The sequence below is a fragment of the Dermacentor silvarum genome, chromosome 5 (genome assembly GCF_013339745.2).
Source record: "Dermacentor silvarum isolate Dsil-2018 chromosome 5, BIME_Dsil_1.4, whole genome shotgun sequence".
NCBI lineage: Eukaryota > Metazoa > Arthropoda > Arachnida > Ixodida > Ixodidae > Dermacentor > Dermacentor silvarum.
Window position 1 is genome coordinate 88,461,460 of NC_051158.1, and position 66,067 is coordinate 88,527,526.

A 66,067-nucleotide genomic window follows, 5' to 3' on the forward strand; every position below is an offset into this window, starting at 1 on the left:
TGTTTAAATAGCGTAAGTTTAACTGTTTTACCACCACATGGATTTCAATTGTACGTTCACCTTTTATCAGCCGTATGTGTTCTTCAACTAAGGGGCCACTGCTACGAAGAATTCTTTTGTGTGTGATTTTGTGTGAATGTTTTCTGTGTTATTAAAGAGGGCGGAAACGAAGAGGACGTAAGCACTTGGGAGTGCACATTTTTCCAGATGACAGGGAGTGTTCGGCATGATACGTTCTTAATTAGTAGAAAGGACCAAATGGGGATGAGTACCCACAGGTGCATGTTGTCGGCATTTATTATTGTGTACGCTCGTGCGATGAATAACGGAAAGTTAGTAGACCTTCGTTCACTTGAGAGGCCGTAGTCTTCAGATCTTTTGGAATTTGATGTACGGACCCTCTGTTGGCACCGATACCATTGCAAAGAAAGACATCTCGAGGTCATTCTGGAATGCAGAAAGGAAAGCGAATTTTAGAGAAACGTATGTGTTAAATTAACAGTTGTTTTAGTTTACTATACTTCAAGAATCACTTTCCCGCCATTTTCTTCTGCACAAAGTCGCACAGATGTCGACAGCAAGGTGGTTAGTTAGGCTACCATACGAGAACATGTAGCACTGTTGGTATTTAATTATGACATGCATTGAGTAATTACAAAAGAAAACTGCACCTGGAATGAGACCTTTCTTCCAGTACAGAGAATTGTGCTAATACGGACTGGTAGCACACCTTCAAAATTCGTTTAATAAATAGCAGCTATGCGTGGCTATTACGTGTATGCAATATAATAATAATAATAAGAAAATGCAATTGGTTGAATAAAATGTCGAAAAAAGCAACGGCGAAAATTAACCTAATTTTTGATAAGGAAGTGAAATATGTTCGCTGCTTGTTCGTGGTGAAAATAAGGCGTGAGGAACTTCATGAACGTCTCTGATTATATATCTGTTTCCCATCATGCTTATTCATAAGCGCAAATGCAGTTTCACTGTGAAGTCAGGCGCACACTTTCTTATCTTGAATAACAATTTTCTTGCAGCCTTTTTTTTTGCTATCACTGTTCTTTCCTCCTTTAGGCGTGTCATTAAATTGGTTAGTAATGTGCTTGTTGCTGTACTTTCTAGGGATGGAGACGGCCTATGGAAACATTGGGCATAATGTTGTGCAAAATATAGTAAATACATGAGTTACTCCGAGTACGCTCTAAATCAAACGCTTTTAAATACTATTTGTGTGGTTTTCACGCAGAAGTACAGTAATGCAATTGTGCAAAAAATACTTCTTTGATGACGTCTTGATATGAACAAATGTCACTGGGGGAGTAGCCCCGACTTGCTGCTGCTAACGGTAACCCCGAAACTATACGCCAGTGCTTGTGCGTCCGTGCAGACAGGCCGTTATACATGGTGCAAAGATGTGAACCAGCATTAAAAAAAATGTTCTTACGTTAGAATTGCTCGTGGAAGCTAATTACAGCCAATTCTGATGCTAGGGCGCTATAACGTATAATGATTCCAAGCTGTTTTGATTCCAAACTCCTGGCGTCAAATTTACGTAACCACCGACGCAGGCATCGGGCGGTGACCCGCAACGTTGTCTGAACAACCCGATCAAACAATCTCCTCGTTTATAGGAGGTCACCTTTGTTCGCTGTCAAAACCAATAACATTGTCTACACTGAGCGGTTTTTCTTATCTAATTGGCTGACAAGAGGCGAGGAGCACGCTCTAGTGGAGAGGGTTTCGATGGGGCCGAGCCAGCACAGTGAAAATATATAACCGCATGACGAGGGTGGTGCCGGCTTCTCCGATTGGTCCGCTTGGCCTTACCTAGCTTGCGGTGGCTGGTCGAAAATCGCGGCGGCCTGTAACGGAAGGATAAGAATGCCGCCTAAAACGGATACTCAGCAAGGAAGTGTTGGCAGAGCGATGTCGTATGCATGCCGAAAGGGCTCGATAACGTTTTACTGCCACGCAAAAAGGTTTATCATGCGCAAATAAATACATGCTCACCGGCACTTGCGAGTAGCGAGGGCTTGAGCGATCGCCGGGCAGCCATCTTCTATTCATTTCGGAACGGGGCAGTCTCTGGCTATTCAGAAAAATGTTCAGTTTTGTTCGGCATATTAATGCGATTTTTTCGCGTACACGTCACTTTGACGTGGTGAGTTTTCGCGGTTTTGTGACGTCGTGTGACAGACAGGGGAAGTGGGCGTAGCCAGAAAACATTGGACCAATAGCAGAGGTCTAATGGTGTAAAGGCGTCGAATCAGGAATGATTCTTTTTCTTTTGTGCGGTTTAATCATGCATAATCAGTGTGTACACGTTATATGAGATGGGGTTTTCGTGACGTCGCGTGACAGACAGGCGAAGTCGGGAGTGGCCCGAAAATGTCTTGACCAATTGTTGAGGCTGATTGCAGAAATTGGAATCAAAACAGTTTGGAATCCTTTTATGTTATAGCGCCCCTAGACATAACATTAGCGAAGGCTGTCAGCCAAGCGCAAGAGCTACAAACTAAAGAGCTTTGTGAATCACGCCCCGGTAATGTATTCTTGCTCCGTCAATCAGGCGGCGAAGCTTCAAGAACGAAACATGTGCGTACCTTCTGGGACTCTCCCAGAGTCAACCTGTACTTCTGAACCATTCTCGCAATCGTGTACATGATTTCTAAGATTGCGAGGCGCTCGCCGATGCAGCTTCTCTGTCCAGCACCAAACGGTTGGTATGCGATCGATGGCCTGGATGAGGCGTTTTCAGGAAGGAACCTGAAAGAACAGATAGATGATTGCTGGATTAAGAAGCGTGGGGGAGCACTTTGCTATCGACTGCACGGGATTCTTCGATGAGTGTGAAAAACAGAGAGTTTCTCACGAATTAATCCTTACAAAACGTATCGTTGTTGGCGATTGTACTGAGCCAATGACGAGCGTTAGGCTTGAAGAAAAGTAAGTTACGCTTCATGACCTATAAAACACGGATAACGAGGAAGAAAACAACGTACATGTAGGCTGGACAGCTGCTCAGGTGCGTTATAGCCTTACGGTATTTTTATTTACAGTTGTACTGAATGCTTCTGTAGAGGAAAGGGGAAAAAACTACAAATTATGTTGACGGCACTGCAGATTAAAGGCTAACAATACAGAAGAAAACGCCTAAGGTGTGTCAATAAATTTGTCATTGTTTCTCCATTTCCTTTTTAGCAGATAAAATATTTGACAGTATGTGCAAATACGATTTCTTCACTCGTGAAGTGCCCTTGTAAAAAACATACTCGGGAGATTTTACATGCGAGAACTAACATGTACTTAGGAGGCACGCCACTGTGCCAGACTACGGAATAATTTTGACCACCGTGAGTTCTGTACCGTGTACCTAAATATAGGTATTCCGGCGTGTTCACATTTCGCCCCTTTCAGAAAGCCGCCACCGCGGCCGCGATTGAATCCGCGACCTCGAGTCAGCAGAGAAACGATATAGCCACTGGCCTGCACCCGCGATGCGTAAAGTGCTTAATTGCAATCCAATGATGCCATCCGACATTAGTACCTCTCAGGGTCAAACTTGTGGGGTTCAGGCCAGTAGCGGGGATCCATGTGTATCTGCAACGTCGGAACCAAGAACGAAGTGCCAGCTTTGTACTTGATGCCATTGTATTCGACGTCGTTCACGGCACGCCTCGTGGTAAACCTGCGCAGTGAGAATGCAAGCTTGGCAGAAATTGGGCAGGTAAATGGTGTATCTATTGTGAAGCAGTGAGAGAGGATACTAAAGGCTACAATACAGCTAATCAAACATCTGGGTTCAAACAGCAAATCACTGCTGGGTAATGTAACAGGCAAGTAATTAATACGAAGAAAATTCCGGTTGGATAGCGTGAAAGCAAGGTTAACGTCAGCTACAAAGGCAACTGTAATAAGGATAAGACGAGTTCGCATATGGTAATAGGGCTACTAGCAGAGCTACTTGCAGACAAGGCAAGATATTTATTGAAGAGACGCGTAATTATGCGGTATCAATTGAACGGCATGTCATACCCTTAGTCATACCTACTCTGCCCATAGAGGCAACATACCCAACACTAGAGAAAAAGCTCCCCACATGAAAATCGACAACTGCAAGGATGTTGCCATGCTGCTGCTAAGTCAAGGCGCGCAGGGGTAGACGACTACTAGATGTGACTCAGACGAGCCGCGCGATCAGTGAGTTTCCGAGCCTCACTTAGTATGATGGCGCCATCTAGTTAAGGCACCTGCAAACTTATCCTTTCACGCACCACAATTTTTACATCAAAATGTTATAAATAGCCATCAGATCTTTCTGAAAATTATACGGAATGAGTTCGCATATTGTCCGTACGTGTTACGTTTAAATGCTTCTTTTGGCACCGTATCTGAAATAATTTAGCGTTCAAAGGGACAGGTAGCCACATGGCGGCGTCATGGCGCTTGCCGCTTTTTTCGGCCAACGTTTTTTTCCGGGATTAGTGTATGACTCTATGACTCTGCCCTTAGGCTGGTGCAGTCAGCGTCAGTAGCCTCGACGAAGCGACGCCTCGAACCATGGAAAACGACAACGACAAAACGCCAGGGGACACTCAACAGTCAACAGCCACCACAGGCGTCAGTGTCTTATTCGTCGGTGTCGCATTCTGTGTCGAATTCTTTGGCATTATGACTTTGCTTGTTTTCACAACTTTTTTTAATGATTAATAATATTATTATTGCTAGGACGTAACCTATACGTCCGCCCGTAACAAAGGAAAAAAAACGCCATTCCATCATAATCATCATCTTTACTAACATCCTACTTGTTTCTCAGGCAGCCGCTCTGAGAAGCCTATCACCCTTAGCGGGTGCGAGCCGTGACAGAGGTTCATCATCATCATCATCATGATCATGATCAACTGTTCCACACCACTTACTGCATGGCAATGGCGCCAAGCGGTAAATATAGGTGCATTAGGCGCAGCAGAAAGGCAGCAACGTAGACGAGTGAATCTCAAGAAATTGACCGCGTTCGACCAGTATGCGACACGCCCGTAGGGCGCCCAGCCTATTGGCAGGTAGCGGGCGCGGATTACGAACTGTGCCTCGTGTAAGCGGGTAACTGAATGCATCACCAGTTGCTTTCGTGTTATGACCAATTCTTCTCGAAAAGGTATCAACGAATTTTTGGGATCATTTCTTTCTCGAGCGTAGCTCGGGCGGATCGAGACCTACTATGCACGCTGCGTGTGAATGAGGCTTGGTCTGGTTATGCTGAAGGTGCAGCAGCTTTGCTTCGTTGTTGCTAAACAATGGTGAGTATACGTCGAACGGGTTCTGACCCCGTGAGGCATCCTTGTTTTGGTCTTCGACTGAAAGCTCTGGGATATGTTTGAACAGAATCTTTACTGAAGTGAATAAGTGGTTTGATCAGCTTATAGATGACTTTACTAGTGTCATAGGCAGCCATTCAGATATCAAATTTGTCGCATACAGAATTTTTCTCGCGTGTAGATATATTTTGTGGAGCATATCGGTTTTGGTACTTACACAGTGGCGGGTGGATACATCCTTAGTGTTTCGTCCACAACGCATCTCAAGTACTTCATTCCGTGCATGATGGATTCGTAATTCAGCTCTCCCTAAAACAAGAAATGATGCGATGCAGTGAAAGGGAACAATAAAACATTCCGACAGAAACCATCTCGGGCTGAATGTCCGCGTTAATGCGATTAGTATCGAAGCGATGCAGCGATGCCCCGTATTGCCACCGTCGAATTGCGTAACACATGAGGCGCGTACCCCATCCGTACTCCTCTCGATAGAAAGGTTATTATTATATTATTATTATTGGCTGGGTTGAAAACATTTATATACTTGAGAGGAAAGAAAAAAAAAGGAGCAGACTGGCAACAGCCACTGGAAGCGGCACAACGCCTGCCTACCCTTAAAAAAAGGATACAGAAACAGAAATGGAAGATAGGGAAAGAGAGAGGAAGGAAAGAGGGAATAAATGGCAATATGACTGATCTTAAAGAATGAATCACAACAATGACAACAACAGAGTGCAGGCGGTCACTGCAGGTCACGCTACTAAAAGAATGGTAAAAATAGAAGATGTAATGCCTGAGGCCGTGTCACCCGAAAACAAAACGAAATAATTTACAAGCGGGAACTTAAGTTAGTTGGATCTATAAATGTTAGGACAGCGCGATGAGCTAAAGCTAGCGGGAGACACACGGGACGGAAGCAAAAAGACACAGACACCACGAGTGTTACATTCGCTTCCCTCCGGACATCCAGCAGCGCCGCTGCAAAGTCCGCGTCTAGAGCTTGTCTGCAATTATATGTGACGCGGGTTCGTTTCCGCCTAACATGAGAGAGATTTTAAAGGATTTTTATGGTCATTGAAGAGCAGGACAAACCCAGCGGCACATAGCCACGGCTATGCAGACGCAGAGGCACGCCGTGACGTCCTTTTAACGCATTCTCCATTCTTTGGGTAGTTCAAGCACTTTCCGGGCGCTATCTGTGTCTGTCCGTCTGTATGTCGGTTGGTCGGTCGGCCGGTTGGTCGGTCGGTACCTATGTACATACGTGCCGCTTTTCAACGAACGTCTTTCCCGGCGACATGGGTCACTGTGAATACGGGGACTGGTATGTGTCCTCTTCGAGTAAACATTTTGACATCAATTTGGAGTAATTTGTATGTGCCAGTCGGGTGGTGGTGATGATGATGTTGAAGCAGGCGGGGTTAGCCTGGCATACATGGTCGGCAATTCTTCCGCCTGATCCTCTTTTGAGTTGAGATGCAGGGGGTGTGTCACCAGGTGTCGATGAGCCTCGTGTCTCGCTGTAAGGCTATCAGCAGTAGTTGCGCTCTCTTCCTGATTAAATGCTCTTCGATTCGTCCGTGCCAGTCGGTCCCAGCTGGTCTTCAATGAACCTCTTGGTTCAGTGAACGTCTTTCACGTCAACGCTTTAACCAGCTGCGGCGTAACTGCATTGGGTATGTCCTGCTCTTGGATGAACCTCTCGCCATCTAGGGTCACTTTGTATGTGACACTGGATGTGCGGCTAGCGAGGGAACAATTTTCAGCATTTGCACGCACCGGTCTCGTCTCGTAGGCCACGCGGGCTTCTCGGCAGCACCAGTAGATGGCGCACCGCTTTTAAAAAAGCCCAGCTGCCGCATGACGCGCTTTTCCGCGTACGCAGGCATCGCCGTGCCTTTCGTTTCGGACACCATGCGCAGGGTTCACGGTGCCGCCGCTAGAGGGTGCCGAGAGTTCATAGGGGAGCGGGAAAGAGGAGTCCCGCTGCGTACACGCCTCCTAACAATGCAGCGCCAATACGTTGTGACGCTACATTGATTCAATGGTAAACCGATTACTGTCGGCCGTCATCGTGAGATGGGTTCTGCTGAATGTTTTCAAAGTGGTCAATAATGCGTCACGTTTTTTCCCCCACTTTAGATGTATTATTAGCTGCAGTTTACGGAAGCGTTACATTTGTTTCATTGCTCAGCTGCAGAGCTGAAATCTCCGTAGTTTCGTTTTTCAAAATTTTGGAAACTATAACAATGTTAATTAAAAGAATGCACGGCCTGAATAAAAAATATTTTTGCTACAGTCACTACACTTTAATTTTTTTCTTCTTCTCAATGTAGCAAACCTCATTAATCTCGGTGGAGTGGTTGCTTACCATGGACTCCACCGAGTGGTAAGCAACTCAGTTCCCTTGTATTTATATAGGAGCCGCCAAGCTAAAGCTTCCTCTTAAATAGCTGCGGCCGTGGTCGACAGAATTGGTTCTCATGCAAAAAGGTTTCAAAAAATTTTATGCACAACAACAAAAATTTTTTATGCAAGAAGCTCGACCAGATAACTCATAAAAAAGTTCAATGCATCAAAAGGTATTGCTAGCTTACGTAGTGCGTATTGATACTGAATTGTAAAGGTCATATTGTCTGCCATGTTTTCCCTTTATTTTCAGAATGCAATATGCAAATGAAAAAAAAGTGTTTTTCCCCCGAGGAGAGCAATGTGCCGCTTCACTTTTACTCGTGCCTCAACTAAGGAGGTTAAAACACTCACATATTCTTCAACAGCTGTGGCGACTTCAGCTCTGATCTTTTCCTGGATATCTTGGTACTTGGCCAAAACATAGCACATGTAAGAGATTGCCGTGGAAGTGGTCTCAAACCTTTTAAGAGCAGCACAAGAAAGACCAAACACCATTAATTTATTTTAGTGGTTTCTGTATTTTTAAAAGAAAACATACAGTAAAATGTTTTCATGCTTTAAAATATAGTGTAATTCATAATTGTTGTGTTCTAGGCTCAAATGGGAGCACTTGCAGTGAAAAAGAGAAGATCCTAAAAATCCGGGGAAGGGATAGGGTTGTGGGACGAGAGAGTTCGCGCATAAATCACTAAAATTGTGAGGCATATATATCATTACCTACCAGCCTGGGAACATTATTTGGGAACGCTAACACATCTGCTTTACATGAAAATTTATTACGCCTAAGGAACGGCATCACATTTAATGGTTCTTATCTTACAATTTGTCATGTAAAAAAAAATAAGGACGAGTTAAAGCAAGAGGCCGCGAAGAGATTTTTCCCACAAGCTTCCTGCTTACAGTTATTAACGCTTATACTTATATAAAAAGTTGTACTTTGTACCATGCCTGGAGGCTAGGGCTGCAATCACTCTCGTGATTCTACTGCCCAGCATTTGTAAGCTTCCTTGCCTGATTTATGAAATGCCAAGTTCCGTAGCGCGAAAGTATAGGAGAACAAAGAATGTTCTTGGGTGCGTTCGGACCGTTTTGCATTATACAGCAAAATAATGCTTCAGTTCCATCCCCCTCCCTTCCGAAGGAAACTGTTGCAGAAATCATCCACAATAATTGTCAATATACGCAAATATCCGAACGTTGAAATAGTGTGCATAGTGTGCGAGACATAGTGTGCCTGAAACCGTATATTTGTTGCGGTGAACTTATTTAGCTAGCGTTTGTTGTTTGATTGCGTACCTCCATAGAGATTGGAGCTGTTGACCAGCGCATCTTCCAAGTTGTACACGTGGGCGGCATGTGCTTCTCAAATAACTCTCAAGGTTCCTGTTCGACGACGAACGCGCCTTCTATCGAGATATGGCATTGCGAATGCGCGTCCTTTCATGCACGAGCGCCTGCTCATAGGTCAAATCTTTGCCGGCCTGCTGTCGGAATAAGCGATGATTCGGCTACGAAAGCGCTGTTTTTCTTTCCTGTCGACGGAGCGTGGGTACACGGTCACGCAACACAATGGCCTAAACAGAGACTGTAATGGCAGTGTAATCTTCTGCAATCATCGCCATTCTGTCAGCTGGCTGGCAAAAAGTGGGTGTATGGACAGGCACACGAGTTTTAAGGGACACACATGCGCAATGCGATCTCGTGACAGAATGTGACCTGCGCCACGCACGGACTTCCCGCCGACGCCGCTAGCCGGCACAACGTGTCAAGTGAGAGACAGTAGCCCGCTAAACACACGATCCGGTGTGTCGCTATATTTCTTCAACGCTAATCATATTAATGTCGACGTCTATCGTGATACGGGTTCTGCTGAAAGTTTTCGATACCGTAAGGAACCTGTTATTTAGGGTATGTTTGACCCTGTGAACGAAGAGGGTTTTGGACGAGTATGAGTAGCTTGTCTTTCTAAAGGGATAGCCTATCTTAGCCACTTCACCCACTTTTGATGGATGTCGGCCGATTTCGCATAATAAAAACCTGGAGAGTCAACTTGGGCCACCAGTTATGTGCTGGCCGCTGTCTTGCCGAGAAGGCATGGGCCACAGAGTTATGTGCCTGGAGAGACAACTTCGTGTTGGCTGCTATCTGTCCTATAGTAGACAACATGGATAACGGGGTATGAGCCACTGGCTATGCGGCCGAAGAGGAGACATCGAAATTGCGTACATGATACTGGCATCCGCCAATCCTTGGCCAATCCCGCAGAATGGATGTTCCAAGGTGACACACCGGTATGTAGCCCTTGAAGCGACAGCATTCTTTAGCGGCTTCGCCCGCTTTTGATGGACGTCAGCCGATCTCGCACAACAAAAACCGGGACGAGAGTAAAGAGTGGAGAGAGAAAACGCAGTTTCGGAGGAGTAGGGCAAGGCACCTGATTGGTGCCTTGCTCGTGGGTGACATCACACACTAGGAGAAGAGGAGGTGTGGGAGGCGCGCGTCAACTCCCAGTGCCCTATTCGCAACGGACACATGCGCGTCAAGCGCGACCGTTTGACGGATAGCTATTCGAACGGAGTTGCAGACAGAATGTTAGGGATAGTGGTAGCTGCTACAATGTTTCAACAGGGGTGCTGTGATTAAAACAATATATACTGTGTCGAGATAATATTTGGCATTGTGGTTGGCAGGGAGAGTGCCAATTTTTGTGTCTGCTCATGTGCCTTTAAGGTTTCGCGATCCACGGATGGCACGGAGATATGCAGCAGGTTGCACAACAAACCTATTGCTTGTTTTGAGGCACACTCGATGACTTTTGCAACAATTTGCACTGTCCTGCTCACAATGACTGCGGCATTGCGAAGCATATTAGAAGATATTATGTCTAGCACATTTTATCACGAGTCATTGTCATGGAGTCAATTGTGGCTTTCGCATTCAGCTCGTGAGAGTGAGCCGTTGCATTCTCGCTACTTACGCAGCCAGCATGATCATGGTGGTGTTCACGCCAACCTCCAGAAGGGTCATATTCCCTTTGCTTTTCATAGAGGCTGCGAGCAAAGAAAGAAATTTATCCCAATGACATCTGCGGCAACAGAATGGCGATTTTGTCAGCTCTACACAAATAGTATGCCTATCTATAAAGAATGAAAGAAACGTAACATATACAGAGCAATGTTATTTAGAGAAGGAAGACCTGCTGACATAATTGCAGTTATTGGCTCTGAGCTATCTTGCGCAGGTTGCGTATAGTACGTAGAATGATTTACGAGAGAGTTTGCAGCGATTGTCGGTAGCGAAATAAATAGAATATGGCATTGGCCTGCGGCCAAACGTATTTAATGTAGTCCACTTCTGCAGTCCACTTCTTCTTGAAGTGGACTGCAGGAGTCCGTCTAAATCGTTCTCTAGAGCATTGTTTGGCCAAGTGCTGGAGAAGACCTAATCGAATGCGAAGGCTAATTCCTTCAAAATAGGCATTTATACGTTTATGTGTGTTTGGCAGACGTTTAGTTAATTCTTAAAACACCATAGAAACATTTTTTAATTTTTTTATTTCTTTTTTTGCGTGGTAAAAGTGGCAAATGAATGATATGTATTAGACGTTTGTAAGGTTATAGATAACATGGCGATGGGGCTACTGATGTTTTGCTTTAGAGATATACATAATATAAATTTGTTTAAATATTCGTACATTTGTTGCGGTCAAAGGCTAAGAGCACCAGTGATAAGCTGGAATAGTTAGGTGAAGTTTTCTTGCTTCTATGCATGGTTATAAATTTCACAATGTCAAGCGACCTTATTGAATTTAGTCACACGTACAAACACTATAACTAGTTTGGCTGTAGTTGCAATGTAAGCAGAACGTTATTGCACACAGGGACAGGTGCCTACCATCATTTGGGTTGCTTTTTGTTCACTTGCGTCTAGCATGATCTGCAGCAGGTCTGGCCTTCTTGCCTGAAATGACAAAATTGCAAGCTTTGAGACATAAAACATGTGAAATATAAAATAGGAAAGTATGAAGCAGAAATTCTCACAAAGACACTTCATATTTTCGCTTAGCGGCCAGCGACAGCCTTGAATCTACCTATATAGGGCTGATGATGTGCTCCGAGTATACAAGACAGACTATATGCAATAAAGCGTAGGGGCCACCCATTCTCAACAAGTTCGTCTATACGAACCTTCATACTGCGGCATTATTGCGTGCGATTGAACCTTGACCTTATGATGGCAGGACTTTTCAGCTATCATTATCGTTATGTGCGCCACATTGACACCATCGAAGTACGATTCTGTGCTTGCTTTAGCTTATAGCAGGACTCTTTATTTTGAACTAGAGTGCGGTGTGTCCGTGAAATCGCAATGAACAGTTGTGTCCGAGTTCTGTGACATCATTTACCAGATAGTGAGCTATTTTCGCATTTTTTACTGTGTGCAAACTTAACGATATATCTTGTGAAGTGTCTTCCCGACCCCACATATTTTAGAAGTAACGCGCTTGGTCTTCTTTTTCCACGTTATAGCGTTACACAAATCAAAATTCAGTATCGAGCCCGGGATTATGAAACAGGCCAAGTCTGAATGCATTATAAAAAACCGCCCTAATACTACTGCACGTTATGCCTCTTCACACGTGTTCTAACTATCAACGATAGAGAGGCGCACATCCTTGGTGGAGCAGACTTCAGACGTGAAGGTTCACGGGGTGCAGGCTTATAATCATGATCACAAGAATGACCTTCTTCATCTTCTTCAGTACCTGAAGGCGACAGACTTGAGTACCCGACTGTATACGTGCTGCACTTAGCTTAGTGCATGTGAAAGTGCGTTCAAGACTAGTGTCTTCTGTATCTTTCACTCCCCCATCGCCCTCCACACGTGTAGGGTAGCAAACTGGACTAAGTTTGATTAACCTCTCTGCCTTTGCTTCCTCCATTCTCTCTCTCTCTTGCGGACCGCAATTCTTGCTCTTTCTCGACACCTTTAACTCCTCCTATACCCCTTCCCTAGAAGCTCCAGCAAGTTCTGAGTCCGAAAATCTATCTTCCGGCGGGCCACCGCGTGCTCTTATCCCCGTGCGTGTCTACTATCTTCCGCACAACCTTTCTAGAGTGGAGGAAGATTCTCTGGAGACTTCGGGCCGGGGCGGCCCTTACACCAGACATCACTTGTCCTTGGGGTCTACCTGGTGAATACGAAGTTCAGTGTCCGAAATGCTCGGCGCATGCGTCGGCAGCGGATGCCTGTCATCTACTTCAGTTGTGCCCTGGGACAGCGACAGTGCGCGAAAGGGCTACTTAGACGTGTGAAGCTAAGAACTGACCAACCTGTAGACTGTGAAGGATGCATCATGAACAACGCATTTTATAAGTCGCTTTCGGTGTGTCTGCATGAAACTGGTCTTCATGCTTACATTTAATTTCATCCTAATGCTAAGCGCGTGGCAACCTCAAGTTAATAAAATCATTCTGAGATGACAGCCATGGAGCAGAAAAAAAAATGAGCAGCTGTAGTCCGACGTACCGAGGCATGTGGAAGAAGCAACGACAGTAGTTGCGCAGGCGTGGAGAGGGCACGCTGGATAGCCACAATGCTCTCTACCACGTTGCTCTCTGTGGAGGTAGTTTAATAAAGCTGTAGCTGTCCTTCTTATCTGACCGCATTAGATATATATAAAATGGGCCATTGGCATCGTACGCGAGTTTGGAACCAGGGGCCGATGCCATAGTTGTAGAAAGCGGGGGTGGACCATCCTCACACCACCAAATCAAATCGGTCAGCGCAAGCGTTAGATCATTTTAAATTTTCCGCGGTGTAGGGAAGTATGTCCTCAACGGAGAAACTCGCGGAGCAACTTCTGGAAAGGCGGAGTGGCGTTGTAGTATGACGTAGAGGGGCACGTCACAGAAGGAGCGGAGACGGTCGCACGGCTGTGCGACAAGTGCACTAAGTTACGGGATACTTTTTATCGAGGTCGTTCTAATGTCTAATGAATTAGTAGTTGTCGTTCACCGATGTGTTTCTATTAGTAAATTGGTGTATAGGAATAAGCGTGGTTAGTATATGCGTTGAATTCTTTAGCGAGAGCTGTATAGTATATCACCTGTAGTGTATAGGTCAAACTATTCTACTATCGTACACCGCCGGTTTAGAGCAAGTTAACTTAATCTCGACCCCAGTCGCCAACTGTCTGTGCAGACCACGCTGGAGAGCCAATTTCATGACGCAGCAGCTGACGCCAAAATCATGACGAGCGAGCAATGGCGGCAAGCATGTGATAAGAACAGGCTAAGCATTATCGCTGTTCTTGTATTCTTTTCCCGCCAGTTCCCGCAATTACCAGCATAAGATGGCTGCCCCGTAGAAGCGCTGTAAATTCTAGTCTATGGATCGCGTTAAATATCAAAAAGCAGAAATGGCGTCGCGTTGCTGTGGCGTTTTGATAGACTAAAGGTGGCGTTGCACACATGTAAACAACAGCAGCAGCAGGCAGGCAACAAGATTACAATTCTATAAAAAAACAATTTTTCTACCTTGGTCCTCTCTAGCACAAAATGATAAAAGATACTTTATAATATCATCGCTCTACAGTCACTACAGGAAAACACGAGAACGTGTTAGTAATTTTCTCCTTCTACTGCCGCCTTTGAATACATATGGTGGCATTCATTTAGCACGGTCTTATCACGAGACCAACAAAACAAAGTCTTCAGGCGCATTTATTTCAGTTTCGATAAACAAGGTTTTGTTCGGCGATGCGGTGGCCCTCGTATATAAGCTCTTATACTTCTCCATCAATCAATCAAGCTAAAGCGCCAAAGAAAGAAAACCAAAGTCACATGCCGGCGCGGCACACGCAGCACAGTCACAGCGTGAGCTCGAGGAGCGGCTCCATATTCGACAGCATGCACTACAGGGAGGGTCTTCGCGGCGAAGTCTCTTTGCGCCGTTTTCACGAGAACGATCTGAACTGTTCTCCCGCCGTTGACGGCGAGCTGCGCGTTGTGTTGCTCTCTGCAACGAGGTCTGCCGAGCCCGACGTTGCCTGGTTCCATACGCGCGCGTAGCTCTACGATTCGCGTTTTCAGCAGCGGTTCGTACCTTGCGAAGAGGCGCCCTATCGTGTATAGAATAGTAAACACAGGTATGGAGACCACGACCTTGGCACGGGACACGAGACGACGCAACTGTTACATGGCGTCACACTTGGTGGAATACAACGCAACTGCAATGCAAAGTTCACACCTATCGACGCTACGCGGCGCGCATCTCACATCGGGTGACGAGGGGCGATACAAGGGACAAGGCACGTAACAAAGGACAAGGCACGATAGGATGCTACTGATGCTGTTTCTGCTGCTGCTCATGATGACTTACTGGCATCCCCTTATTTTCATCCCCATAGGGACAAATAGTCGCCTAGCCTGCTTGGATTAATGAGGTATGCTATATATGTTTTTCATTCTAGCATTTTTGTATACCTCTTCTTAATGTTATTTTTCTTCCTCAAAATTTATTTATCTACCTTGCGCCACTACCTGTGCAACTGCTACATGATGTGCCACCTTGTGCAATAATATGCATTTGCAATGCAAACTGTGCAGGTATCGACGCTACGCAACGCGCATCTCATATCGCGTGACTCCTCGCGCGCTAGGACGCCTGTATAGGGCAGTTACGCAGCTGACTACCGCGCAGAGTGCCCGGCTTCGATCCCGGCGCAAAGTGGGCATTCTTTTTATCAGCGGAGCTGTTTAAGCCGGCCGTAATGTGTGCCGCCTGCCACTGCGTTGGCTAGCAAATACCTCGCGGAGCGGCGTGTGCTTCCCCTCCTCTCCGTGTCGTACAGATGTTGCCTTGACATGGGACGTTAATAAGGAAAGGGAAGGAGAGAATGCGCGCGCCTCGCGCTATGCACGGGAGAGAGAAACAGAAAATGAGAGCGAGAGAGAGAGAAACGAATTGTAGCAGCACCAACGAGGCAACGCGCAGAGGTGCTGTCGACGCCAATCCGCGCTTCTCCGTTTCCCCGCATTAGTGCCGAACGTTTGCGGTGTCCGTGACTGCAGCAGGCGCCTCTGGCAGCGGCTCGGCCGAGCACTACTGCGCATGCACTGTGACGTCATCCCGGCGTGTCGTCTGCTGCGCGCCGCCCGTACACTGTGCATAGCTTTCGCCCCACTTCTCCTACGTGTGCTCGGCCTGCAAGTGCTTCGCGAGGCGTTCCCCGATACCACGGACCACAAGCAAATGCGTATACACTTCGTGACCACATAAAGCCAACTGACAATGTTGGCTTTATGTGGCAGCTTTACGTGGCAATGTTGTCTTTATTTACAAAATCGAGTCCGTCGGTTCCCCTTCTTCTTTCGTTTATTCATTGTGAGGGTCTCGAATGTGACAGCCTTGATGTGATCAGGTAACATGTGAGTGTTTATTAGCCACGTGCCTGCTCTCCCAAAATCTTGTGTTACGTGACGCCATGGCGCTAAAAAGGATGTTCCACATCCGCCCACCATGCTTCTGAGTGGCGCTGGCTAACACAACGAGGGCTAGATCTAGTAACCATAAATATCCAAGTTCATGGACGAATTGATGGCCTTCGCTGTATACCCCAATTGGATGTGCAACGCACGCGTTATGCGGAGGTTGCGGGTTCGGCTCCCGCCGGCGACAAGCTATCGTTTCGTCCACTTTCATTTCCCCTTTCTTCAGTGTTTTCTGCATTTCAATTTAAACCGCACTTAATTTCCCCGATGCTCTCCTTGGCTTCATTGTCTGTTGGCTTTATGTGGTTATGATTAGCAAAATCGAGCCCCTCGGTCCCCCTCATTCTTTTATTTATACACTTCGTATAACTTAGCATCACTTCGCATAGCCAGGACCAGCTAGGAACCGGTCAGCTCCGCTGTGTCGTTAGCCTTGCGCCACTAGTGCAAGCTACCCTAATTTTTTCCTTATTCCTGGCGATAGTAGCGACGGGCGCCGGCGGCGGCGGACAACATCGCCAACCGAAACGGCTATTGGAATGAGCCCACAAAAGTTTACGCTGTAAAATATTTACCTGCGGGTTTTGGACCCTCAGTTCAACAATCTTAGTGGTCTCCTTATTGAAGGCAGCGAAACCGAAAGATCCGATCTTTTCATTCAGCCATAGTATTGGAGCAACTAAAGGGGCCAATGTAGTCGTGGAATCTGTAATTGCAAAAAAATGAGCGAAGAAGTTTTTATACTTATTAAATAATAGTGTCTCAAAACAATGCCGCATTTTGCTAAGCGCATGGAAGTTTTTTTTTCCCATAACACCTCATGGTATCATCTTTAAATCCTTGCATAACTTGTTTGTGGAGAAGCTGGCAACAGAATAGTTGCCAACATTTAGTATTTCATCCAAGAAAATCAGTGATTCACATAATTATTAAAAATGTATTTCTGAACTCCTTGGGGCACCAGAAAACATTAAAATATACGAATGAATGGTTGGAGGACCGAGACATTGATGGAATAATGAAACGCGGTGTTGGCTTAGCTGAAACACTAGAACGTGCTTCAGTAGACCGAAGCCCTAGGGTTAGTGCACAAAAAACTGTTCAGATTGTATACGGCGATGACAATTACTGGCAAACATAGTTACATTTTTGGCATGAAGCTTTGCGCTAACGGTATTGGCAGATCGCTGTTTAGGTTGGATCCACTCACGGGCGAACACGTGGAAGGGTCCGGTCATGAGGCTGTGCGCGACTTTCCGTGCGGTCACCAGGAAAGGGTGCGAGAGGTTCCGCGTAAAGCAGCAGTCGAATCCGAAAGCTGCTCGCCCAGTGTAGTCCAGGGCAAGACCTTTTAGTGGATCAAAAACTGCAAATTCGCGTCCTGCGTCTGCCATGTTGTCCAGCAGTTCCATAAACAAGTCGGCCGGTTGTACGAGTTCCCGCATCATCTGCAAGCACGCGGTACTATATTTAAAGTGTTACTAACCAAGGTGTACAATAGTCATTAACAGTCGACTAGTCACGGTACACTCTAAACACAATCGACGAGGGCTTCAAAGTAACGTAACAGGTGATGAAAACAGACGGCAAACTTGCGATGCAAGTGCTTTCTTCCGATGAACCTCCTAAAGCGTACAAAATATCTTATAATCTAGACCACACACTTGTTATTTTCCCTTCAGTCACGAATTATAATCGACCATTGAACGATAAGTTACATATTTTCATTCTAAAGAGCTGAAGATTCCAGAAAATGGAACTGAATGTGGCAGGATAATGGTTTGTGCATTTCTAGTTAATACATATAAATGCCGCGCAACAACTAAATATGGATATTGAACACAGTCATGGAGCTCTTTATAGAAAAAATCGATTAGAGTCTCAAATTGCTCATTTATTTATTTATTTTGGTACTGTCAATCGCCCGAAGGCTTTACGGAGAGGAGGGGCAAGAACAACTGTAAGTGTTAATGGCGGTCTTGAAATTCTTGGAGTCCGAGATGGCAGAGATGGAGGCAGGTAGGCGGTTCCAGTCTTCCGAGGTTCTTGGTATAAGCGTGTCAGAGTAAATTTTTGTGCGACAAAGGTGAACACCAACTTTCTGGGAATGATTAATGCGAGATGATACGTACGATGGCCGATGGACTAAGTCTTCTCTAAGTATGTGATCGAAGTAAAATAGTTTATGGAAGAGGCACAGTCGAGAACACTTTCGGCGCAGAGCGAGGTCTGATAGGTCAAGAGTTAGTATAATCAGGGTCCTTCAATACTTTTATCCTGGTCATGAAACTCCCGCGTAACGCTATGGGAGAGCTTCATATAGCACCCGAAGTTATGGTGCCGCTGTGCTGGCGTCGCTATAAGGGCGACGGGAGAAGGCGGCCGCTGCTGCCGGAAAGCGGAGTGTCGGCGCGGCGTGCTGTTGTGCGTGGTTGTTTTTTGTTTCGCCTGAACGTGTCTCTCCATGTGATGAAGACTTAGAGATTGACTCCTACCAAATAAGGAAATTTACTAGCCCGACGTTTCGGAACCAATTCGGCTCCTTCTTCAGGGGGTATCCTTCGGAGGTGGCGGTGTGCCGCTTTTAAAAGGTCCATCGTCCATCTTCCTGCCACTGCCTTTTAAAAGCGGCACACCGCCACCTCCGAAGAATACCCCCTGAAGAAGGAGCCGAATTGGTTCCGAAACGTCGGGCTAGTAAATTTCCTTATTTGGTTGGAGTCAATCTCTAAGTCTTAATCAATTTTCCCAACCAGACAGGTAATTCTGTCGAAATGTTTAGCTTCAACTCTCCATGTGGTGACATCGATAGTTTGTAATTTGCCACAGCAGCGACACCTAACACTTGCTGTGTGCCAGACTGTCGCTCCGGATACAAGGGCGTCGACGAAAAAGACTCCTTATTCTGTTTACCAGCCAACCCGGAACTACGGGACAGGTGGAAGCGAGCAGTCCCGCGACAAGAGACTGCCGGGTTCTCGTTTGAATCGAAGTGCTTTCGCGTGTGCGAAAAACATTTTGATGCCGGAGACATTATTCTTGGGGACGTGTGTACAGTGAATGGAAACGTTGTGCCACTGCCACGCGATCGACCCAAACTGGTAGAAGACGCCATTCTGAGGATTTCCTAGGAGTGCCGGTGTACTTGTCTAAGAGTACCTGCAGAAAGGCGGCGAGCGGTATCTTCAAACTGCGCTGAAGCCGAAGTTGCGGCCGTCGCAACTGCAGAGGTCACCGATGCAGCCGAAGAAGAAATTCACGGTAAGTCTGGCACACACCTTTGGAGTATGCTACTTACTCACTACGCAGGCAAACTGGCATCACTCTTATCACGAAATTCGTTCTTGGTCACTCTTTGCAGATGAAGTACGAACTGTGAATCGCCTTGGCGGTGCTGATGCAGAGTGCCTAACAGAGCACGCCGTTTGCTTTGCCTCAGAGCTGCAAAGGGTGAAGGCCCAACTTCGAAGTGTGAAGCAACAACTTGATTCGTGTCAGCGGAAGCTCGCAAAAGCGGAGGCGCAGGCAAATGAAAAAACGGGGCATGCGGGAAACCATCCAGAAGCTATCGGGCCGCAAGAAGCTCATTATAGATCAGTGCATCATGAAGGCAAACATGAAGTCTACGAATTCAGTGCGGTAAGCCCCATTCCTGATGTTTTTTTTTCTATAAACCGCGAAAGTGTCTGTGTTTTAGAGGTTTGCTTGAGGCGCGGCATTTGCAATGAACGTGCTTATTTTTTGCTTAATGATCAAACGAAAAAGTGATAGCGCTGACCTAAATGAAGATGGGCCACGCCTACTCTTATAAATGCAAGATCTCTTTCAGGATGAAGAACCTACAGCTAACCAGGTAAATGTTTTAATAACACACACCAAAACAACTTGCAGAGTAGCTGTGCACTGTATAGAAATGTGATAATGATTGTCTAGCCATTTGATGCTGATGGCATACACGTCTAGTTGTTTGGAATGCAGTGAACATCTATTATGCTTTCTGGTGTTTAAAAGTTCTCACTTTTTCCATTCACTGAGTGATAGAGCGAAATATTTGTGTTTCAGATTGATACCCTCGCAGTTTTTTGGACGATATACTACTGGAGCCGGCTGAATGCATGCAAGTTATCAATCATCCGGAGTCAACGAAGGGCTGCATTTTGGACTACCTTGGTGGCTACATTGCAAGATAGTTTGCTAAAATAAGTTGCAAGGACTGCCTCCAAACACTGAGGAGCACTTCCCAAGAGCCAAGTGCACTGACCGAAATAAAGACTGGGGGATTTTTGCAAGTGCCATCAGACCAGCTGCTGTGCCTTCTGCAAATTGTGGAAGAGCACGTGGAAGTGTGCACCGTGGACAATATATCCTGTGTCAATGTCTACATGAACATTGTTGAAGACGTCCTGCTTCATCGGCCAGTGTAGGCTGCGCAACACATTTTGTCAGCACTACGGCTGACAAAAGTGCTGTTTGCATTTTACTTATTTTACGTTATTAAGTGCCGTTTGCATTTTACTTTGCAAGCGAAAGGAACAGGCTGTTTCGTGCTGGTGTTCGTTCATCCTGTCCAGCCGCAGGAGAGAGGAAAGTAGTGACAAATTATTTTTCCAGGTATTTTGTATCATTCCCTCTATACACCAACTTTTCTGCCAGTCTATCAAACACAATCTTAATTGCAACCATATGTGCAGTAGTTCTTGTGGCACTTTTGCATTCTTGACGCTTGCTAGTAATTAGCCTTATAATCGTATGTACCATGCCATCCATTCCGCCCTTTTACTAAGCAGAGACTGTCCTGCAAGGGGTAGCGTGGTTAGCACAAGTCAAAATGCTATTCACAAAGACCTACACAAACTTGTTTTCTATTAGGCAGAAAAATTATTACAAAAATTAGGCTCTAGTTGGATTAAGAAAACTGAGTATAAAAAGAAACAAGAGAAACATGCAAAAAAGTAATATAGTTATTCAGTTTGATCGGTAAATGTAGCCTTGAATGACCTAGTTGCGATGGAAGCTCCGAGCTGGTTTCAATCTGCGCTGGTATTTTTTATAAAAAGACTCGGGTGGTGTTTTCGGTGACTAAGTGGTACGCCAACCTTGAACTGATGGTCGCTGTGACATTAAATGTGAATGGATGAAAAAAATTACAGTCGCGCAGGTTTGAACTGATCATGTTGAAATTTGTATGCATAAATGCAAGAACTTTCGCTTAGAAACCGCAAATATTGCCTATATCTAGCATGCGCAGATCACAGCTGCTGCTGCAATTAGTGCCAAGATGACTTTATTCAGACGTGCCTGTTCTGCGCGCGAAATTCCCATTGGCAGCTTCGCGATGCCCCAGAATAACCGGCAATTAGCAGGAGAATGGGCACTGCGGACCGCCAGCGCGCAGTAGGGCGCACCATAACTTCTTGCGCAAGCAACATTCATCTGTAAGTCAGCTAGGCTTAGTCATGGTACACTGCATAATTTAAGCTCAATTTTAATCACCTACACATGAATCAAGAAACGTAGTTACAGGTACGAGCACAATCGAAATTGCATCACTTGACGGAGAGCCTTGGTTGAACCATTGCTAACAATCAATGACTTGAAGTAGTAATCAACTCAAATGCTATCTTATTTGGACAAGAGTAATCACTGCTATGTTCAGTTATCGAACCCAGTGAAAAATAAATGTGGGCGAGGTGTTTTTCGTGGCAAACATCCACGCGAACGCACGACTGCTCTTCCAAGCGTGGCAGATCGGTGCCTTCTACTCGCGGTGGCGCCTCTGGTGGCCGCTTTTGTCCCTATATGAAACTTCGGCGGCAGTTTCATATACTCCCGCCGAAGTTTCATGACCAGAAGAAAGCATTGATGGACCCTGGTATGATTGAGGAGACACTAGAATAGCGACTATAGTTAGAAAGTATAAACGGGACGCTGCGATTCTGGAGAAGCTTTAAAAGGTTTGTTAGTGTTACCTGTCCAGGTTGCCAAATTCAGCAGGCTTTCTCAAGTTGGGGTCTGACCAAGGTCTTGTAAAGTGTGAGTTTTAATGTAGTATTGGCTCGTGATAAGCTGCGACGCAATAAATCTAGCATGCGATTAGCGTTGTTGACAATATCGTTAACATGCAAAGTTCATGATAAATTGTGGGCTATAATCACACCAAGATATTTGTAAGAAGTGACGGCGGTTAGGGGTGAGATATTAAGAGTGTAACCAGCAGGATTTGTTGAGTAAGGCACTCGGGACATGCTCATGCTTTTACACTTGTTAATATTAAGTTTCATTAGCCAATGAGAACACCAGCGGGAAATACTATCAATGTCAGTCTGTAATGCAGTACGGTCACAGAGGTTAGAAATTATGCGATACATTACACAATCATGAGCGAACAGTTTTATAGAATAAGAAGAAACTTGGGTAGGAGGATCATTGATGTATATGGGAAAGAGCAGCGGTCCTAAAGCCGACCCCTGAGGCACCCCCGATGTTACTGAAGCGAAAGAAGAATCATAACCGTTAGCTGAACCACATTGAAAGCGGTTAGAAAGAAAGCATTTAATCCAACCTAAGACGTTCGCATCGACGTTCAACCTGTCAAGTTCAAGAAAGAGTAGCTGATTTGAGATTGAATCAAATGTCTTAGGGAAATCTAGGAAAATACAGTCGACAACGAAACCATTATCAAGAGCGGGAAATAAGTAGTTTGTAAATAACGGAAGTTGCGTTTCACAAGAACAAGAGTTTCTAAAACCATGTTGAGAAGTAGAGAAAAATGAGTTAGACTCAAGAAAACATACCACATGTGAATAGAGGACGTGTTCCATGAGCTTGCAAGGTATACTGGTCAATGATATCGGTCTGTAGTTCAGTGGAGATGGAGAAACACCTGATTTGTGCTAAAGAACCACTCTCCCCACCTTCCAATCACTTCGTTTGGTGCAACATTGCAATGACTGTGAGAAAATCTCGCAAAGATTCGATGATGAATGCACTGATGTGCATTTCAAAAACTTCGAATTAATACCATCAGGGCCAGCACAGCTAGAGACCTTTAGGTTTTCAATTAAACGAGAAATACTAGTTGAATTAAACACAATAGGATCATTATAATCATCATCATCAGCCTATATTTGTGTCCACTGCCGGACGAAGGCCTCTCCCTGCGATCTCCAATTACCGCTGTCGTGCGCTAGCTGATTCCAACTTGCGCCTGCAAATTTCCTAACTTTATCACTCCACCTAGTTTTCTGCCGTCCTCGAATGCGTTTCCCTTCTTTTGGTATCCATTCTGTCACTCTATTGTCCACAGGTTATCCATCCTAAGCATTACGTGGCCTGCCCAGCTCCACGTTTTCCGCTTATGTCAACTAGAATATCGGCTATCCCCGTTTGTTCTCTGATCCACACCGTTCTCTTCCTGTCTCTTAACGTTAGGCCTAACATTTTTCGTTCCACCATAGGATACACACAATAGGATACATAGGGAAAAATATTGAGTCGGGATAATCAGGATATACAACAGGATTATTATGCGAAAAAAAGAGATAAATGCATTATTTAGTACGTCACAACAATCCTTGTTGTTTACAGGAACGCCATTAGTATCACAAAGCTTAAACAGAGTTTCATTTTTGCTATTGAATGCGCACCAAAATTTTTCGAGGATTGTCACGTAGAAGTGTTGGTAGTGTGTTACGATAAAAGTCCTCCTTAGCGCGTGCTATCGCTTGTTTGTACTCGTTATCTGCGTTAGTGTAAGCAAACCAGCTCGAGGCACTTGCGGATCTTTTTGTGCTTCGAAATAACCTTTTCGTTTTATTTAGTAGCCGTTTAAATTGTGTGCTAAACCAAGGTGTCCGAGATTTAGTTGTAGTTCTCTTCAGTGGGATATAGCCGTCCATTAGGTATGTTATTTTATCTTTAAAAAAAGCCCAGTTTGCCTCTGCCGTGCAGTGCACAAACTCGGCAGATATTCGCTAATGAAGGATGACAATTCAGAATTATTAGCTGTGACGTCAGTACTCTTATAAACACGAATAACTTTAGATGATTCGACCGAAGAGGTGCAAGCGCGTAAGTCGAAAAGTTGAATGCAATGATCACTAACGGCAGGAAAATGTTGAACACTTGGAACGAAGTCAGGGGTTGTGGCTAAAATGAGGTTCAAAGCGATGGCTGGATGACTGCATGAACTTCGTGTGGGTTTAGTGATAAGTTGCGTGAGGTTAAAATCAAGACATAGAATAATGAACGCGAGACACTCAGATCCACCCTTCATAACTGTACGTTGGGTTTTCCAGTCAATCCCCGGAAAGTTAAAATCGCCCACCAAGAATAAAGGGCATGTAGAAAACTGTTGTGTCAAGATGCTTAAGATGTCGGAAAGTTCATTGCAAATGTGTTAGTTGAAATAGGTGACCGGTAGCAGGCACTAAAGATGAAGTCTTTGTGATCGACGGTTATTCGAGTGCATACAAATTCCAAATGAGTAGAAATAGTTATCTCGCGGCAAGATATAGTATCAGGGACGGCTGTAAGCACTCCACCACCTGTCAGTTGCTCGCGGTCTCGACGAAAGAATTTATAGCTACTTTCGCATTCAAAAATTTCGTGATTAGTCCGCTGAGCACGTGTCTTTTAGAGAGGACAAAGATTCGCGTTTATTACCTACGTTGCGCACGTTAGAATAGGAAGACAGAGACCTGTTTACGATTCGGGTTAGTAATAAGCTACAACGGCGCTGCATGTGCACTGCGGAAGAACGGTTGTTACGGCCTGAATGAAGCTCGCAAAGCCGGTCTGTAGTGGGACGATACACGTAGCTTTTCCTATTTATATGCAGTTTGTTAAGACGAAGTGCGCACTGTTGGCCGCTATTCTTGCCGAATTCACTAAGTTTCTTTCGACATTGACGTGTAGCTCCGGAAAAGCCCTCAGCTACAGATATGCCTGCACCGCGAAATTTTGAACGCTGAGAAAGGATGCTTTTCTTCAGTTTTGAAGAACCAAATTTTACTACTATTGGCCGTGTTCTGCCCAAGACGTGCGTACCCAGACGGTGTGCGCGTGAAATGCTGTCGCCAGGAAACGTAAGACTTAAAATACGGGTGAGCGACTCACGAACGTGGCACTCGGACTGCGCCGAGGTTTCCGCAAGACTATCAACAAGCCCGTAAAAGATCAAGTGGTCATGTCGCGATCTATCCTGAAGTTCATCGTGTCGTGAATTTAGTATTACAGTTTCATTCTTAACAACACTAATCACAATACTAGGTAGGTTCTCGTCATGCCGAGATGAATCGATCGATTCAACAACCGCGGCAAGTCTGGTTGTTTTGTCAGACACCAAAGGGTTACAGCCTCTGTACTATACCGAAGCTTGTTTAAATGAGGGCCTGTATGTTACTGCCGTTTTATACAATTCCGAAACCTTTGTTCAAGCTGCTAATTACACTAGTTCAACAAAAAAGCGTTGTAACCTTCTAGTTTCTCAGCGACATCACACCAGCGAAATCACAAAGCAATCCAATAAGGAAGTTTTGAAACTGTCATTCGGAATGAAAGTAAAATTTCGTCCCTTATGCTGACCTTAGACATGAAATTTCGTGGCTTATACTAATCAGCTCATTAGTGGGAACACTACTCGCAACGCATCCTGCATTGTAGCAATGAGCATCGTTTTAAATAAGTACGCACCTGCTTCAGCTTGTTAGAAGTGAATGCTTGTGAGATGCAGCTCCGCATCATTCTCCACTTCGCTCCTTTGGCGTTTGGGATGCTCTTGCCAATGGAGGCATGCTCTTGCTCTTTTCTCATGATAACCTTTAAAAAAATTATTTCACCACATTTTATTGACAGAGCTTCGCACTGCAATTAATAAGTGGAAGGGAACAAAAGGTGCACGATTCCTCATTTGTAATGTTTTAGATAACAGTTTATACTCCTTTGCGTTCGCGCCCGATAGAGATATGAAACTAATATTTTGTCTACTCAATATTCCGGGGAAGGGGGGAGGTTGTTGCTTACGCCTTTGTGTGTGTGTGTGACTTGTGGTGTGAAATGTAATAAGTGATCACAGTGGCATGAGTGCGATAAAATGATGACCATGAAATGACGACAACGACATGAGAACAGTGGCGTGTTGGTGTTGGTGCTCACGTCCATGCTCACGTGCATCACTTGCCGTTCAGGGCCACCTTAATTCATTTTATATCCAGTGCTTGGTTGCGGTATATCCGATACCGACCAATCAGGCTGCCTTAATTCGTACCATATCCGGTGTTTGTTTGCACTACGCCCGGTACCGTTGGGTCGCCTTAATTCACACTATATACTTCGCTTGCTTACATTATCTAGTACTAGCCAATCGGGCTGCCTGTATTTGAAATATTTATCCAGTATTTGTTTACACTAGGTTTGGTACCGACCAATCGGGCCACCTTAATTCGCATTATATCATTTGTTTGTTTGCACTATGTCGGGTACCGCGGGCCGTCTTTTAACTCGCATTATATCAGGCGTTTGTTTGCACTAAGTCCGCTACCGTAAAATCGGGAAGCCTTAATTCGGGACTATATCCGGTACTGGCAGATCGTGCAAGACTGTAGCCAGCAGCCAACAAGGGATTTAACAGCAATACGACGACGGCATGATGACGACCTTACTTTCAAAATGACCCACGTATTCGGCAATAGATACTTGGCAAGACAGCAGCTAGCAGCAACAGAGGCAAACAAAGCTTCACTTAAAAAAAAAAAAAAACAACCGTCAGTTATGTCCGAATTACGCAGCGTTGAAAGCGATATCAAGGCTTAGGGTTGCACTGAAGCTTCTCAGACGGTGTTTTAACTATTCCACGGGGGCGACATGCTTACGCGCCGTAGCACGCGAGGCAACTGCTTCTTTGAAACAGAAACAACACATTGGCAGCTACCAGGCGTCTCACAACATTGGCATGACGAGCAGTGCTGCTTGCGCCGTTGCAGGCGCCGTGGATCGTCGTCTCAAGAGACGAGAGTGACGGAAAGCCATCGGCATTTTTCAGCGTTATTCAGTTTATTTGCCGCTTACTATCCGTTAGTTGCACGCAGCTTTCTGCTCAGCTGGAACGCTAGTCTGCTTGCGCGCGACAGCTCACGGCAGCAGGGTAAGACCGAACTCACTGCGCGTCTATAGATGCCTTTAAACACTCCACGCGTTGCACGCGCATGCGCCGTCGATGACGCGACAGCACGACGGTGGCGGCGGGTGCGGTTTCAAGGGCGTCGGCACTAACAGCACGAACGCGCCTGGAGTGTCCGTAAATTGCTATTGCAGTAAAGTGCAAATGGAAGCTGATATCAAGCCCGTCACTTCTCATGCAAAAGAAACATAGGTTATATGAAGGCAGTCTAAAAGGCGATTTTCCAGGCTAAGCTTATCATTCTCCCTATTGTGGCAATTTTGTTCCGAGCACAATGAACAATTTTGTGTCGTTGAGCGGAATAATGGTGCAAAGAAACGATGCAGACAGGACAGACGTCATGATATATGATGCACCAACTGGCTCAACAGTCAACCATTGTGACTTGAATCATCAGTGTTTGACAGGTCGTTTTTATATATCCTGAAACAGACACGGCTACATCGGTTGTGTTGTACGGTGGGAAGTGTGCCTAGTGTCAAGCCGATTTCTCTAGGACTTTATTATGTTTTTGATTCAATTCCCTTCATAAGCCGCGGAGCTTACGAAGAGGTAAGTTCGCAGTTGCGTAATTACGATTGTTGGCAACTGTGCTTCAGAAATAAAATAGCGAAACGCGTTAAGAAATCTCTCCGTATTGAAAGATAACCCGTCTCAAGAAAAATGAAAAGAGCTACATGATGTGACGTGTACAGCTGTAATAATTTCATGGAGAGTGTGTGGGAGTTTCTGCGTCAGAAAAAAAAAATCATTGATCCACGGCTTGCAATGATCAATGTAAATTCCTTGGTTCAATTTGTTGCTGGCAGCCCACAAATTCCTAGTAATTCGTGCGCTCGTTCTACATAGGAGGCTCTGCCGTCCTTAGCGCGACGTTTCGACACAGTTCTAGATGCTATTGCATACTACTATATTGCTTAAGGTGGCGGTCCCACTTCGGCGGCACGAGCCCCCCGTTTTCAGTACTTTGGAGCAACCGTGGCGGCTCTTCTACTTAGGATATAAAGTTGTCGTATATACCATAACAAAGCTTAATTCTTGTAGATTCCAACTATATATAATATAGAGAAATTGATTAATGTAATTTAGGAATAAATATCCAAGAACAAGCATGAGATACATGGTTTTTGCGAACTGTGTCTCAGTTGTAACCATATTTAGGAGAAACTACCGCATGCACTGCATTGCGGCTGGTAATGTAGCTTAAGACATATTTCTCTGTTTCCTAGACGCAGCAAAATAATTTTGAATTTTTACTTTTTGGATAATTTGCTTTTGAAAATTGCCAAATACCGGAAACATCTGTTGTAAACAGCCCGATAACTACACGCTCAAGGAAGCTAAATTTTGGATAAATTAGAGTTCAAGGAATGTCCATTTAAGACACAAAATTTCCTTCATGTACCTTCATTAGTTTTAAACCGCAGCTTCGTAGCTTTAGTACCTTCCCGCAAAAATGGGTAAAAGTAAAACCGGAATTCTAAATATTGCCTTAATTACGGCCGCATTATTAGGAAAACCAATAAAGCTACATGAATGAAATTTTGCGTACTAGATGGAAATTCATTGGACTCTAACGTTTCCAAAAGTTAGCTTCCTTGAGTGTGTAGTTTCTGGGCTGTTTGCAAGAGAAATTTGCAATATTTGGCAATCTTCAAAAGCAAATTATGCAAAAACCAAAAATTGAAAATTATTTCGCCTCGTCTAGGAAATAGATAAATATGTCCTAAAGCTACACAGCAAGCCGCAATGCATTAAATGCGGTAGTTGCTTCTAAATATAGTCACAACTGAGACACAGTTCGCAAAAACCATGTATCTCATGCTTGTTCTTGAACATTTATTTCTAGATCACATTCATAAATTTCTTTATATAATAATTAGTTGTAATCTGCAAGAATTAGGCTTTTTCGTGGTATATATCAATACTTTATATCGCAAGTATAAGAGCCGTCACGGTTGCTCTAAAAAGTACTGAAAACGGGAGGCTCGTGCCGCCGGAGTGGGACCGCCACCTTAAGCCACATTTTTGAGACTTACACCTCGATCGGTGAAGTTCTGGAAGTCTTTTATGAATATGTGAGTTAGAAAGTCCAAGTCTTTGACAACCAACGTTGGAAGATCACCATTGTAAAATCTGAAAAGGAAAGAACATGACAACTTTTATGAAAAAAAGGACAGGGCGTTTTATAGCAATAATGCATCGTAGGAAGAGTTCTGCTGTAATATGTTTTTCATTATTTACAAGTCAAATATTGTGCTTGTATCAGGGATTTTTTTTCATCAAGACACATACACATAGTAGAAAAGTCAGGCTCACTGCTATGTATACAGAAGAACCAATATTTTGTGTGAAATTCATACAGTAATGTCTTTCAAACACACGACACCTTTAAATAAAAGCAAGAAATAAGGAAAATAGGACGAAATGTTGACAAATGTGGCCTTAGGCATCTGCAGTAAAATAGAGCTACGTATGTTATCAAACGATACACTTTAGTAATCTTTAGTACCTCTAGAACACCTCTCTCATTCTATGCCAAAGGAGAGATAGTTTTGTTTGGCATTGCAAAAGTCAAAGTAAGGCGTGTTGCATTTTAAAAAGAACTGATAATCTACCGATTTGTGGCTAGAGATTATCTTTTTTGGTGGCCAACTTTGCTGCTGTGAAAAATTGCTGATAAAGAAAACGTTAAACTAAAGCTAGTGAAATTTACAACCCTTTACTTCAGCAGTAAAATAACTCTAAGCTGCATCTATTGCACCATTCAAGGGGGGAAAATTGATTTTCACGCAGTGCTCTGGAATATATCATAATTTGTGAATATGGCATTCGTAAAGCCTTCCTACAAAATGTAACGATCTTGAAGCTATGGACTAATGCATTAAAAACGACCATTTCAGAGGCTCCAACAATTGCAATTAACAGAATTTTGATGTGCTTTTGGCCAAATGAAAAAGTTGCCAACATTGTCCCTCAGTTAATTTTTTTTAATTTACAGATTTTCAGTCACACTTGTGGATCAAATGATCACCTGAATCAAATTTATGCTGCCTGAAATTGGTACAGTGACAAACAAATATTTAAAGAAAGGAAGAGCTAGCCTGCTACTCTACACTGGGGAAAAGGGGCGGAGAGGAAGATGCTGATGAATGCTAATAATGCTATGGGAAGGTTGTGTGTAACTACAAGTCAACAGCGTCGTTGTGTCTCTAAAGCCATGCGTCTTCCCCAGTGGCTTGTAGAAAGGCTACAGCGGCACTTGTAATCATGGCTACGCTGTTGGCAATAGGCCAGGGACCCAAAAGAAACTCGTCTGATAGCGGCCTCTTATCGACGTTTGCCATGGAAGGGACCTGTTTTTGTCCCTTGCGCGCACGCGAGACAGAGGAACGCAAAATATGTGTCCAAGTGTCTCTGGCACTTGACAGTGTTTACAATTTGGACTAGGGTCACTGCCACCTATGAGGTGTCCATAACACTTGGGGAATGCGACACCAAGGAAAATCCGGTGCACCATGCTTATTTGGCTTTTTTTGAGCGTGTGAGGAGAAAGAGAGAGAATAAACTTTATGCAAAAGAGCCCACGAGCGTAGGTATATCTCCTCCGCTCTGCAGTGGCTGGTCCCCTCAGTCCGGGAGTTCAGTATGAAATTTAATTTCTGGGTCCCACTTATGCACTCGCTGGTGCCGTCAATCTGGTTGGGTCTATAGTGCTCTAACGTAGAGTTGCGTATTACGCAACGAAGCAGGGCGTTTGTGTCTGCTCGTGAGAACGCAAAGCGTACTTCAGAAGCATTATTTCAAATAATTAGAATTTAGTTTTCCGTCCAAGACGCAGCATATTTCATTCAAATCGTTTCAGCGATGGTCATGTGAGAGCAGTCTTACGTCCCACAATTGTGTATATAGGAATCGGAGTTGGCGCCGAACTAATGGATTTTTATTTAAAAAAAACATAATAAATATAAATCACGAATGCGCAGTCAAGGCGTTTAAATAGAGTGATGCACTCACCCGAATACGTCTCCATATTTGGCGCACCAGTCTGTGAGGGCGTGCACAAAGCCCTGCAACATGTGCGAGGTGAAGTTTCGAAATGTGTTGCATAGAAGTACAAACTAGTGCACACACAGCCTAGTTTGAGACGGGAAGCAACACAAGCGCTTCGAGAGATCCCGTAGGGGGGGGAGTTCACCGAATAATTTACGCCACCTACAATTTTTTTCGTGTGCGCCGAAATGTAAGTAAAACACGTGTTTGCATTGCGCTCATATTCGTACGCAGCTGTCGCCTCCGCTGATTCAACGCGCGACCCTCGACTGTTGCAGCAAGAGCACAGAAAGTGCGATGTGCCATGAAGCCAGATGGCGACATTTGTTTTGATGCGGTAACTGAGTTGTTGTAAACTGTGCGTTACCGTTCCCTGCCGATACTATCAGGGTGCAGGTTATGCATGACCATTACGTTACACCTTACTATGTACATAGAGGTGGGCATAGGCGCTGTAGGATGTCAGCAAACAAGCATTTTCGGAAATCGTTATGCTTTTGTTTTATATATATATATATATATATACATCTATTTAGACAGGGGTAATTGGAGATCGCAGAGAGAGGCCTTCGTCCTGCAGTGGACATAAATATAGGCTGATGATATATATATTTGCCGTTTGTTGACCATATGCTCAAACCCCGCCGCGGTGGCTTAGCGGCTACGACGTTGCGCTGCTAAGCGCGAGGTCGCGGGATCAAATCCAGGCCGGGGAGGCCGCATTTCGATGGGGGCGGAATGCAAACACGCCTGTGTCCAGCGCATTAGGGGTACGTTAAACATCCCCTGGTGGTCAAAATTAATACGGGATCCCACACTATAGCATGCCTCAATCAATTCGTGGTATTGGCACGTAGAATCCCGGAATTCATGCGCCGTGTTAAATTTGATTTTTGACGGTACTTTGAGGTTTGGCAGTATTTTTTCTAGGGTTTACAGGTCTAGACTCTTCATTTAACCCAGAAAATGGAATAGTCCAAAAACCATGTAAGTTTACTTTTAAACAACTGAAATATTTTTTTTGCTAGGAGATGCGCGAATTAACTGAGTGGAGGGCATGCAGACGTGATGCAGAACTTAAAATGTCATGGATGATACAGACCAACGCGTCGAATTTGTCGTCAAACCTGGTGTTGTACCTCTTAAAGGACCATTCTATTGCGTTACACTCCTTATTAAATTCGCTTATCTTATGAATTTTGGTTAATAAACTCGCGCGTTTACTTGCAGAGCTATGCTCAAGATCTTTACCTTGTCGTCACTAGTCGACTATTGAAATTTAAGCTAAACCTGCATATGAAGACACCATCACTGACAGGACCAATTCCACGGCTGAAGCCACGATCTGGTGTTTACACCCACGTTGCTGTATATTCCCGAGCAATTGGTGTTACTTCCGTTCATTCGAGTATGCACAACACTGTTCACTTCACACGCACAATCTCATAAAGACACGTTGTCACGGTCGAAATTGCGACAACGTTCGCGAAGTTTCAGATGCAGAAAACGCTTCATGCGTTAGAGAGGTAACCCAAAAACAATGTCAGTTAGGTCAGCGCCTCCAGAAGAGGCGCTGGTTAGGTAAAGCGATCGTCGGCAAATCGAGGAACGACGATGGGTGCAGGCGAACTGCTTTTCACGCCTCTGGAAGACTGTTTCGCCCACACCACGATTTGTGACGCCACAGTGTATAGCTATGCAGTCTTTACGTTCATTCGTGGCGAAGATGGAAGCTTATTTCGCTGATTGTGACACGAATGCGTAACACAAAAATCGCAAGGGAACGAGCTAATTATTGTTTTATGCTGTTAAATTTATTACTGGTTACCGTTGGAATAGGAAAAAAAATTAATGCAGGGCGAGTTGGTCATTATTGATGGCAAAACCGCAGCACGCTTCTTTGTTAACTTCCTGTGTCCTTTATTCTTTGTGCGCCCTGTAGTATTACCATAAGTAAGTGCCATTAGAATATTTTTTTCTCGCTCTTTATTGTAATGTCCCTATTTTGCGGTTACACGTCTTCATGTGCTTTCTTACTCTCCTCGAAACTTGATTTTATCGAAAGTTGTGAGACCTCATTCTTCCTTTCGCACAATACTTATTTTTCTATAGTTTTAAGCGTAGAATGCTTTTAGCTCCTGTTGTCGGCGACCTTCAGGAGACCTTGAGCCTTAATCCAGAGCCGTTATCTGGGAACTCAAGCCGAGAACGGAACAAAAACACCCGGGTACCGATGCTAGAACAAAACGAGATCACCCGGGCAACTTAAGCCAAAACTTAAGAAAATGCGGTCTCTGGCCCCTAACCCTTTGTACAGGACCGCATTACATGCGCTAGGTAGTGCCGAAAAAATTTTAAATACATTGCTTCCGATTCTTTCCTAATGTTTGTTCACAATATCACACAAGCTGTAACTTCTAGTACGCTGAAGTTTAATTTGTCATTTCCAATAGCGACGTTCAAGAGGCAGATACAGCGCACCATACACCTGATTGTAATTTTTTGGTGCTCCGGACAGGGTTGCCTGTGCTCTTTTCAACGCCAGAGGTCCGTGAGTTCCGCGGCGCGGGTTTTTCGCCGCCTCCTTCGAGAGATGGGGCCTCGCTGCGTGACCAGACCGGCAGGATCCGGCGACCCGCGGATGGTTGTTTGGCCAAGACGAGACTTGCAACGAGGTTCCGTCGAAAACAGGTTCATTTAGGGTCGGTATGCTTTGAGGCCTGCGTGACGGCACCAATCTGCTGTGCCGGTAGCCATTTCAAGCTTAAAGCTACTCTCGATTACAGGTCAGCCAGCATTTTTTTACATTCGTTTCGTGGGGTGCATTTTCGCGTATGGTTTGGGCCGATACATCGACATGTTCCGCCATTGAGCGCGGTAGTTATTCGCTTGCACAATGATGGCTAATGCGGTGAGTTGGAATCTATCCCTAGAAAACGGCTCGGGGTGCATTTCGGTATCGGTGTGGGTCGACTAAATCGACATGTTCCGCCCATGAGCGCTGTAGTGATTCGCTTTGCCAATGATTGGCTAATGCGGCGTGAGTTGAAAATCTATCCCTAGAAAACGGCACCGACCTCCCATATTTTCAGTAATTGTCGTGACTGTAGATGCGTACCGACAGTCTGTAGCACCACCACAATGGAAAGGCAGAAGGACCAAGTCACGCAAGAAATTATTTATGCATTGTGAATTTTTCAAACAGCAGAGCATGCGTTGGCCCGCATCGCTCAGGCTCGAGACTTGTCTTTGTAATATTCTCTGTAACCAACCCGCATCGATGCGCCGCTGTGGTGTTTTTTTTTTCTGCGATATATACATATAGGTGCATATCACGTTTTATTTCCAATAAAGTTTCAGTCGCACGGTACAATTTTCCTTTCTGCATCACCGTTTACCACGCGTTGCTGTCATGGTTGAGTTATTCGTTTGTTGTTTTCTTATTTTGTTGGCAAACGCTATCCGCGTCATTGTTTGCCGGCTCCTGTAAAAGCTTAGTAAATGCTTACACTATGAGTAAATAAATAATAAATGAGATATGCGTCACTGTACAAACTTTTTCGTGCCTCATGAAGTAGCCGGCGCTATATTTGTGCACCAACGTGGCCTTTTTCTATCGCGCGTTTAAATAAAACGACGACCGAATAGATAACGTATCTCATTTACGTAGATAAAGCTGCGGCATGCTAGCGTGTGGATAAAGTATCTCATTTACGTAGATAAAGCTCCGGCATGCTAGCGTGTGTAGTAATCGTCCCTTGTATTTTCCACGAAAACATGCTAGGAGCGGCTTATCTCTAAATGAGAAAGTGTTGCGTCATGTTGACGACATGCCATTTCTTCTTGCACATGTGCATTTAAAATGGAGAAAGCGTCTGTTTAGCTACACCCTTCAAAATTTCCTTTTCACGATAGGGGTAACATTGTAGAAGTATGGCTTTTATTGCAAGACACAAAGTTCGTCGGATTTCAGGCTATTATTTTTACTGCATTTAGGCTAGTGCGACACCTCAATGACTTTTGACAAGGCTGGCACGGGGCCCTGTAAAGCTGAATTCTGGTGCTTTACGTGGCCCAAAACCACGGTTTTATTATGAGGCACGCCTGTAGTGGGAGACTCCGGATTAAGTTTGACCACCAGGGGATATTTAGCGTGCACCCAATGCACAGGATACGGACGTTTTTGCATTTCGCCCCCATGGAAATGCGGCGCCGCGGCCGGGCTTTGATCCGGGCGACCCCATGCTTAGCAGCGAAACACAGTAGCCGCTAAAGCGACCGCGGCAGGTGCACTGTAAAGATGCGCTACCTTTTATAGCATTTTGTGAAATTTAATAGAGAGTGGATACCAATATTTTGCGGAGGCTTTTAGCAGTGAGGGCTTCCTCGTACCTTCGTGTGGTATTCGGCAAGATTCCCCCAAAGAAGGCTTGGCTCCGGACCCGGAATTCCGATCTCTTTGAAGTAGCTGAATGTTTTCTGGCGGGATCTGTGGGAGAAACGGTCCTGCTGTCACAACATTAAGTCATGTGCTAGTGTGCTATCATGTCATTTTCTTGAACGCAGCTATAACACCAGCCAAAAATTTTATCGGTTCATTAAGAGCATATTTGTCGAGTGGCCAAGTAGAGAAGAGAGAGGATTTTCAATAAACTGATGAGGTCTCCTTCGCGGCACACAGGGCATACGAGAAACACAAAACGCATGACAGAGCATTAAAACATCTTGTTGAGACGAGTGACCGGCCGGAAAGGGATAGCAGAAATAGAAATGGCCGTGTATAAAGCAATCCAAGAGCTACCTGACTTGTGGTGCGATGATTGAGTGACTACTGAAGGATTTTAACATCGCCGCAGCAGCCGTAAGCTCTGGTGCCGTCAATTCCACGCCATCGCAGGAACACAACTACGACATCTTCCTGTGCTGCGCTGAAGCGACAGTTTCCAGATGCGGTTTGTGTTTACGTTTAAATGGGGTGTTACTTATGCCAGATCCTCAATGTGCAATGCGTGTCAGCATTGATTTCTGCCTTCGACAACAGCTGTGCGTGAATATGAAGGTGCGATGACTGTTCACTTCTGCTATTGCATCCCATATAGAGAAACGAGGCATGGAAATGACGACATAAAGCCAAGCGCACAGCGTTGTCCTGTGCGTTTCTTTTTATATGGGCACTCCAGGCGCATGTCTGCCGTCGCCGTTGCCGTGAGGTATCGTATAACGTTCACAGGCAATACAGTCGTCGCCGCGCGCCGTATGTTCTATCTGTGGGTGAAAGCGTGCGAGGGTGAGCCGGCAATCGCGGATCAATCTCGCGCACGCAAGGGCGGAAAGCGGGAAGGAAGCGCGCCGTCTTCCAGTCGCACGCAACGCTCCGGAGGAAGGTAGCGAGGGGGGAGGCCTGCGTCGCCCGAGCGTACGCCCGCCGGGCCGTGAGGCTCCGGGTGGTGGGTAGCGAGGGGGGAGGCTGCGTTCTACGCCGCGCGCGCCCATTAGCACGGCTGTGCCTTGAAAATTCATCGGGTGATGCGGCAGTGATATTAGTGACATTTTCTTCAGTTTTTTTTCAAGTAAAACTTTATATGCTAAATTTTGATCTCTCGGCCTTCTATGTTGCTAGATCTGTTTGCGCCTGAACTACACTTTCTTTCGTGTCGAAGTTCTCCCTAATAGCGTCTCTGATGTACCGCAACGCATCGCCTCCTTCGAAGACGTTACCGTCGTCATCCCCATAGCCGTTTGCGAATTTTAAAGCGCAGCTCTTCTTACGCGCCCGTTCTTTCGTTGAGCGTCGGCGTCCCTCGGCGTAACTGAGCGAACGCGGAGGGGGAGGGATGAAATATGGCCAGAGCCAAGAGAGCGCGAGGAGGAAAGTGGAGGAGGGTGCAGCGGAAATCTGAGGGGGAGAGTATGGCGAAAGGGTGAGAGGAAAAGCAGATTAGGACGCTTAAGCTCCGCCTTTAAGAGTAGAACGCGATAGCGTTATCGGTACCCGTTCGCATCACATCGTTCGCGTACGGCAAGTAGGCTTCATTCGCTGCAGCACTGAACATGGGTAAGCCAGCTTACAACGCAAGCTTACACCAATCCCCTTAAAGTCGACTTCACTTTTAAACAGAAATGCATTGCTGGAAAGACGTTTTCCCAGGGACAATATTAGTGGTCCTATATTAAAATGTGAAGGACCTAGGACCTTTTTTTCTTATTTGATTAATTGTTTGCTATTGCCCCGACGCGCGCAGGTCTGGTAGAAATGCTGGAAAAGGGGTTTGTGATTGAGTTTCCTCGCAGCAGAATTAGGTTTTCTCGTACATTGTAATTACAACCCGACGCCGATTGGTAACCGATCCGACGGCGAATCCGACGTCGAATGGTAAAGTCGTACTTTACCATTTTCCTGACGGTTTTGAGTGTGAGAAATTAAATTTTTGTTCACCAAAACCTTGCACCGCGTGGAGGGCCTGCGCGGTCGGGGTGGTTGGGGATGATTTTCTCCGCCACCCGCCGACATCGCACGCCGACGCCGGTTGCCAACGCTGGATTTTCTGCGACACAGGGCCCTTAACGCTGTCGCGTTGAAACCATCTGGGGCGGGGGCACAGTCCTCCCTTTGCTGTGTTTTCGCAGTTTAGTTCGCGTTGATCCGAGCGGCGGGACGAAGGTCCATTAGCTCGCTGCTGCTGGCGCGCTTACTACAGCGTTTTGAAAGCGCGTTTCCGCGGAGCTCGAGTAAGATGCGTTCATGTTTGCTTGTGCACGCCTGACACCATGGTTGGTAATTTAGTTAGTATGCTTATGTTTACAAGTTTATACGGCCGATAAAACTGTTATCCTTACTTCGTAAAGCTGTCCACTAGTTCAATCGTGTCGCAATCAATGCTTCGCCTTTCAGGCGAAAGTGAGACTTTTTGTTGCGCTTGCGTCTATACCTGCTGGAACCATAGCGCTATAATCGTGCCCCAACTGGCCCAGAAAACCACCCTACTCACTTGGGTGTTCGTTTCATCATTCCAAAAGGATACGACCAGCTGATAGTCACTAATACTTCTGCGAAAAGTGCATTAACTGTACAAGAAACTACGTGACGCCGTTGAAAGGCAGATATTTAACGGTCAATGTTCTGTTTGGTCGCGCAGACTTCGACGTAAATATCGCTTTTATATATTTAGGTACAGGAACGAATGAGATAGATTGTTAGGCGCAATGTCATAAAATAAACATTATTATTATTAAGGCGAACGCCTGAGGTTTCTATGTTGGAGGCGCGCTTGGCGAAACCGCATCGTGACGAAAAATGGCCGACAGCGCAAGAAATGCTAGGATTGACGTCACATTTCTAGGGAGGTTCCTGTAAACAAAGTGAATTAATGCCTTAGAATAGAAAATGTGGTGCATTTTGGTCTGGGCGGCAATCGGACCCGGGCGTCCTGGGTGCGAGACGAGCACGCTTCCATGAAGCCACGCTTCCCTAAAGGTGGGCCTAGTGCGTGCGTGATTGCACACGTCACGTCGCAGCCATCTCGCTGACTAAAGGTGCGACCTAGTGCGAGCACTAACATGTTGCACTTTAGGCACTACATTAATTGTTAATATGTGGCGTTCAGGAGGTCGCCTTAGTGCCACATGGGTACTTCGCATTGCGGCTCGTTATGTATTGCAAGAAGTCTAGCCCCGATTGTATAACTTAATGCATTAATAATATGACTTACAAAGAAGTCTAGCCCCAAATGTATAACTTTATGGATTACAAAATGTGCATCAGGACATCGCCTTCTTCTGTTATAAGAGTGTAACACCTGCCGAACTTTGTTAAGATATATTTTTTTAGGAAATGCTATTTAATATTAAATGCTGCCCCTAGAAACTCTTGACTGACACTAAAGAAACCTAATGATCCAACAAACGCGCTGTGGCAGATTTTTGGCAGGGTCTCCGCGCACTTTATAGTACGTTTGAAAAGAAATTTTGAAGATTTTTAGGAATTTAGGAAAGTACTGGCGAATAATTTAGGTGTTGCTAATCATAGTATAAGAAGCCAACAAACATTAGGATATGATTAATAAAAATCGGGCCCCTCGGCACCCTTTTTTCTCGTTCATGTGTTGCTAATGTCACTTAAAATGCTGTTACATGCTGTTGGTTGGTTCAATTGAGAGTAAAAGAAGCGTCACAAATATGAGATGAGGCGAAAACGACGTGTATTTTCTGGCCTCAGTGCACTCAGATTATTAGTACGGTTTCCGCGGTCCTTGCATTTTTAAAAATGACCGGTTTAATGCATTCCTTGCAAAGGAAAGAAAAGTTTACAGGTCTCAATTGCCAACCACATTGCTCGATATTTTTTTTATTCTCAGAGAACTGCAGCGTGAAACTAAGTTGAATTTACCGTACAATACTCAATTTCCGGCTAGATTGCTTCAATTTTTTATTCTGAGTGGAACTTCCTTAGCGTCAAACTTAGCTAAATTTGATTCAAGTCTATTTTTCTTGTTCAAGAAGAGGGGACAGTCACATAAAAATTACTGTGCTGACGGAAGCGTCATTGCACATTATGGCAGCAACGTGCGGAGTTGATGTCATAACGTTGATGCCCAAGCAAATTGTTTAAAAAAATAACTCGGAGATCACCGCCGTGACTTCTCACCAGGAAGTGTCTGTTCACCTCAAATCGAATGAAATTGTTTGGGTTGAATAAAAGTTACCTGCGTCACGATGTCGTAACAAACATTTTATCTCTTTCCTGTCCCATTAACCAACTAATTTTCTTATTCTCTAAACAGTCTTTGTGTAGAACACCTACCTGACCAGCCTGAAGACTGCATAGACGACGATAATCGTGATCGTAGTCCAGCCGATCGTCTCGTAACTGGGCAGTGACAACTTACCGGCCATGGCGATTGCTTGGAGGCGACTGTTTCGGAGCCAAGGATGTAGCCCAGTGATAGCGCCGCTCCCACGCCCTATTTTTATCCTTCCGGTTGAGAGTCATCTATCTCCATTGTCATGCCATGCAAACTATTTACGCACTCCTTCGCTGAAGCGCAATAGCTCAACCGTCAAGGTGTCCTGGTAGCGTATTTGGATAAACCAGAAGGTACAACGCATGGCAACTGCAGAACCACGCTATTGGCTTAGAAGCCTGCAGGGACGCTGTGATGTCACTCCTAGCAACGGCGCCAAGCCACTACTCTCGTTCTCAGTGCTCTATCTCTAGACGCCTGGCCCTTCTTCCCCAGCGCCACGGCTGTGCCTAGGGTGGCCTAACTGTGCCAACGTGTTGTGTTCGAACTGATCAGACTGTTTTTTTTTCTCGAAGTGTATTGTTTGTAACGGCTGTACGCACGTGTTCTGCGGCTACTGCCACGCCTGACTTTTTTTTTTTTAGTCTTTCCTTCGGCTGTGCGCACGTGTGGTGTTCGGTTTGTCTTTTTTTTTCTCCCTCTCCAACTGTTGTTTTTAGCGGATGTACGCGCGTCTTCTGCAGCTAGTGTTACGCCTGACTTTTATTTTTCTCCGGATGTGCGCCTCTGTGATATCCTGACTGTCTTCTTGTTTTTTTTTTTCTACAAGTGTTTTTTTTACCGTTGTACGCACATGTTCTACGGCTAGCGTTCCGACTGACTCATCTTTTTTTCTCCGGAGTGTTTTTCCGCAACCGGCTGTGCCATCGTGGTTGTGGGGCTATGGTCGCTGCGGAGAGTGATTGTCGGACGTCGACGCACTTCGCGATAGAATGCGTGATGAACCATGTCAATTCATGCGCTGATGTTTAAGTCCTTCGTTCCAACATCACGAATGACGATGACGCTTCTCGATGGATTCTATTCTCCAAGATTGATCTCTAATTCATGCCCAAGAATTTTGTGTGAAAGCGAAAACTGTATAAATTGTATAAACTGTATAAACTGTATTATTCAAAGCGAAAACAGTGTAAATTCAAAAATGTATACCATGGTTGTGTCCTTATTGCGGTGTGACTTGCACACAACTTTTTAGATATGGTAATGTTTGTATAGTATGTATCCGTCGCGCATACGTCAACGCCTGGTAAGTTTGCTTGAGCAGGCCGAATGAACACATGAACGCAAGGTGCCGCACACACACTACAATCATTCAATGAGGTCGTTAAAAATCATCATCATCAGCCTATATTTTATGTCCACTGCAGGACGAAGGCCTCTCCCTGCGATCTCCAATTACTCCTGTCTTGCGCTAGCGTATTCCAACTTGCGCCTGCAAATTTCCTAACTTCATCACCCCATCCGGTTATCTACCGACCTCGACTGCGCTTCCCTTCTCTTGGTATCCATTCTGTTAACAATAACATTAAAAATATAACACTCATTGCACACGGAATGCGTCCTCCCTAATTGCGCGTTACGATCCCACTACCGCGTTAACCAACGTTTCTGAGGCGATCGTCTATACGCTAGCGCCGGGGCGCTTACAATACCGGTTCTGTTCGTGGCGGATATCGGCGTCACCCGGTTTGTAGTCCGTCGTCGCAATATGGTCGTTTCCGTCACCGCTGGTGGCCGGCGTCACCGATGCCCCGGCTGACGTGACGAAGGCACAGTCGCCGAGGAGCTGTCGCGCTCCGGCAGAGCGGGACTCGTGCCGGCTGGCGCTCCTGGTGCGCGCAGGTCCAGCTTAGTTCCAAAGACGGGACGGTGACTGGCTACAGCCAGAATTCGCGCGCCCACGTTCAGCGGCGTGAACGCTGACGTGTCCTGGCAGGTAGGTCCGGGCCAGCGGGAGTTCCTGAGGCGGCGGTCAGCTGCTCGCCGAGCCTCATACTCAGGCGAGTACGTCGCTGCAACGCCTAGTTACTGGGGCAGGGCCCATAGTGTCGTTCTCCAGCCTTCTTCCACTGGAACGCTGCGCACCGCCACCACGTCCTTCTATGCGCGCGCCCCTCCTCCAAGATGGCGTCTCCACGCGCTCGCTTCACTACTACTTCCATTTTTTTCCTTTCCAGTCTCTTCTTTCGTGCCTTCGATCGATGATGATGATGATGATATCCTCAGCACATGGCTCGTACCCACTCCGGGGAATTGGCCAAGAATTGGGCACCTGAACTTTTAGATATGGTTTTTGAAACTACTGTTACAGTGTAATTTAGTAATCAGAACAGACAGAATCGTAGTATCACTTTCTTTTCTTCTTTCTTTGTTTGCGCTTGTCACTCCTGACAGAGAAGGAGAGAGAGAGAGAGATTCTGGTTATGAAGAGGAAGAGGCGCCATTTCCTCTTCACAACCACAATCTCTCTCTCTGTCAGGAGTGACAAGCGCAAACAAAGAAAGAAGATAAGAAAGTGATACTACGATCGAAGGCACGCAAAAAGAGATTGGAAAGAAAAAAAAAATCACAGCATATCCACGAGGTAAATGATGATGATGGGGCGAAGCTCCAGAGGGATCATCGGTAAACCGTGAATACTCCGATTAATTCGCCCAGTATATCATCAAGTAAACACGTGAGAAACAGTGTTTGTATATATACAATACGTTTTATTTTTTTAGACGGTTCTTCTTAGATGCTTGGTTTGCGGAGTCCCTTCATTACCACGGCTTTGTGATCCGTGAAACGAAGGGATAACGGTTGGATATATAGAAAGATCGACACTTACGCCATCTAGTGAACACTTCATAAAACTACAGGTGGCTACATACTACATCGGAGGAAGGACAGACCCACGCCCTAAGGAGCTTCGCCCCTAAAAAAAGGAAGTATACTAGTGAAGCGAGCGCGTGGAGACGCCATCTTGGAGGAGGGGCGCCCGCATAGAAGGACGTGGTGGCCGGGGCGCAGCGTTCCAATAACAGACGGCTAGAGTGACAGTATCCGAACAAATGAAATATTTCCCTCTCCTGCTTGGTGTCGACGTGATGTAGTTGTCGCAGAAAACAGTCTAATTGCAACAGTATTATCTTCTGAACAATCAGCAGGCCAGAAGAAACCTATACACGGAGCATTATGAATAAGGATGGAGACCAAATCATTTAGAAGGGGTGCTTTATTGATGATGACACTTATTGTCTACTAAAGTGTACCGATAATGCAGTTCCAGCCAGTATATTGAAAAACAGTGTCCCCAGTCAGTGTCCACTATTTCGAATTGCTGTGCTTTAGAAATTCACATTAGGCAGTGCTCCTAAATTACAGTTCTTAGCTTGCACCATTTCCAATACTATTATTGACAGTTGTTCGCCTTTAACAACTTCTGACCCCGTTGTAGAATAATGGAAATTTCTTTTTGCAAAGCACTTCTTAAACTATATTTAACATGCACACCAATTACGTCATAAAGCTGACATAGCGCATCTGGAACAAAGAGAGTCCTTTGCAAAGGGAAGAAATTGGCACATACCTGCAACATTTATTGAGAGAACTTTGTAACATCCAAACAAAATATGCTCTTTCTAGGACTGTTTATAACGTTTTGTGCAAACGCACCTAGAGGTTAAAACAATATCCAGTGCTTTGAAGCCGTGTCCATGTCGAAGTGCATTGCATTGATACGGCTTTGCGAATCATTAGTAGTAGTGGGGGAATACTACATGTGTATCTCATAGGTTCCAATCTTGTCGGCTTGGATTTCACGCATCGATCATCGCAGCGTAAGCTCCTGCACCGGCGTAGGTCCCGATTATACAGGGTGTTTCAGCGAACACTTTCAAAATTTATTTAAGACTGCCTATGGCAGATAGCCCAATTCTAGTTAATGAGCTGGTCTACTCGAAAAGGCGGACATTACTTGCACAAAAATTGAAATGCATAATCGACTAATTAACAAAAATTCACTAGTGAAGTTTTTAACGAATTACCTGATGGCCCATAATGCAATTTACAAATTGTATCCGTGGAGTTCGCAAGATGGATCCACTTAGAATTAATTCGCAGGATGACACCACTTTCGAGATATTAATTCCCGAACTTTGCGGAGAAATGCATTGGCGTTCCAGTTAATTTTGTGCTTCAATGCAAGAAGCAACGTTTCGTTAAGAACCTAACTGGAACGCCAATGCATTTCTCCGCAAAGTTCGGGAATTAATATCTCGAAACTGGTGTCATCGCGAGAATTAATTCCAAGTGGATCCGCCTTGCGAACTCCACGGCTACAATTTGTAAATTGCAATATGCCCCCATACGGTTATTAGTTAAAAACCTAATTAGTGAATTTCTGGTAAATATTCGATTATGCATTTCAATTTCTCGTGCAAGTAATGTCCGCCTCTTCGAGTAGACCAGCTCATGAACTAGAATTGTGCTATCTGCCACAGGCAACCTTTAAGAATTTTTGAAAGTGTTCGCTGAAACACCCTGTATCAGTCGGCAGGGCAGCGAGGGCACCTTGGTGGTTGGGACGGAAAGTCTCGCTCTAGAAAACGCGAGGCCGTCGAAGCACGTATCTACACTGTTTCGCCACTTTTGGGGTCATCATCATCATGAGCCTATATTTATGTCCACTGCAGGACGAAGGCCTCTCCCTGTGATCTCCAATTACCCCTGTCTTGAGCTAGCTGATTCCAACTTGCGCCTGCAAATTTTCCTACTTCATCACCCCACCTAGTTTTCTGCAGTCCTAGACTGCGCTTCCCTTCTCTTGGTATCCATTCTGTAATTGTAATGGTCCACTGGTTATCCATCTTATGCATTACATGTCCTGCCCAGCTGCATTTTTCCGCTTAATGTCAACTAGAGTATCGGCTATCCCCGTTTGCTCTCTGATCCACACCGCTCTCTTCCTGTCTCTTAATGTTACGCCTAACATTTTTCGTTTCATCGCTCTTTGTGCGGTCCTTAACTTGTTGTAGATGTAGAGCCTTGGAGTTATGGCACATACCCACTCTGGTGGATTGGCCAAGAACCGGGTAGTTTGAAATAACAATGAGAAAGGAGATTTATAAAATAATGCAAACATAAATGTGAGAATATATACGCATCTGAGAATGAATAATTAGAATATATCAAATGACTTGAATAGAATAAAGGAATAAATGATGACTAAAAAAAGAAGTAACCAGCTAGTCATCAAATTTGCAAAAATATTTCGGAACCCTAAGCCGTGATTCTGTCATCTAAATCTTTCTGACCCTGTAATGTAATTCTGGATGGCATCTACAACCTTCCCGTCGCTGTGCCCAAGGGTAGAGGCGCCCAATGATAGTAAATTTTGAACATTATTCTAATCTAAGAAGGCGGAACGGTGTTTCTAAGGTTCTTTTTCGCAATTCAGAATATCTTTGACAGGCAATGAGAAAGTGATCTAATGTTTCATGTTGTCCACAATAGGAACAGTTAGGTGAGGGAACCAAACCAGCTCTGTGTAGGTAAAAACTTAAAAATGGAACTCTGCAGCGTAGTCTAGTGATTGCGACTTCAAGTGATCGCGTTTGACAGAGTTTGCAATTCCAATAATGCGACAAGTGCGGAAAATCTGAGGCGCTTGTTAAAGAAGGGGCGTGAAATTCGCGCAGCATGATTTTTCTCCGAAATCTAGCCCCTATGATGAAAGCTGAAACCGGTAGGATGTGAATTACCGGGCCATTCAGGGACGCTTTCGCCAACGAATCTGCCATTTCGTTTAGAAATAGGCCCTTATGCCCTGGTACCCACGCCAATCTTATCAAAGCGAAGTGAGGGGGCACTAACGATCTGAAAGGTCGCAAAACCGGGGAATTATCGGAAGCTGTGAGGGAGGAGCACAGAGATAAAGAATCCGTCACGATCACTGTGGAACGTGTTGATGTATTGAGTTTACGGAGGGCTAGAACGACAGCTAAAAATTCCGCTAGAAAGATCGGTACGAAGTCTGGGAGGCGAAGAGAGAACGACCAATCAAGAATAGGAGAAAATATTACAATTCCACACTTTTCTTCATTTTGAGAAGCGTCAATGGCAATAACTGTCTCGATCAGGGACGTGCAAAGAGTAATCATTTAAGATTGAGCTTAGCATGCGGTAAGATAATGCCTTTGCATTTTTAGGAAAAATATCATCATACTGAATGGAATTGGTGTTATAAACAACAGGACTCACCTCACGAATTTGTATGTTAAATTGATCTAGGAGAGTTTGAATAAAAATATTTTGTGGTGTGTGGAATCGCGGCCAGTACAAGCCGACAAACAAGTCCGGCTGGGAGATAAAAACTGTTTGTGAACGCCTTATAGGGGATTCATATAGTCTTAAATATGACTGCACAGCTAATAATCGACACCTCGTAACAAGAGATGGCATCCTAGCTTCCAAATGTAAAACTTCATTTGCTACAAATTTAGGTAGCCCTAAACATTGTCGCAAGGCCGGCCTCTCCAGAAGAACAAGGGGGCGAAGTTTATATGCAGGCGCTCCAGAGTACAGTACGCCTCCAAATTCCAATACCAGTCGAACATACATGCGGTATATTGTTAAAAGCGTTGCTCTTCGCATTCCTGATCGACTATTGCTCAGCCTACGCAGCAAGCCAGCCGCACGAACACCTTCTGTTGCAATATAGTCAATGTGCGCCTTCCAAGACAGTTAAACGTCATATATCACGCCAAGATACTTGACTGTCTCTACTTGTGGGATAATATTTAGATGATAGGAGAGAGAAATATATATGGGGTACTTTAATGGAAACGCTAGCACGGAGCAATTGTTAACGTTGAGACAGAGATGCATCGCATCAAGCCATCTTTCTATAGCAGACAAGTATGTCTGTAATACTTGATAAAGTTTTTGGATGTCATTTGCCGATGAAGAAAACGCTATGTCATCAGCGTACACATAAGTATGTACATCATCATGACATGGGACGGAACTCATTAGAATATTAAATAAGACTGGAGAAAGTACTGCCCCCTGTGGAACGCCTCTTGACTGCGCGTACCTAGCCGAAGAAATGCCTCTTTGGAAGCAATAAAATTCTCTGTTCCTTAAAAATTATGAAATCCATACTTGAAGGTATTTTGGAAGGTTATACTTCTGAAGCTGATTGATCAATATCACATGTTCAACACTGTCATATGCTTTTGAGATATCTAGAGTGACTAATGCCGCATACTGCCTTTGGCGCCGTGCCAACTGAATACAGCTTTCAAGGTCAATATGGGCCTGCCATATAGAACACTGTGATCTGAAACCAATTTGTTTCAGACTTAGAATCGATCGCTCATTAAGAAAATTTACGACACGAATATTGATAACTCTTTCAATCAATTTTACTAAATTTGAAGTTAACGCGATTGTCCTGATATTGTCTAATATATAGCCGTCATCCGGATTTTTAAGCAAGGGAATGACCTTGGCAATTTTCCACTCCAATGGAACCCATGCCCTTCTGACGGAATAATTGATGATGTCTAATAAACATTCTTGTGATTCTTTATATCAAATTTTTAACATGGTCAAAGTGATTCCATCGGGGCCCGGAGCCGCTGATGGAAAGCTTTGTGAGACATCTGATAATTCAGCCTTCGAAATTTCCATGAAATCTTCCTCAGATGGGGATAGCAATGGAGCTAATGGTTGTTGGGGAGAAAAGCGACGTTCTAGCCCTCTAGCGATTACCTCCAACGAATCCTTATTTATTCTGGAGACAAAACCGCGGATTCTGTATTTATTGGTCGCGGAATCATTTTCTTGGCGCGCAGAAAGCTAAACAGCGCGCGTTTATTGTTTGATTTATAAAGAAATGCAAAATGCTGGTGTCGTACTCCTCTTTAGCCTTCAACACTGTCCGTCTAAATGTACCTGCATAGCATTTAGTAATCCAGCCAGTTTTGAGTGCATTGATTATGTAACAGTTTTTTCCAAGCTGCCTTCCTTCGCTTGTAGTCACGCGAACAGTCATCATTCCACCAAGGGGAACAATTCGTTTTAACTGACTGTATAACAAATTGAGATTTTTCCCGCGAATCGTTTAAAACAGAACAAATGCTCAGTGCTTTCGATTTGAGATTAACATTGGTCAGAGAGGCCAATGCGGATCGCTTGTTCTCGAGCTTCTTTGTTCACCTCCACGTTTCTGCCCCATTTGTAAGCACCGGTAAAATCATCATCATCATCATCATCATCATCATCATCATCATCATCATTATTTTACGTTAAGGACCCCTGGCGGGGTATTACATAAGGGGGGGGGGGGGTTACAGAAGGTAAGAATAGGAATAAAGACATGGTTACAATTTCCTACAGCCAGTGTATTCGTTTGACAGCACAACTAAAAAAGAAAAGCTTAGCGGTACACTGAATACAATGCAAAATCAAGTCAGCAGATAAGTCCCAATGTGAAACGGCAATCGCAAAAGAAGGAGAACACAGTACGGTGATTATAAGGTTAGAGTTTGAGGTAATCAGTAAGCAGCTGTTTAAAGATAATGGGGTTACGTTCGCTGACAACTCTATCTGGTAATTTGTTCCACTCTGCGATGGCGCTAGGCAAAAACGATTGATTAAAGGAAGATGTTGAACCATGCAAGCGCTGGATGCTGCAAGAGTTAAAAAGGCGACGAGATGTACGGGTTGGTAGAATAAAAAGCTTTGATTGCAATGAAGAATGCAATGCTTGTACACTTTTCTTTTCAACGTCAGCAGGTAACCTCCCAGTCAGGATTAGGCAATGCCTACTGTATGCACTCCAACCCAATTTTATTCTTCTGTAAATTTATTTCTCATGATCAGGGTCCCCTGTGAGTATTTGACCTAGATAAACGTACTCCTTTACAGATTCTAGAGGCTGACTACCGGGCTCAGCCTGGTTAACCTCTCTGCCTTTCCCTTCTGACTTTTCCTCTCTCTCTCTCTAGAGGCTGGCTGGCGATCCCGAAATCTTGTTCGCTTGCCAGGCTATTGAACATTGTTTGTCGTCTGCATATTGTTCTTCAACCCAACTCTTACACTTTCTCGGTTAAGGTTCTCAATCATTTGCTGTCAATCGTCCGTATTGTTGCTTAATAGGACAATTTCATCTGCAAACCAAAGATTGCTGAGATATTCGCCGTTGATCCTCACTCCTGATGGAGAACAAAGGTTGCTGTGCAATCCTTGTAGATATTATTGCGATAGCAATTATATGGACACTTCAACCAGATTTCTGCCGTCGGCGTTGCCGTCTCCGTGAGGTTCCCTATAGATAAAATCGCCGCGCGCCGTATGCCCGAGCGGAAGCGTGCGGGGACGCGCGCTATCACGGAGAGCGAACGCACTCAATCTCCCACGCGCAAGCAAGGAAGCGGGAAGCCAGCGCCGGAGGATGCGGGGGGGGGGGGGGGGGGGGGCGTACTTCTACTCTGCCAACAACCGCGCTCGTCGCTCGCTCGCACCGTCGCTTATCTCCACGCGGCACTTTATGCGCCGTGCATTCGCCGCTCAGTTTCCGTTGAAGTGATAGACCGCACGTACCTTCGCCCACTGCTGTGGCGTATGCGCTTGCTGCCAGCGTTTTGACAGTCGTTGTCTGCAGTCATTCAGTGTGATCTATTCATGTTTGTTTGTGCGCGCTCACACCACGCTTGTTCAATCGGTTAGTAATAGTCGGGCCACATTTTCCAACGCACGCTACACATGCAATGCTGCCCGGGTCGGCAGTGCAGCGCTACAGGTGTGTCCCTTCGCACGCGCTGCCCACGGGAAGCGCTTCTCATCAACACCACCGTTTCACACGCGCCTTCTCGTGGTCATCGAGTCTCTCTTCATGTCGGTCTACTTACGCCGCAGCACACCTGCTTACTTAATCAGCTCATGTTTACTACAATTCATATTGCTACCAAAGCCGCTCACCTTACTTCGTATGACATTGCTGTGTTGCTATCGCATTCATTGCTTCGCCCTTAGGGCGAAACTGTGACATTTTTTGCCAACATATTCACGTATGCCTCCTGTACTCCTGATTAGGCAATGCCTCTATGAGTATACTAGTGTCTCCACTGAATCAAATGTTTTTTTCATAATCTATGAAAGCCTTATAGAGAGATTGATTGTACTCCGCAAATTTCTCTATTACCGGATTGATGACATGGATATGATCCATCGCAGAATATCGCTTCCTGAAGCCAGCCTGTTCTCTTGGTTGACTGAAGTCAAGTGTTGCCCTGATTCTATTGTAAATTATCTTGGTGGATATTTTAAACAATACTGAAAGCAAGCTAATGGGTCTAAAATTCTTCAATTCTTTAACGTCTCCCTTTTTATGGATGAGTATAATGTTGGCATTCTTCCAGCTTTCTGGAACACTTGAAGTCGGGAGGCATTGCGTATAAAGGGCCGCAAGCTTCTCAAGCATGATATCTCCTCCATCTTTGATTAAATCGGCTGTTATTCCACCTTCTCCACTAGCTTTTCCCCTGGCCATGTCTTTTAAGGCCCTTCTAACTCTATCACTAGTTATAGAAGGATCCTTTGTATCCTGTTCATCACTACTCTGAATGAAAGTAGCTTGGCTACTCTGGGTACTGTACAGGTCGGTATAGAATTATTCCGCTGCTTTTGCTATGTTATCGAAACTTCTGATGATAACTGATGATATCATCATCATCAGTTTCGGGGTAGCCGCCATCTGCTCTAGTGGGCCCAGCCACGACGCACAACAAGAGACGCGAAGGGCGCTGGTGATGAGAGTATATGTTGCTAGGCTTGACACCGTGGCGGTGTCCTCACAGCCGGCAGCCATTAGCATAAACCGTCTGAATATCACACGTGCGCACAGCCGGAGAGAGCGAGAGAGAGAATAAACTTTTATTTTGAGCAAGCGCAGTCTGCGCCCTAGGTGGGCGGTCCTTATTCCAGGTAGCCGCAGTACAAAAAAAAAAAAATAAAATAAAAAAAGGTCAGGCCTACCAAGTTCCGCCGCACACATGCGTACAGAGGTTAAAAACGACACTATGAGAACATAAACAACAGTGCGAACGCCACTCGTGCGCACAGCCGGAGGAAAGAAGAAGAAGAAAAATAAAACGTCAGGCGTTATACTAGCCGCAGAATACGTGCGTACATAATGAATGTTAAAACTAGTCAAAAGACGAAGGACAGAGAAGAGACGTGGCACACACAACGACTTATCTACGTGCGTACATCCGTTAAAAACAATACGCTTGGAGAAAATTTGGAGGACGCTTAAGCTTCCCTTTTAAGAGTGGAACGCGATAACATTCAAAGATCCCTGACTCTTTCTCACGCTTCCCGGCAACTGAAGCTTAAGCAACGCCTCCTATACAAAAGTTTATTTAGGAGGCGTTGGCTTAAGCAACCGTAATGTTCACCGGGAAACACTGGCAGCGAACGCTATGCACGAAGGCGAGCTTTCTGGTAGGAACGCAGCCTCTTGCGTGGGGCGATCCCAGAGATATTGCACAGCCGCGCCAAAAAATTGCATAATTTTCAGGTTTCCGTTTTTGTTTTGTACTTTTAAAAACGGTCCGATCAGTCCGAACACAACGCTACAGCCGTGGTGCTGGGGAAGAAGAGCCAGTCGTCTAGAAATAGAGCACCGAGAACGAGAGTAGTCGCTTGGCGCATTGCGAGGAGTGACATCACAGCGTCTCCGCAGGCTTGAAAGTCAATAGCGTGGCTCTGCGGTTCCCATGTGTTCTACTTTCTGGATATTCCAAATACGCGTCCTGTCACTCAGCGCGAGGTGACGTGTTCACCTGTCAGCCGGAAAGGCTGCTTAGGTAGTTAGGATTGGCTGCACGTGTTAGGTAGCCCTTCAGTAAGACTTGAGAATGCAACGCATTAACAAGGCGGAATGCAGACAGAATGGCAAAGTGGTGTATATCAATTAAAAGCTTTATTACAGGGAAGCAGCGATACGCATATTTATTTATTTATTTATTTATTTATTTATTTATTTATTTATTTATTTATTTATTTATTAGTATACCCTCAAGGCACAGAAAGCGTTACAGAGGGTACAGTGCCTACAATAATAACATAGTATATTTTAGGCACTGTAATGAGGGGGTGGGCAGAATGTAAATACAAAACAAACAATGCATATTATACACTAAGGGCTAACACGTACAGGAAAGACAAAATGAGGTCATGGACAGCAGCTAGCAAAAATATTGACTTGATAAGTCAAGCAGTCGTCATTCTAAATGACATTATAGAATTTCCCCGACAAAGCCGAGCATGCACGCGTTTGTCGACAATTCGTTCAGCTACAAGGCAAGCCATTAATTTCCCCTTCCGGTAATAAAAGATAGGGTTTGTAAAAAAAAGGAACAACAGTTTTTGAAATGTGATAGTCTTGAACCAACTCTTTCATTGTTTTCCAAGCATGAACTTGTTTTCCACTAGCCTGGCTATCCATTCTTCATTGGCAAATGCAGAATCCTCGACTTCTGCTGGCAACACTGTCGAAATAAACAAAGATGGCTACGACATCCAGGTCCACCGCGGCTCTTTCGCTTGGTGCTGTGGTCACGTATCTCCTTTGTGGCGTGGAATCGAGGTGTTTCGAGGAAGCTGAAAGGACCGTTGCTCCCGATCAGTTTATTTAGAACGGTTTCAAGGATTTCACCGACGAAATCGCGGAAATAGTTGTGTTGTGCGTGCAAACGGCCGGCCTGCACAGCAAGACGCATCAGAGTTTTTTAAAAACAAAGAGCCTTTCAAGCCAGCCGAAGTTTAAAAAAAATCATGTGTTTGTGCGTAGCGAGCTTCTTAGAAAGGTGCAGGCACTTGTTCGCGTCATTGCTCCACTCCTACAAGTACGATACTTGAGTGTTTTCGACCTTCATAGGCAACTCCGCACTGCGACTAGCGCTGCAGTATGTCAGATATAGCATCTCACGCTATATAGGCAGGAACGTCTGTCATGCTTTCAGCAGCTAAATACGGATCTTCTACACTGATAGAACGAGGCTTAATACTGTAAAGTTACATGGTCAGTGTGTCTTTGTCTAAAACAACTGATAGTTCCGTTTGTGAGTCGGGGTGCACCTTTCTTTTTATAGTTAGCTGACACGTGTGTCAAAGTTGTCTGCGTCCGATGACTGGCGCTTGTTCGTGCTCGCAGTACGCAGTGTTCGTGGTAGGCCCCTGACCTGGGAACACAGCAGTCACCTGCCACTCGTACAAATTCTCAAACCCAGTGAAACGTGAGAACTGAATAACAACCAATCGGACCAAGTACAGTTTTGTTCCAACAGGTTTCCAAAATTTTGCGGGTTGTAGTAGTGTAAATGCATGATTTGGAAACGAATTGAACCAATTGTAACGGAATTCAGCTGCGTGCAGTGTCGGAAAGCAAACTATAGTGGCGCCGTGCGCAGGTACAACGCTCTGGAGCTGGAACGAGTGCTGTTTGCAGTTGGTTCTAAATTTCTTGCGATTTAATAAACTGACAAATCACAGCGTTGAATGAGAAAACAGCATCTTATGTTTGCACCAAATATAAAGCATGCTATAAAAAGGATATATCACCTCGCGGCATAGCATGGGTCATGATCAATTTCAGTCCTTCCGAGGTAGTTATCATTCGTGCTACCGTGCCTGAAGACAACAGTATATTAGTGAGAATATTCCTGGTACGTAAAGCATTATTAGCACTAATGCTGTAGCAGAAAACTGTAAAACGAACAAATCGAAATGAAGCTTAGCGTGCATCACTAACTTATTATAGCGCCTGCCTGAACAGACTACACTCCGTGATTGGAAACGCCATCAAGGTATTTAATATAAACAAAATAAAGCGTTGCTTCACTCGCCGGAAATGAAGAAGTCGACTCTAGTGAAGTGTTTTGAACAAACCGGTATAGTATCGGTAACCTTTTCCCAATGCGGAAGTTACTTATCTAAGTCGCTTTCTGAAGAGTGTATTCTGCTTCTTTCTAGAAACAATGAAATCATATTACTGTCTTTCCACCACAATGACGCGCATAATAGTACAGAACAAAAGTATTTCGACATCCGTCTTTTCTCCTTTTAGGCCTCGTGCGCGGCGGCATGAAGTGAATTTGGGAACTACGAGGCATTCAGCGCATGCCGTGATAGCACACACTCTTTCGCTCGAAACCTGTACTTGGATCGGATGTTTCTCGGCGCTGCCGCTAGGCAGCGAGCATTTACTTGGAGTCGCCAATACGTGGTATGCTGCATTTTTCTTGCGTAAGCCATTGGTGTTGTCTTTAACTACTAATGCTTTTCTTAAGCGTGGAGAGATAGTTCATTTTCTTTTACGGGAGTGGTGATGTTGCGATCTCAGTTTCGTTTTCAAAGTGTCTGATCACTAGCGCCACCCTGCGCTCAATGTTGCGTTATGACATTTCGGTGAAGTCTGTTGGTGCAGTGTACCGCACCGTGTTCCCCCCTCCTCTCTGCTGGTTGAATATAGTCAGTCGTTGTTTGGTTCCAGTACAAGGAAGTCGTTTTTCTTCGATCCTCCGCGCCCCGACCGTTAGGCCCCACTCCGTAGCTGTTCTCACTACGAATGACCAATTCGTCATCACAGAAGCCTTATGTTTCAGTCTAACTCGACTTAATATTTTTTCTTTAGTAGTGTACTAAAAAAGGAACGCCTCTCCTCCCGCTCTCCCATTTCTCGCTCATTGTCATGTGTGACAGATTTAAAAATAATTTGATATCCACAGGTTGGCAGGTATGCATATTTATGTTCTCAGCTAAATTGAAACGCCTTGTACATAGGGGTGTAGATTGTTGTTGACCCTGTTCCATCAAAGTTGGTGAAACACAGTGCAGGGGCCGTCACCAGGCGATGAGAGCATGGCATCGAATTCGAAATTCATACGATCCTGGAGAAAACCAAAACAACAATACACTGATTGTGCAGAAAGACTAACTACACCCAGTGAATTGAACACATGGAAGAGGGTCACATTTTACACAGTATTTATATTTATCAATCTTTATCTTTATCTTATAGATAAATACATTTTGAAACGCCGGAAACATAGAAAGCAATTCGGCAGCAAGAAGGTTATATTTTATTCTGTGAACTCGTTGGCCTCTCTTACAAGAAAAATTAGTAAGGGTGTGATGTGATCTAAAAATTGCTGTGGCAAATTCTTTTTTATATAGGCCCCTACTTGTGTTGGGAGCTGTTAGCAGAATGATGATCCTTCATTTTTACTACTGTGTATTTAATATCGCAACTTCACTATAGAGAATAAAGTCTTACTTATATGGCTGTACCAAGATAGCGAACTGGGCGAGTTGTCAGATTTCCCACTCTTTCTATTTCTTTGCTGCTGAACACGCTCCTGTCATGGTTACATTTTTCAATTTTGCGTGGTTTTTTTATATCGGGTGATCAAAGTTAAGTTGACAGGTATTAAATTAGGCGCTGAGACGTACGTGAAGATCACCTTTGCAGTAGGGTTATGTGACGAGGGGGACACAAAGTGAGATGATAATTATTGCTGTTAGCAGGGAATTAACAAAAATTTAATACTTAACTATTCACAGACTGCAGTGAGCAGGCACATTTGTATTGAAAAGTTAGAGGCAGTCGTGTTTCTACAGAGTTCCACTCGGCAGAATCCTTCTAGCGTATCCGTGCTTTGAGATATCGAACTGCAAAGTTTAATTGCCGTTCCCATGATTACGCATGCAAGACAGTGACGACTGGCGCAAAGCTCCTCCCGTATGTGACGCGCCTTGTGCGTTCTGCGCTTAGTCTGACAACGGGGAGGAGGCATAAGCAAAAGTGATAACTGCCCCCCTTTAACTCTCGGCTGGGCAATCGGAAAGCGCAGAAGCCGGAACCGCTATCAAAACACGGAACAGCGCAGCCTGTAACGATGGTAGCTGCGATCTCAGTGGCTATAATTCGTAGATTGAAGGATGTCCCGTAAAATATTTATTTAAAAGGTTAATTAGTATTAGTGTAATTATGCTAATTATTCAATTAGGGGTTTTGATTTCTCGTGGAAGTAATGGCCGCCTCATCGAGTACCTTAGATCAAGGAGTATAATTGTGCTATCTGCCACAGGCAATTTTTAAACATTTGGTGCAGCTAAAATGAAACACCCTCTATATGCCTAGAAGAGCGTAAAGGCATTTATTTGGGAACTCCTTCTAACGACAATTAAAAGCCTGTGGCATCCACGCACTCGGCAGCGAAATGGATATATTGATAAAAACCGTTGTGTTGTATCAAATAACACGCGATGCGCCCTCACCTTCTGTGACTCTCCTATGTGTCAGCTTGAATTTCTCCACCATTCTTGCACCCGTGTATTTGATTTCAAAAAGCGCTAGACGCTTGCCGATGCAGTTCCGTGGGCCATCACCAAATGGCTGGTACGCGATTGTTGGCCTTGCAGCAACGTCCTCTGGCGAAAACCTACAGCAGCAGCAGCATAGAAACAAAAGGACCAGTTTGACTTCAATTCAGAATGCGCCGCTACTGTTACGCTACGAATGCTACCCTGTAAAATGCAGGAGCCACGCAGCGTTCGTTCTTTCTTGCCCATTTTATCATCTTAAAAATATGGAATTCACTGGAAGCTCAATCATCGAGAGCAAAAATTTGCAGAGCAATGGTGCCGCGAATTTTTTTTCCTTGACAGCCTTGGCTTGCTTACTGAAGCCAAATGACACATCATACGTGGGCGTGTTCACACAATGCAATGTATTCAAGCAAGTCCACCTTGTGAAGCTGTGCTAGAGGAAATTTTAATTAGTGTTGATGCCGTAGACGACAAACTTTAGCTCGCGAGAGTTAAATCACTATTTAGCACACAGCTTTTCCTCAGCGGATTTTAGTTGTTCCTGCTATTCGACTACGCATGCAATTGATTTTAGTTTAAAATTTCCGCATTTTCTTCCGAGTTTAGCAAAACAAAACGCACCCTTGAAGCACTCACCCGTCGGGGTCAATTTTTTCTGGCTCAGGCCAGATGCGAGGGCCCACGTGGATCTGTATAGTTGGTTGGCTTGTACCCGCCTTGTACTTGTTGCCGTTATACTCAAAGTCATTAACTGCGCTTCGGGTTGTGAAACTGAAAGATTCAGAGCATGAGGTACATCAGTGGTGCAATTTTCGTGTCATCAAGTACGGTAGAAGTTTTGTGAGCTCGGCTGGAGACTTACGTTACGACGGGCGGGAACATGCGAAGAGTCTCGTCCACCACTCTGGCGAAGCATTTTAGGCCGTGCGCTATAGCGGTGCAATCCAGTTTGCCCTGTGATAAATTTACCTCGATTAATATTCGCAAACCGTTAAAGCAATGGTGTGGCGTGATGTCTCGATTACGACCGAACTTGCGGCAAACTGCAGCCTTTCCCCTTATTTTGTTCTCACGGTCATACCTAGCAGCTATCAATAGCTTTATTAATTTGTATTCCGAGGAATGCCCTTTATCAGAATCAAAAGGCCATCCGAACATATTGGTAGCCATGTTACTCGGCGTTATTAACTAGTTTCATTCAGAAGAGAACGCTAAAGCCCGCGCAATAGCTTTCCGTGCGAGCGGGAGGTCTACAAAATGTTTGGCACGAGCTTTAACTACTTATCGCATGCCGTATTTCTACTCCAACGGCGCCTTTCTTGGTCTCTCACCAGTTTATGTTGCAACGGAGTCCGAAAGACGATGAGACTAACAGTAAATTGAGAGGGAACGTTTCCAGGTTGCACCACATTGTATGCTAACGGTGATAAAACGGAGTAATTTACTGCTGGAAACACTTCTATGCTGACAGCCTTCTCACGAGGAAATGCCGTGGTATTTCGTTTAGCGTTCAGATTGTGCGCTTGCGTGCGACGGCTGGCGTGCTTTTTATTCAGAATTTCTGACAAGTGCCTGGAAAGAAGCAGATGTACTTACGTAACGTTCTATAACAGATTTCACTTCCTCCCGGACATTTTCCTGGACGTCCTGATGTTTGGCGAGAACGTAGGAGAGGTAACTTAACTAAAAAAAGTTACGGGCGACTAATTTGTTTGTTGCTAATATCATTTGAAAGGGTGCGACGTACTGCTGGTTGGTTCAATTGAGAGACAGTAAAAGAAGCGTCACAAATATGAGATGAGGCGAAAACAACGTGTGCCTTTCCTGGCCTCAATACATTCAGATTAGTATGGTTTCCACGATCCGCGGAGATTTAAAAATGTCCGGTTTAATGCAGTCCTTGCAGAGCAATGTTTACAGGTTCAATTCCAGGCTACATTGCTCAATTTTTTAGAGAACTGTAGCATGAAACTTAGTTCAATTTACAGTACAATACTCAATCCGGCTACATTGCTCCAATTTTTTATTCCGAGTGGAGCTTCTTCACCATCAAACTTAGCTCAATTTCATTCAAGTCTTTTTTCCTTGTTTACGAAAAGGGAGCAGTCTCATAAAAAATACTGTACTGAACAGTTTGACGGAAGCGGCATGCCCCCTTTGGCAAAAACGTGTGGAGATGATGTTATAACGTTGATAGTCAAGCAAATTGTTTAAAAGAGAACTCGGAGATTACCGCCGTGACTTCTCACCACGAAGTGTCTGTTCACCTTAAATAGAATGAAATGGTTTGGGTTTAAGAAAAGTTACTTGCGTCACGATGTCGTAACAAATCCTTCATCTCTTTCCTGTCCAGTTAACCAAGTAATTTTTTTATTCTCTAAACAGACTTTTTGTAAAACACGTACCTGAGTTGCCTGAAGAGAGCATAGACGACGATAATCACGATCGTAGTCCAGATGATCGTCTCGAAACTGAGCAGCGACAACTTACCGGTCATGGCGATAGCTTGGAGGCGACTGTTTCGGAGTCAAGGATTTAGCCCGATGATAGCGCCGCTCCCACGCCCTATTTTTATCCTCCCGGGTGGGAGTCATCTCTTTCCATTGTTATGCCATGCAAAATATTTGCACCCTCCTTCGCTGAAGCGCAATAGCTCAATGGTCTAGGTGTCCTGGTACTCAGCGCAAGGCACGTGTTTACCTGTCACCCGGAAACGCTGCTTAAGTAATTAAGACCGGCAGCACGTATTAGGTAGCCTTTCAGTAAGGCTTGAGAATGCAACGCATTAACAAGAAAAGGGGGAAAGCAGACATAACGGTAAGGTGGCGTATATCAACTGAAAACTTTATTTAAGGGAAGCAGCGATACGCAAATTTATTTATTTATTAGTACACCCTCAAGACCGAGAGAACGGTACAGAGGGGGTGTGTACAATGTAAATACGAAGCAAACAATATATATTATACACTAAGGGCCAACACGTGCTGGAAAAAGCAAAACAAGATCATGGACAGCAGTTAGCAAGGCTTGTCTAACCAAAGATATTGGCTTGATAAGTCTAGCCAACTAAAAGTCGTCATTATAAATGTTATAAGCAACTATAAGTTCAAGATTTCCTCCGACAAAGCCAAGCGTGCACGCGATTGTCGACAATTTGTGCAGCTTCAAGGAAAGCCACTTTCTCTTCCGGTAATAAAGGATACGGTTCGTCAAAAAGGAACAACAGTTTTTGAAATGTAATAGTCTTCAACCAACTGTTTCATTGTTTTCCAAGCATGAAGTTATTTCATCTAGCCTGGCTGTCCATCCTGCTCCATTGGCAACTCCATAATCCTCGACTTGTGCTGGCAACGCTGTCCAAATAAACAAATAAGGCTATAGCATCCAGGTTCCCCGCGGCTTTTTCGCTTGGTGCTGTGATCACGTTCCTCCTTCGTGGCGTCGAATCGTGGTGTTTCGCGGAAGCCGAAAGGGCTGTTGCGGCCGATCACCTTATGTTGAATGGTTTCGAGGATTTCAGTGACAAAATCGTGGAAATAGTTGTGTTGTGCGTGTTGCCACACATCCAGTGAACGAGGCGCCAGCGCCGGGCCGAATTCCAAATCCGACTTATCAGCTACTGAAAATAACCCCACGAAAGCACGGACAAATAATAAGAGGCATTCTGGTGCGCCAGCGAACGCCGGATGTGTTCCAAAGACCAAGTCAGAGCCCAGAGTTGTCAAAGCACAAAAAATATATTCTTCAAATGAGGCCCCTTCAAGTCATGTGAAGTAAGGGAAGCCCTCCAGAAACTAAATGGCAGGTCAGCCCCTGGTCCTGATGACAATCCCAACCGGGCCCTCAGAAACCTGGACGACAGTTCCATAGAATGGTTGACATAGGAGATAAATGGAACATGAGAACGAGGGGTTGTCCCGCAGTCTTGGAAAATGGCCTTGGTCATCCTCATCCCAAAGTCTGGAAGACCGCCGAGTCTCACAAACCTCAGACCCATTTCACTCACGTCCTGCGCGGGAAAGGTGGCGGAATATGTCATATACAACTAGGGTACCTCGATGCCAGCGCCGCCGTTCAGGGTGGTGCCATCCTTTGACCGCCCCCGCGCCGCCGCTTTCTCGCTGCGACGCCCTCTTGAATCACAGCGAGCGGTTGCGATTGCTTGGTGCCGGTGCTTAGTTCGAGATACAGTGCGCGCGGATGCTTCGCTGACGCTTCTACTTGCTGGACAGTGTTCAGCCGCATGAATGACAAGCTTGTCAAGTGCATCGAGTCGACATGACGGGCTGTTGTGTTCCCAAGTGCACCGGATCGACGCGTAAAGGGCTTCGTTGTTTACGCTTCCCCCGGGACCCAGAGCGAAGGAAGAGATGGGAAGCCCAAGTAAAGCGGTATCACTGGAAGGCAACGGATAGCTCCTACATTTGCGAGGTAAGTGTCAAGAAAGTTTAGACTATCGCACCGTGTTTTTCATTTAAATAAGAAAGTATTCTCTGATCTTCGCTCACGTACCTACGTTCGCTCACGAACTAAGCACTGCACCGATGCTGTCTGAGTAGCCTATGGTTTGCGAGCGCGCGTCGCATAGGCTTTTGCCGTTTTGATCGGCGCAGTCTATGCGAGTAGTACCCTTATTTTAAGGACTGACGAAAATGCTTCGCCGCGAAATAGTCTTACATTAGCTACAAATCGTCATGTAAACCACCTATTTTACTTTTGCACGGGAAGCACACATCGTGTGTGTCTCTTGTTTCTTTTTTTTCCCCTCAGTTTTTTTTATTTTTTCGCTACTGGTTATGGGAATAAAGAACGCAGTGCTTCTTCTGGGGAGAGCGGCTGTTGTGTACGTGGCAAGCGAAGCATTGTGATTTTCTCTGATTTCTCAGCAGATATCTTGCGGATCTCTAGTTGTTACGTTATATAGCTGATTTTTTAGACGAATATATTTGTAGCGTGGTGCTCGTAAGCCGATGGTCATTCGTGCTCATTCCCGATAGTAGTGGGTACTCTGAGTGTGACGGTCTTTAAATGCCTGTGCACTGGTATGCCAAGGTGTAGTAGAGTTAAGGGGCATCATGGGACCAAAATGTTTCGGCGCTTTCTGGCATGGTGTCTATTGTAGCCTGTTGTAGTGCAGTGACCTTATCAGTGTGTGTATGTGCGTGGACGGTTTGACAACTATCGAGACATGTGAATGAAGAATGAAGAAACAGAAGAAGGCGAGCTAGGGACAGCTTCAAAGTGGGTACGAGCCATGTGCTGGGGACATCATCATCAGGGGCAGCTTGCGCGCTTGGCAGCGCTCAAAAAAAAACGAAGCAAGAGAAAAAGGAAGAAGAAGACGCGGGTGCCGGACGGGCAGAGCGGGCTCGTGCACGGAAGACGCAGGACCAGTGCGCTGTTCCGGGAGCTCCTGCCGCGGTACCTGAGGCGGCCCTGAGGACAACGCGCCTGCCTGTCGGTGCAGACGCGGAGTGGCGCCTAGTGCGACGCCGTTTGGAGCAGGCCTGGCTGCTGCCTGCTCGTTGCCGCCTGTTGGAGCAGCTTCAGGCTGTGTCCGGGGCGAGGCCTAACCGAGGCCATTACTCGAGGCCTAACCGAGGCCTTTGCTCGAGGCCTAACTGAGGCCTTTGCTTGGAGGCCGCCTCTTGCTCGAGGTGGCATGTGGAGTTGTGGCGGTGGAAGCCACCCGCCTGACACCCGTTCGAGTGCTCTGGCCACGGTAATGCAGCCGTGGGCCGTCGCCTGCCTCATTTGAAGACCCGTGGTGTCATCCGGCCTTGGCTCGCCTCCCACGAGGGTCATCGTGCGTTAGTTCATCAACAGAAATCGTCGCGACTGCTCGAGACGACCTACCGCCGATCGACGACATCAGTACTGAATCCGTGAGGCCTATTTGCTCTTCTCTCGAACGTTGCGCGTAGGACCTCGTGTAGACGTGTTTGTTGTAAGGACTTTTGCTCTGTATGCTGTGTTTAGTGTTTGTCTTGTTTCAGTCCCATCATGTTGTATAAATGTTCGTTTAAATCCGTTCGTGCGTCTCTGACGTTTATTACCGCCTGACTGCACACCGACATACGTGCCGAACTATTCCATCACAAGTTACTAAATTATTTAAAGCACCAAACAGACGACACACGAAGAGACACGGACGAGCGCTTACTAACAACTGATGTTTTATTGAAAGAAACACACAATATATAGGCATATCTGGCGGCGTAACTCACACGTTGTCGAAATTAACATGGTAACCAGGCAAAAAGGCGATAAATAGATTGTAAACGATGATGAAACTCGAATAAAAGATGACATATGCGACAAAAACACGCGGTGTATAGAGCCACAAGACCATAAAAGATAATGGTTAAGCGTTACACAAAACAGCGCAGTAACCCCATTAGAAAGCTAACGATTAAGACTTTTTTTCCAGCGCATGCAGGCGGCGCATCAACGTTCTTAGTTCTAACCAAGGGCTTCTAAAAATGACAGTTCACTTGTATACAATATTTTTGACGGTTCGCTGACGCACTCCAGGCCCTCCCTTTTAATGTGGAAGGCTTCCTTCAGCTCACGGGCAACGCTGTCTCGACTTCTCTCCAGGACAATGCTATCTCTTAGGCGAGGCTTGCACCCGCACTCTTTGCAATGGATGGCCAAATTGGATCCAGTCCCTTTCTCTAGTGAGCGTTCATGCTCTTTTAGTCGTTCATTCAAACATCGCCCCGTTTGTCCAATGTAAACCTTTTGGCATGAGAGTGGAATTTGATAAACCACCCCTTCCTTGCAACTGACAAGTGGATCGGTATGCTGGGTGCCGCAGGTCGTGCGTTTTGTATCTTGGTTGTTGACACGAGCGCACAATTTAGCAAGTTTTGAAGGGGCTGAAAAAACTACCGGGACTTTGAATTTACTCGCGACCTTCTTCAGGTTGTGGGCTACACGATGAGAGTATGGTATGACCACGGGTCTTAATCTCCTGGTTTGTTGTTGCACGTTTTTTCTTCCTTTATCTTTTATCTTCTGGAGCAAGGATTCTACTACTGAAGTTAAAGCTGTCTGTGGGAATCCCGCTTCCTTTAGCCTCTCAATCTGCAGCTGGAAGCTGCTTCGTATACCATGTTCACATGATTTTCTGGCAGCCGATTGCAATGCCGCTGTGGCTATCGCTCTTTTTACTGTCTTAGAGTGGGCTGACTCATAAGACAAGAGCTCTTTTTGCGCTCGGGGGTGGTACTTCCAGTGCACTTCGGCTCCCAGGTTGAGCTCGAGGTCTAAAAATTGTAACTTATTGTTTTTTGGTAGTTCACAGGTGTACTCCAAACCATGGCTATGTTTCCTAAAAAGTTCTAGAATCTCTTTGTCAGTTCCTTGATGGCCTGGTGGATCCTGTCTGTTTAACAGAATTAGGAAATCATCTACGTATCTGAATACTCTCAATACCTTCTTTTTGTCAAGCATGCTGTTCAAAATACTATCAACGGCCGAGAGAAAAATATTGCTCAAGATGGGGGCTACACATGACCCTATACAGATGCCCTTCTTCTGAACATAAACCTTATCTTCAAACTGAACTAGCGTGGAACTAAGATAAAACTGTAAAAGCCTAATGAAATTTTCAACTGACATGCCAACAGTATTCTGAAACTGTATAGTGCCTTTCTTTTCTATACATGCCTGAACAGCTAAAAACAGCTCCTTGTGTGGGATAGAATAGAAAAGATCCTTAACGTCAACCGAGAAAAAATTACCTACGGTACCGCAGGATTGCAAGAATTCTACCACTTCATGGGAGTTTTTTGTCCCGAAAGGATCTTCTACGTTAAGTGAACTCAAATGTTTTAGAAGAAACTGGCTAACATGACGTTACCAAAACTTGCTAAATTGTGCGCTCGTGTCAACAACCAAGATACAACACGCACGACCTGCGGCACCCAGCATACCGATCGACTTGTCAGTTGCAAGGAAGGGGTGGTTTATCAAATTCCACTCTCATGCCAAAAGGTTTACATTGGACAAACGGGGCGATGTTTGAATGAACGACTAAAAGAGCATGAACGCTCACTAGAGAAAGGGACTGGATCCAATTTGGCCATCCATTGCAAAGAGTGCGGGTGCAAGCCTCGCCTAAGAGATAGCATTGTCCTGGAGAGAAGTCGAGACAGCGTTGCCCGTGAGCTGAAGGAAGCCTTCCACATTAAAAGGAAGGGCCTGGAGTGCGTCAGCGAACCGTCAAAAATATTGTATGCAAGTGAACTGTCATTTTTAGAAGCCCTTGGTTAGAACTAAGAACGTTGATGCGCCGCCTGCATGCGCTGGAAAAAAAGTCTTAATCGTTAGCTTTCTAATAGGGTTACTGCGCTGTTTTGTGTAACGCTTAACCATTATCTTTTATGGTCTTGTGGCTCTATACACCACGTGTTTTTGTCGCATATGTCATCTTTTATTCGAGTTTCATCATCGTTTACAATCTATTTATCGCCTTTTTGCCTGGTTACCATGTTAATTTCGACAACGTGTGAGTTACGCCGCCAGATATGCCTATATATTGTGTGTTTCTTTCAATAAAACATCAGTTGTTAGTAAGCGCTCGTCCGTGTCTCTTCTTGTGTCGTCTGTTTGGCGCTTTAAATAATTTAGTAACATGCACCAACTAGCCCAACAAAAAGTTCTGCTTGTATTCCATCACACCTGTGCATTTCTTCGAAACGTGTGAAGCGAGGTAACACAGCATTACTTTTGCGAAAATTTATTTTCAAGCACTGTAATGAGTTCGCTGTATTTACAAGGCAACTTTTCATATCAATAATCACTTTTGTTGTTTTACTTGTACTTAGAAACACTTTGAAGAGGACCAGTACGAGGGAAATCGGCAGGATGGGCGCCGTCTGTTAAAGTCAACAGCCCTACATCATCATGGACTATATTTTCGAAGTGAAAAATATTGCTAATCTGTATTTGACTGTCTTAGTTTCATTTACGGTTTTTGTACGCGATATGTATGCAGTGTTTATTTTTTCAATGTAGTTATCAGTGTTCTAATGGTTATTTATAAAATGTTCCGTACTCGCCATCGATGTGTTTGGCTGATGCGACGTATTCGATGGTAGCTGATGTATTCTGGCTGGATATCGTGATTAAATTACCCGCGATTGCGCTTTCTTGTTTCTATTCTGGTTTTCGATTTATATTGTGGGTAATAAGGTTGATGTATGCACTTGAACGCCCCCCCCCCCCCCCCATGTAATGAATAAAAAAAAAAAAAAAACTATCCCTATCCCGAATTGTGTGTGTCGAGCCTACCTTACGAATTTTTTTATCTCGTCTTTCAACATAACCTTCAGGCGCCACACAGTACATATAAATTTTCATGTACACATCTCTTTCATGATTGACTGTACTATACATTACTAAGTAAATGTATTT

At 45.0% G+C, this 66,067-nt stretch overlaps 2 protein-coding genes across 7 annotated transcripts in view; both read right to left on the reverse strand.

Moving 5' to 3' along the window:
* Positions 1–279: 279 nt before the first annotated feature.
* On the reverse strand, positions 280–40,408 carry LOC119454221 (cytochrome P450 3A8-like). Its single transcript, XM_049668259.1, has 14 exons — positions 40,261–40,408; positions 35,853–35,949; positions 31,425–31,477; positions 29,447–29,543; positions 25,922–26,047; positions 17,439–17,676; positions 16,804–16,934; positions 11,624–11,693; positions 10,711–10,783; positions 8,085–8,193; positions 5,539–5,630; positions 3,551–3,691; positions 2,607–2,769; positions 280–447 (listed from the first exon to the last, which is right to left on the reverse strand). The coding sequence occupies exons 1-14, from the start codon at positions 40,350–40,352 to the stop codon at positions 370–372; spliced, it is 1,560 nt and encodes a 519-aa protein (XP_049524216.1). The 5' UTR covers positions 40,353–40,408; the 3' UTR covers positions 280–369.
* Positions 40,409–52,246: 11,838 nt separating this feature from the next.
* Positions 52,247–66,067, reverse strand: part of LOC119453574 (cytochrome P450 3A5) — a 143,290-nt gene continuing 129,469 nt past the window's right edge. The window contains exons 12-14 of one of the 6 annotated variants that reach the window (XM_049668252.1): positions 57,281–57,415; positions 56,594–56,757; positions 52,249–55,203 (exon numbers count right to left, since the gene is read on the reverse strand). In XM_049668252.1, coding sequence (XP_049524209.1) covers positions 55,157–55,203; positions 56,594–56,757; positions 57,281–57,415 — 346 coding nt within the window. In that variant the 3' untranslated portion in view covers positions 52,249–55,156. Of the gene's footprint in view, positions 55,204–56,593; positions 56,758–57,265; positions 57,416–66,067 lie in introns of those variants that run through there. The other 5 variants (XM_049668254.1, XM_049668251.1, XM_049668255.1 and 2 more) reach the window with 5 other exon arrangements.

Excerpts from the sequence above, each read along its gene's own strand:
- LOC119454221 (XM_049668259.1), bottom strand. The coding sequence starts at position 40,352 with ATGGCCGGTAAGTTGTCACTGCCCAGTTACGAGACGATCGGCTGGACT. Across the intron at positions 5,631-8,084 it reads CCACAGCTGTTGAAGAATAT|GGAGAGCTGAATTACGAATC; the intron begins GTGAGTGTTTTA and ends TTCTTGTTTTAG. Across the intron at positions 2,770-3,550 it reads CACAAGTTTGACCCTGAGAG|GTTCCTTCCTGAAAACGCCT; the intron begins GTACTAATGTCG and ends CTGTTCTTTCAG.